The sequence below is a fragment of the Symsagittifera roscoffensis genome, chromosome 1 (assembly GCF_963678635.1).
Source record: "Symsagittifera roscoffensis chromosome 1, txSymRosc1.1, whole genome shotgun sequence".
NCBI classification, from domain to species: domain Eukaryota; kingdom Metazoa; phylum Xenacoelomorpha; order Acoela; family Convolutidae; genus Symsagittifera; species Symsagittifera roscoffensis.
Genome location: NC_087062.1, coordinates 68,921,755 through 68,993,843, shown reverse-complemented (window position 1 = coordinate 68,993,843; position 72,089 = coordinate 68,921,755). Strand labels below are relative to the sequence as shown.

The window sequence follows — 72,089 nt, the reverse complement described above, 5'->3', positions numbered from 1 at the left end:
GTTGATATGCCACCTCTTTGATGTTTTCTTCAGAATATGGTGTCCTAAATTTTATGCTTTACTCAATCTATAAGCAATTGACACCACCGAAAACTAACTATGATTGAGTTTTCTTTCGAAATCACAGTTTCAACTAAAACAAAGCCAACTCTTATTGCGTCGGTACACAATTTTTTCCAAAGCAAAAAAATACCGAGAGCTGGATTTGCACAGGAAGGTCGAGCATCTGCCAATTGAGAAACTAACGAATTGATAAACGCGCAGAGAGCAAAAACAGGACTTTTAAGTTTAAAAACCAGATGCACATAATTGCGTCAAAAGTTTGAAAGAGCGTGAAAGTTACCTTGAATTTTGAAGTTAACAGTGCGGTTCGAAAAAAGGAAAATTTAATTGGGTACTCATTTTGCCCATTCCACTTAAAGACAAACTATTTTGAACAATTACGCGGGCACGTAAGCAGCTAGATGTTGATATGCCACACTTTAAGCCAATTTTTGATACTCCTGCGAATGCGAATTTAGGCAAAAGGATACGGATGAATTCAGAAAACCTCTGAAAATGGAGAAGTTGTACTACGGATGGGTACAATTATGAAAGAAGAATCCTACTTTGCCACTTTCTGATGAGCAAATTCGTAAGATCAATGATCAAAAAATTAGGTTGTTGTTGTCGAAACAACTTTTTTCATTATCAAAAGGTATTTTTTATTGAAGACTAGCGCATTAACGCATTATTGTTAAAAATAAAAGATTTTGTCACAACAAAGTATTTGTTGGACGTTGCTTAAAATTCGTCAGGTTGTTTGTAAGGGGAAATTGTTTGGATCTTTGATTAGAAAATTATAAATTAAAATTGAAAATGTCATCCTCTAGAGTGTTGAGAGAACGAGATGAATTTAGCTTGTTTTTTTCAGGATATTTTTCCAAATTAATACAAAAAAAGAACAACCTTGTTAGAGTAGGTCAGAATTTGAAAAATGGTGGTGGATGTTTCGGTTTTCTGATAGGTACTCGTTTTGTTCCTTTTTTTAATGTTAAGAATTATGAAAGTATCAATTGTTACGAAGGAAACTTTCTTTCCCTTGCATGTCTCAATCACGCATATAAATGGTTTCAGTCATGAACAAAACTTGGTCAACCACCTTTGAAGTTGAGAAGATATAAGCCCGCAAAACAGTTGTCAAATTTTGGAAACGTTGCGAAAATTTTTCATACATCACATCACTCCATAAAAAACTTTCGGTCGTTGTCCAAAATTTTACGGTCGTTTTTCTTTCAATGAGTGTACTATTGAGTCAGCGTAAAATTTTACACATGAACGTGCTTGTATTTTGATATGATAGTTGTTCCGTCCGAAACCAGCATTTTACGTTTTGTTTTTGTTATCTTAAACCATTCGGCTCTTTGCTAAAATTTATTGAGGTTTGAGGTAGACAGGCTCTTGATTCAAGCCAAATAAGAACGAGGAATTACCACAAGCCTAGTTTAATGGCTTTTTGTTATTCTTGCTATTGTTAATTTCGCATTTGTTTTGTGTCTAAATCATTTTCTGGCTAATAGTAGGGCATAAGATTTTTTACTTCAACTGTTTCAAGTTCAATTAGGAGGTAGTTGTTATCTGCTTGGCGTCTTTCACATGGATCAGACTAGAGTTAGGGCTTTTCGGCACTACACAAATGCGTTGGCTTGATGAGGAAAAAACATGAAATGGGATAGACGGAATCACAATCCAGGTTGCTTGAGTACAAGAATTTAAACCGAAATTGGGCGTTTGACAGGAGTTGAGACCAAAATTTTGGACGGGAATTGAGATCGAGCGTTTGGTATTTCATTTGGTAGTTGATTATTTTAAGGTGACCACTTCAAAAAATCAGATGTATTTAAAACGCTACTACATGTGCACAGTTAGATAACTGGAGTCTGCAAACAAAAAGCGGACTCCAATTATGATTTGTCGATTCCACTTAGAGATTGCGGATTCCGCGAATAACTTGCGGATTCCGCTTAAAGACTGGATTCTGCGACCGCTCATTTTAACAAAACAAGTCTTATTAACTGTGGTTGGATTCCAGAAACTGTTTCACATTCCGCAAAATTTGTTGCAGAATCTGCAAAATTGCTTATTTTTGAGGCAATTGTGAGCTTAACAGACTTTGTGGTACTTGTTTGTGGAATTCAAAACAGCAAAGATAATTTTAAAACAGTAATAACGTTGTTGATTCCGCGACGAATCTGATTTTGGCATGTTGTAGAATCCGCTTACAATGCACAGAATGCACACACTGACCTCGTAATTATACTCAGTTTTTAGTATCTGGGGTAATCTAGTAGTTTTGGTGAGGAGGTTCGTCTGACAATAAGAGGCTTTTAAAAAGTTTTTACAACATTTTATCGTTTTCTAATACAATTTGAAATACTTTATGCAGAGATCAAAGTTTTAAAAAATAATAACAAAATTTTTTTTTGCATAATAAACCTGACAACTTGGATAATCATGGCCTGTGAATTTCATATACTTGTGGAAAATCCGTTTGCGGTGAGATAATCGATGTAAACATAGAGCAATTGAACATTCAACTCATATTTTGATGCATATTGTTTTTACTGCTCTGTTATAGTGTTCTGAAGGCCCAGCTGATTCTAGGAGCACCCTTTTGATGTTTTTCGTGAGAATGTGTTCTACATTTTTGCTGTAATCAATTTATAGGCAATTGGAATCACCAGAAACAAAAAATGATTGAGTCATTTTTCGAACTCTTATGGCGTTGGTACACTAGTTTCACTCAAAGTGAAAAAAGTATATATATCAAAAACTTGGTTTGCTCAAAAACTTCAAGAATCTGACATTACAGAAGTTGAAAAATTGATAGAGACGCGCAAAGAGTAAACATGAAAATTCAGCGGAAAAAGTTTATCAAAACTTAAAAGAACAAGAAATGTACTTCGAGTTTTGAAGTAACCAGTGCGGTTTAAAAATTGGTTTGTGTACTCAACTTGTGCACTCCAACTAAAGACAAACTAATTTGAACGGCTGCGCGCGCACGTAAGCAGCTCGATGTTGATATGCCACCTCTTTGATGTTTTCTTCAGAATATGGTGGCCTAAATTTTATGCTTTACTCAATCTATAAGCAATTGACACCACCGAAAACTAACTATGATTGAGTTTTCTTTCGAAATCACAGTTTCAACTAAAACAAAGCCAACTCTTATTGCGTCGGTACACAATTTTTTCCAAAGCAAAAAAATACCGAGAGCTGGATTTGCACAGGAAGGTCGAGCATCTGCCAATTGAGAAACTAACGAATTGATAAACGCGCAGAGAGCAAAAACAGGACTTTTAAGTTTAAAAACCAGATGCACATAATTGCGTCAAAAGTTTGAAAGAGCGTGAAAGTTACCTTGAATTTTGAAGTTAACAGTGCGGTTCGAAAAAAGGAAAATTTAATTGGGTACTCATTTTGCCAATTCCACTTAAAGACAAACTATTTTGAACAATTACGCGGGCACGTAAGCAGCTAGATGTTGATATGCCACACTTTAAGCCAATTTTTGATACTCCTGAATTTTTCATCCGTTGTGACTATGGATCAAGTAATAACGAGCTAATCATTTTGTGCGACGAACCGAAAAAGCTGAGTGATGGAAAAACCACCTTTTTCTTTAGCCCATAAAAACCCTAAAATTACTCCCCAAATGTTCTATCAGCTATGTTCAATTCATGCTAGTGTATCTGGTATTGCACCAAACTAACGGTTCAAAAAATTTTGTTAGATTTCGCTAGTCATTTGCTAGTCATTCTAAAAAAGGTCACACTAGTTTGCACACGTTTTCTTTTTTTTCCATATCTCACCAAATTATCGTAGGAAAGTCAAATAACTGGGTATCGTAGTGAACTACGAAACAAATCATGTTATAGCTTAGGCACTATGAAGATTACCTTCCATTGTGTTTGAAAAAAAAGCGGATATCATCGTTCAGTAAATTCAAAATGTTTGCCACAAAAACTGTCTAGAACACAAGAAATTTGAAAAAATTGATCAATTGCGTCTTTTTTTGGCTCTGCATACATATTAAACTTGGTGCAAAACCGCGAAGTTTTATTCCCAAACTCCCCTTGGAGCCCACCTTTTGGCACCCAATTTTATTCCAGGTGAGTCCACCTTAATATGTGGGTGGGAGGGTATCCGAAAGCATGCAAAGAGACGCCGCTGTATAAAAACATTTTTTTTTCGATGCGTAAATTCAGAAAGAATAAAAAGTACCTGGTGTTTTTCGAAAAACTACCTGGAGTCCAAACTTTTCTGTTTTTTTTTACGAAGACGAGTTTGATTTGTAGTTTTTCCAAACCTTTTTTCAATTTTTGTAAAACCAGTATGAAAGTTGTGTTTTTTTGTTCATTTTATTGTAAAATTCAAACATTTTTCCTGTTCAATTTTGTTCATTTTTTTCTGAAAAAAAAAACATTTTTTTTGCTGAATTTGGGAAAACGTACTAAACGCGAGAACTTGATCTGTGCACAAGCAACAAAATCCCAGGGCAATTATTTTTTCTTCGGGATGCTAATTTATGAGGAGGGGCTGGCAAACTGTTTAGCTTTGCGTTTTTGTAGCAATGCTTCAAACAAAAAGATCTTGTAAAGCTCGAGAACGAATTTAAAATTGATAGATCTTCAGAACTTTGGCTTTTCTTTTTTTTCTGTATCGGAAGAAGATGTCTAAAACATCACGTCAATAATGATCAAAAAAAAAAGTCAATTGACACCACCGAAAACTAACTATGATTGAGTTTTCTTTCGAAATCACAGTTTCAACTAAAACAAAGCCAACTCTTATTGCGTCGGTACACAATTTTTTCCAAAGCAAAAAAATACCGAGAGCTGGATTTGCACAGGAAGGTCGAGCATCTGCCAAATTTTTTTTTGCATAATAAACCTGACAACTTGGATAATCATGGCCTGTGAATTTCATATACTTGTGGAAAATCCGTTTGCGGTGAGATAATCGATGTAAACATAGAGCAATTGAACATTCAACTCATTTTTTGATGCATATTGTTTTTACTGCTCTGTTATAGTGTTCTGAAGGCCCAGCTGATTCTAGGAGCACCCTTTTGATGTTTTTCGTGAGAATGTGTTCTACATTTTTGCTGCAATCAATTTATAGGCAATTGGAATCACCAGAAACAAAAAATGATTGAGTCATTTTTCGAACTCTTATGGCGTTGGTACACTAGTTTCACTCAAAGTGAAAAAAGTATATATATCAAAAACTTGGTTTGCTCAAAAACTTCAAGAATCTGACATTACAGAAGTTGAAAAATTGATAGAGACGCGCAAAGAGTAAACATGAAAATTCAGCGGAAAAAGTTTATCAAAACTTAAAAGAACAAGAAATGTACTTCGAGTTTTGAAGTAACCAGTGCGGTTTAAAAATTGGTTTGTGTACTCAACTTGTGCACTCCAACTAAAGACAAACTAATTTGAACGGCTGCGCGCGCACGTAAGCAGCTCGATGTTGATATGCCACCTCTTTGATGTTTTCTTCAGAATATGGTGTCCTAAATTTTATGCTTTACTCAATCTATAAGCAATTGACACCACCGAAAACTAACTATGATTGAGTTTTCTTTCGAAATCACAGTTTCAACTAAAACAAAGCCAACTCTTATTGCGTCGGTACACAATTTTTTCCAAAGCAAAAAAATACCGAGAGCTGGATTTGCACAGGAAGGTCGAGCATCTGCCAATTGAGAAACTAACGAATTGATAAACGCGCAGAGAGCAAAAACAGGACTTTTAAGTTTAAAAACCAGATGCACATAATTGCGTCAAAAGTTTGAAAGAGCGTGAAAGTTACCTTGAATTTTGAAGTTAACAGTGCGGTTCGAAAAAAGGAAAATTTAATTGGGTACTCATTTTGCCCATTCCACTTAAAGACAAACTATTTTGAACAATTACGCGGGCACGTAAGCAGCTAGATGTTGATATGCCACACTTTAAGCCAATTTTTGATACTCCTGAATTTTTCATCCGTTGTGACTATGGATCAAGTAATAACGAGCTAATCATTTTGTGCGACGAACCGAAAAAGCTGAGTGATGGAAAAACCACCTTTTTCTTTAGCCCATAAAAACCCTAAAATTACTCCCCAAATGTTCTATCAGCTATGTTCAATTCATGCTAGTGTATCTGGTATTGCACCAAACTAACGGTTCAAAAAATTTTGTTAGATTTCGCTAGTCATTTGCTAGTCATTCTAAAAAAGGTCACACTAGTTTGCACACGTTTTCTTTTTTTTCCATATCTCACCAAATTATCGTAGGAAAGTCAAATAACTGGGTATCGTAGTGAACTACGAAACAAATCACGTTATAGCTTAGGCACTATGAAGATTACCTTCCATTGTGTTTGAAAAAAAAGCGGATATCATCGTTCAGTAAATTCAAAATGTTTGCCACAAAAACTGTCTAGAACACAAGAAATTTGAAAAAATTGATCAATTGCGTCTTTTTTTGGCTCTGCATACATATTAAACTTGGTGCAAAACCGCGAAGTTTTATTCCCAAACTCCCCTTGGAGCCCACCTTTTGGCACCCAATTTTATTCCAGGTGAGTCCACCTTAATATGTGGGTGGGAGGGTATCCGAAAGCATGCAAAGAGACGCCGCTGTATAAAAACATTTTTTTTTTCGATGCGTAAATTCAGAAAGAATAAAAAGTACCTGGTGTTTTTCGAAAAACTACCTGGAGTCCAAACTTTTCTGTTTTTTTTACGAAGACGAGTTTGATTTGTAGTTTTTCCAAACCTTTTTTCAATTTTTGTAAAACCAGTATGAAAGTTGTGTTTTTTTGTTCATTTTATTGTAAAATTCAAACATTTTTCCTGTTCAATTTTGTTCATTTTTTTCTGAAAAAAAAACATTTTTTTTTGCTGAATTTGGGAAAACGTACTAAACGCGAGAACTTGATCTGTGCACAAGCAACAAAATCCCAGGGCAATTATTTTTTCTTCGGGATGCTAATTTATGAGGAGGGGCTGGCAAACTGTTTAGCTTTGCGTTTTTGTAGCAATGCTTCAAACAAAAAGATCTTGTAAAGCTCGAGAACGAATTTAAAATTGATAGATCTTCAGAACTTTGGCTTTTCTTTTTTTTCTGTATCGGAAGAAGATGTCTAAAACATCACGTCAATAATGATCAAAAAAAAGTTTTTTTTAGCGGGCCTTCGAAGTTGATTGAACGATAACTAATTTTTGTTTCGAGTCGTTTCAGCAGTTCAAATTATTGGCACGATACATCAAAATATACTAATATCGCGAAGTATATTGAGCTTTATTTGTCTCCAATTGGCCCAATTGGCCAATTTTATAACCTTTAAAGCCCAATATTTTTAGAAAAAGGGATCAGAGGGTGAGCTGGGATCACAGGCCAGAGAAGCCATTATCAAATCCAAACAAACTGCATTTCGATTAGTCAAGAATTAATCCCTCAATCGAATGTTAAAAACAGAGTGACTTTACATGCTGCCATTTGAAGACAACAAAATATTCTTAGGATTTTCATTTATTCCCCTTATACCGTTCTATTGCCTTTATACCGACCTATGAGTTTCAATGTTGAAAATGTCTTTTGCTCTTACTTTATTTTCCAAAGACTAACAAACAAATTATGGTGGTATAAGGCACCGAGTACAACTTTAAAAAAAAACCAAAACACCTCCGAACTGGAACCGCACCGCAAAAAATATGATTTTATAATATCAAGCAACATCATTTACAGATGACATAATTTGTTTTAAAACAAGGGTGGAGCATAATCCTGACGTTGTTACAAACAACTCTGATGCTCGTCTAATCTTGAAAAACATCAAGAATCTGGACAAAAATAAAACACCAACTCTCGCATTTGCTACACCCTTTCAGCCCAATATAAACAAAATTTTATTTCAGTTAGCCCTACCAAATAGATGAAACTGATATCGAACTGCTTAAATCATAAGCAATGAACCAGAATTTGTTTTATCAGCAAGAAGAAAAATTAATTATACATGCTACTCAAAATTGTTTGAGATTTGACAGTAAACAAAAATTTATATATAATTTTGGCGACCCGGAAACGCTACGAGTGCTCAAAGTCAATATTTTAGTTGGCTCAGGGAAAATTCAAAGTCACATCTTAATTTTTTTTTATCAATTTCACCTCAGACAAGTTAGTCTTTGAGAAAAAGCCCCCATTGCCATATATTTACTCTATCAAAAGTACACAAAAAATACCATGCCCGACAGGGGAGTTTCAGGTCGCTTTTCAAGCGTTTTGGAAAAACTTTCCAGAGTTCACGATCTTTCTCAAAAATTGCAAAGGTTAGATTTCAAAGAGATTACGAAATAAAAAACGAACTTTCTTTAGCGCCAAAACTCTTGACCTCACTAGATTTTGAAAAAAATAAGTAAGCAAACTATGTACAAAAAAATTATCGATCACAACCTGAAAAAGTAAAAAAAATGCAAAAATGAGTTTTGCTCTTATTTTTTGTTTAAATACCCTAATCTTTTTAATTAGACAGAAAAAATTTTCTCCTTCTCTATGAAATCAACGAGATGTGGCAACATCCAGTTAAACCAGAACATAAAATGCTGTTGATGGCTGGCATTAAGCTATATCATCAGTTTTCAGTCGTTTTAGCAGTTCAAATTATTGGCACGATACATCAAAATATACTAATATCGCGAAGTATATTGAGCTTTATTTGTCTCCAATTGGCCCAATTGGCCAATTTTATAACCTTTAAAGCCCAATACTTTTAGAAAAAGGGATCAGAGGGTGAGCTGGGATCACAGGCCAGAGAAGCCATTATCAAATCCAAACAAACTGCATTTCGATTAGTCAAGAATTAATCCCTCAATCGAATGTTAAAAACAGAGTGACTTTACATGCTGCCATTTGAAGACAACAAAATATTCTTAGGATTTTCATTTATTCCCCTTATACCGTTCTATTGTCTTTATACCGACCTATGAGTTTCAATGTTGAAAATGTCTTTTGCTCTTACTTTATTTTCCAAAGACTAACAAACAAATTATGGTGGTATAAGGCAAAGAGTACAACTTTAAAAAAAAACCAAAACACCTCCGAACTGGAACCGCACCGCAAAAAATATGATTTTATAATATCAAGCAACATCATTTACGGATGACATAATTTGTTTTAAAACAAGGGTGGATCATAATCCTGACGTTGTTACAAACAACTCTGATGCTCGTCTAATCTTAAAAAACATCAAGAATCTGGACAAAAAATAAAACACCGACTCTCGCATTTGCTACACCCTTTCAGCCCAATATAAACAAAATTTTATTTCAGTTAGCCCTACCAAATAGATGAAACTGATATCGAACTGCTTAAATCATAAGCAATCAACCAGAATTTGTTTTATCAGCAAGAAGAAAAATTAATTATACATGCTACTCAAAATTGTTTGAGATTTGACAGTAAACAAAAATTTATATATATTTTTGGCGACCCGGAAACGCTACGAGTGCTCAAAGTCAATATTTTAGTTGGCTCAGGGAAAATTCAAAGTCACATCTTAAATTTTTTTTATCAATTTCACCTCAGACAAGTTAGTCTTTGAGAAAAAGCCCCCATTGCCATATATTTACTCTATCAAAAGTACACAAAAAATACCACGCCCGACAGGGGAGTTTCAGGTCGCTTTTCAAGCGTTTTGGAAAAACTTTCCAGAGTTCAAGATCTTTCTCAAAAATTGCAAAGGTTAGATTTCAAAGAGATTACGAAATAAAAAACGAACTTTCTTTAGCGCCAAAACTCTTGACCTCACTAGATTTTGAAAAAAATAAGTATGCAAACTATGTACAAAAAAATTATCGATCACAACCTGAAAAAGTAAAAAAAAAATGCAAAAATGAGTTCTGCTCTTATTTTTTGTTTAAATACCCTAATCTTTTTAATTAGACAGAAAAAATTTTCTCCTTCTCTATGAAATCAACGAGATATGGCAACATCCAGTTAAACCAGAACATAAAATGCTGTTGATGGCTGGCATTAAGCTATATCATCAGTTTTCAGTGGTTCGCTGGACAGAAATTGAAAAGAATTGCAAAATTGCAAAAGGGACACTACGTCCAAAAATTCAACCTCTATAAAGCTTCTACAAAAACTGCATCAAAAGAAATACCGCGTCCTAGATGAAATAGTACAGAGATATAAGTTTGTGTACAAAAAAAACGGATTTGATTTTTTTTCAAACAATGGCGAAAGTAAGCTTAATTTTGTTCAATTGTTCTTTACATATTTTTTGAATTTTGAATTTAAATTAAATAATTGCAGCCTATCGGTGAGGTTTAAGCGAAATGTCTTGGCTCACATTTGAAAAATGTGGTTTATAGTAGAATAACCATGGAACAAAAGTTTTTTTGGCGAAACGCTAGGTTAGGACTGTTTTGCGTTGTATGCCGACATATCAAAAACAAATTGAAAATATTTAGATGGTTTGAAAAACTAGAAAAGTTTTATAGTAAAAATATCCGCAAGTGAAAAAACTTATTTGGATAATTAATTTGACAACTTGAGACAATTGTTTCCTGTGAAAATCAGAAACCTTTGAAAAACCCGTTTGCGACGAGATAATTGATTTAAGTTTCGTTTTTTGTGTCAGAACGAGGTTTTTGATTTATTTTTTAAATCATTCAAGTTTTTTGGTGTGTAGTTTTTGGATCTTTGGAATTTTTTCTTCTTTTGTGAAACATTACGATGAAATTTTAGAGCAGTTAAAAACATTCAGGTATTTCGGTTGATGCAAGCAGCCCTGTTTTTACGGACACATGGACAAGTTTATAGGTACTTGACTTTTTTATTATGATTAACTGTTCTACCAGTTATGTTCTACTAAAGGGCCAGCTGAATTTGGAACCACATGTTTAGTGGTACGTTTAAAGAATATTGTGTCTTACAGTTCATTTCCTGGTGATTAAACTGACTAAATTTTAATACCCAGTCATTTCACTACTGAATATATTAACTCCAGAAAATTCTAAGTTCTTTTTAAAAACTTTACACGAAAATTAATGATGTATGAGCTTCCTATCCTGTCTTTTAAACACACAAAATAGTCATGCACCTAACGCACGCATCACAAAAAAAACGATCCATTTTAGTTATACATGCTCAAATGAGGCTTGATAAATAACTTAAGACTTTTATAGACAATTTTATCCTTTATTTTCAATCGGACGTTTGATAAACTTCTCAAACGTAATAAACTGTTTGCGTTTAACCCTAGTTGTTTGATCTTATGCAATTAACAAAAATAGAACACTGATAATTGTTTTAAGCTGCACTCAAGTTATAAGCAACTGCAACCACTATGAACAAGTTAGGATTAAGTCCTCTTTCGACTTTACAGTTTCATCTTAGCACACGCCAGTCTTTATAGCGTCGGGCCCCAAATCTTATTTGCAACGGAAAACTTAGCTTACTAAAAACTGCAGTTGCTCAAAATATCAAACACAAAATATTCAAACGTCTGCCATTACACATTTTGGTTCAACCTATATCAAAAGCATGGTGCGAAACCAAGAAGTTTTGTTTCCAAAATTCCCATAGTACCAATGAAATGCGGTCTTGAGTGCGATTGCTAGGATAAAGAAGCTGTCAAAACATAGCATTTTTGCATCCAACCTTTGTTCAGCCTGCAACAGGAAGCCGTCGTTAAAATAAAATCATAAATAAAAAAAAGACCGTGTATTAAATGAAGGACCCAAATTTCTTTGTCCGTTTCCAAAGAGAAAATTGATTTGTATTTTTTTCAGAGCATTGTCTACTTAGTTTTGAACCAGTATAAAATTGTATATTTTTGTTCATTCGTGTCCTAAAACTCAAATGTCCTTCCTAACAAAACTTTTTTGAGCTTTTTCTGAAAAAATTTTGTTTGAAGAATTCAGGAAAACTAAATAATTGTAAGAAGTCCGTTCATCTACAAGCAACAAAATCCCAGGGCAAGCGCCTTCATTCGGGATTCTATGTTGAGACTGGATGCTAGGTTGGTACTGGTTTTGCATTTCTGCACCAAAATTTCAGAAAAAAACTCAATCAAAAAACTTTCTCTATCAGCTGAAAATATCTGAAAAACCCCGTCAACTTTTTTTTAGTCCTAGGAACCTTTTTTTGGTCCTAAAAACTAATTAAAAGTGAGAACTGCAAATTTAAGCATCACAACATCTGGGTCAGCTTCAAAAAATTTTTTGTTGCTCCAATGTTTCCGATTTTTCCCGGAGCAAAACATTTAGCGAAAACAACTTCGAAGTAAGTGTTTTTTTCATTTTGGAGTGAAATTGTGTAAAATGATTAAAATAGTTTTAAAATGGACTGGTTTTAATTTGCTAAAGTAGCTCTAACTATGGATGAAATTTGCATGGTATTAGGTTCATAAGACTTCAAAAACAGAAGCCTAAGAATAAGTACTGATAGAAACAGTACTGGGTTTTCTCAAAATCAGAAAACTTTACTTTCTAAAAGTTGGTAGCCAACTTGCTTCCAAACTAAGGCGGAATGGACGCTTATGCAGGTATCTTTTGTATCTGTTTTTTCGGTTGATTTCTCAATTCAAGAAATGGCCGGAATCGTTTTTTTTTTTTGGATAAATTGAACCAGTTGAAAAAAAAGTCAGAATTTATCCAAGTTCGTTAGGGTTTGGAATTGATCGCCCTTTGCAAAGTTTCTTTATAGTTTGAACAGGTTCTACCGGTTTGTACAATTGAACGCCCTTTTAATCCCCATAACTTATCAAAATCAGTCTCTTACAACTATAGTGGCACTGTGCGCTCAATCTCCACGGATTGTAAAAATATCGAATTTCAAACAATTTAATTCGAGCATTTTATCGGCAAAATAACTCGGTAACAATGAGATTTCATAACAAAACTTTTTTATTGTTATCGGTAACATCGGCCACAATAAACTGCATAACTCAAAGCAAGCTGCAAAAATGGCCAGTATTTGTCCTTGAGACAAATTGCTCTTTTTAAAGGTCAGCCTTAACCAAGGCTGAACCAAATTAGAGCGAAAAGACGGTTAAAATGGGTTTTGGGGGGACCGAACCTGGTTACGGAGCATCCCATCAAGTTCGGTGCATATTCGAGTTCTAGAAAGGAAATGACCTAGTCGGGATTCGAACCGGCGCCGAACCCGCCGGGACGCACCATGTATACGCTTGGCTACTGTCCCTGTATGCATTTACTTTTATATGCATTTATACTCTCGCACATTTACGTTTATATGCATTTGTACTATTGTTTTATATTTGCGCTGCAACATCCTCCGCCCCTAAAGACGGAAGAACAGGTGCGAGTTTTACGGTCGGTCGTGTCAGCTCGCTCGTAACAGTTTTGATATCGGCGGATCGGGCGCATCCGTCTTTGCCGTAGTGTAATTTAGCAATACGGGCGAGTGGGTAATGCCCACGTGGGCTGTCGGGTTCGACTACCCAAACCAAGTCGCCGGTTTTCAGTGTGACATCCGAATCATTATGCCACTTTGCTCTCTTGTTGAGAGATGGTACATATTCACGCAGCCAGCGTGACCAAACTGCGTTAGCGTACGATTGTGCTCTGGCGTAACGCTTTTTATAATCAAAGTTATCTTCGAAACTTAACGACGGGAAGCTAGCAGCGCTGTGACCGAGAATGAAGTGATTCGGGGTGAGTGCCTCTAGGTCGTGCGGATCGGAACTGACCGGAGTGATCGGTCTTGCGTTAAGTAATTGTTCAACTAGGCAGAGCGTTGTTCCTAGAACTTCCTCAGTTAATCTCCTGTTGCCTAATATGTCGTACAACACTCGCTTAACACTTCTCACTAGCCGCTCCCAGGCGCCACCGTGATGAGGGGCACTGGGCGGGTTAAACTTCCACTTAATGCCTTTGTGGACGAAAACGGCCGGGGCGACTTTGTTCCAATTTTGGACACAGGATAGGAGCTCCTTTTGAGCACCAACAAAATTCGTGCCATTGTCAGAAAGAATGATTTTGGGGGTACCTCGCCTTGCAATAAATCGCTCTACGCCCATGACGCAGGAACTAGTATCGAGAGATGGAACCAACTCGATGTGAACTGCTCGAGTCGTGAGGCAGGTAAATAGGAAACCACATCTCTTTTCGGTACTTCGGCGTATTGGCACTTGAAACGGGCCAAAGTAATCAACACCTGTGTTGGAGAAGGGAGGCTGCTTGTAACCCAGTCTTTCAATCGGTAGGTCAGACATAATGGGCACAACTGTTTTTGCTTTGCGCTTACGGCATGTTATGCAAGTATTTTCGATGTTCCCAAGTAACCAGCGCAACTTCAGAACAATGTATTTCAACTGAACGACAGCACGCATGTAATCCAACCCCTGATGTGCATGTTGAAAGTGCATATGCCTAATCAACATATGAGCAACTCGGTGTCGACCATCCAGTATTATTGGATGTTTGCTATCAAAGTCGGTATCAACAAGACGGCTGATACGTCCAGTTGAACGCAGGATGCCAGCTGGGCCGATGAACGGAGAATATTTAGCAATCCGACTTTTCTTTGTTATCAGTTTATCGGACTGAAGTATTTTCATTTCGGCAGGAAATGATTCGGACTGAGCGAGATAAATGAGCTTCTGCTCGGCAATATCTAACTCGGACGGGTCGGTTATTTCAAGCGTTTTTGTTCGGAAGTGTTTATGCGATGGTAGCACACGAAGCATAAACGCTAAAACACGTTTGTACTTTACAATTGAGCTGAATTTATCCCAATTTTTAAACAGACGGATCGACGGCGCTTTCTCAGATGAAGCATCAACAACAAACGTAGATGCAGTCTCAAGGCATGTATCAATGTCACAGAGTGGGCCTTTTAATTGGATCTTTTTGATGACATCAGTGTTCGGCTTGAATGGCCAATCACATGTCCTCAATATACTAGGGCCTCTAACCCAGCTGCTATCCTTGAGGGCTTCCGAAGAAATCCCTCGTGTGCCATTATCAGCTGGGTTATCACCACTGAGTACATGATTCCATTGATCAATGGTGGTGGACTCCAAGATTTCACCAGTGCGGTTTCCAACAAACACAGGAAGTTTGTTGCACGAGTTAAGCCACTGGAGAACGGTGGTAGAATCAGTCCACATGAATACATTGCTTACTTTGAAAGTAAGCGCTTTCAAAATCTCTTCTTTGAGTCGAGTCGCAAGCAGAGCAGCCTGAAGCTCTAACTTGGGAATGGAGAGCATCTTCATAGGCGCTACACGGGCTTTCCCAAATACAAAAGCTAACTCGGTCTTTTGCGATTTAGCAAGTCGGGCTCGGAGAAACGATACGGCGCAAAAAACGTCCTGCGAACTATCACCGAACGTGTGAAGTTCACAGCGGTCGAACGGTTCGGTAAAGTAGCTACGAGGTATCGTCAGAGTACCTAATAGTGGAAGTCCTGAGTGCCAATCAAGAAATTGTTGTTTAATTTCCTCTGGGAGATCATCATCCCACTTTTGATCACTGATTCTCCATATGTCTTTTAGTAAAAGGCGCGCTTTCACAGTATATGGCGCTATCAGTCCTATTGGATCAAAAACTGAGGAAACAAAACTCAACACGGTGCGTTGAGTAATTGCTTTATCTAGTGGTCGATCAACACCTCTACTTACTACAAGGGTATCTTTTACATGATCCCACCTGAGACCAAGAACATGCGACGATTGGTCTGGACTCTTACAAATATAATTAACTGACGGGTTGGACTCACGGTTGTCCGGATTAAGAGCGGTTGTAACTTCGGGTACATTGCTAACAAACTTTGTCAGGTTAAACCCACCTAATTTGAGCATTGCGACTAAGTCTTTACTTAGGCGAAGAGCGTCAGCGGTATTTTCGAACGAGTCAAGATAGTCGTCCATGTAAAACTTCTGGACAACGGCTGAAGCGGCTTCGGGGTATTCAGCTTGATTATCAGAAGCAGTTTTTTGTAGCGCGAAATTCGCACAAGTTGGCGAATCACGAGCGCCAAAAATATGACGGGTGTATTGGTGAACCACACTTGAAGTGGGGTCCTCCCGCCACAAAAAACGGAGAGACGGTTGATCTCGCACAAGTACTCCAACTTGTAAGAACATACCTTCTATGTCCGCTGAGACGGCGTACTTGTGTTGACGGAACCTCAACAGTACAAAAATAAGATTTTGAAGGAGATCCGGGCCAACCAAGAGAGATCTATTTAAGGAAGTGCCATGAAATTTGGATGCTCCATTGAGCACACGGCGCACCTTGCCGGGTTTGTTTGGGTTCAAAACCGGATGGTGTGGAAGATACCACTCACGTTCGGCTCGTGAGCTGGGATCGTGCGGGTTGACGGTTATGACATATCCTTTACTTATATCTTCTCTGATTGTTTCGGTATACTTCTCGCGAAGTAACGGATCTTTATCTAATCTTTTCTCTAACGACTTTAATTGGGCTAATGAAGAATAATAATTGTTAGGCAAGCTAACATCATTATCACTCCACAGCATCGGTACAGTGTAGCGCTCACCATCCTGAACGGTTTCAGTTTTTAGGATCGACAAAGCACGCTTGTCTGCGGCGGAACGGGCATCTACTTGCTTGAACGCACCATACGACTCTAACTCATACCAAGTTTTGATTTGGTCGGTCAGAGAAGTATCGTCCGTAACGCAGTTAAAGGAAGAAGAATTTAAGGACGAACGATCAGGAGACGGACCACTAATGACCCAACCTATCGGAAGTCGAACGGCACACGGTGAGTCAAGTTCATCTCCGAAGACATGTTCGAGGGGTCTTATCGCATGATAGAAGTCCTGTCCTATAACTATCTCAATCTCTTTGTAGTTATACACAGTCGTCTTTAACGGGGCTAGTTGCGGGTATTTGACCTGCATTTCAGAAACGTTTATAACATCGGGTCCTATATACATGTTGTGCTTAACGAAAGCGACAAACGAAAACGAAAATTCACTTTCATTGGGCTTTGCGGAAACTTTCAAGTGAACTCGTTGAGTTTTAGATACCTTGGCTGAGTTAAAACCATCGGTCGTAACATTTACGGGCGTGCCAACTAATTTCAGACGTTCAACGAGTGCCGCGGAAACCCAAGAATGAGTGGAACCGGTGTCACAAAGTGCTAGTGCATTCGAATTTTCCGAACCAGAGGACACATCTACCAACGCAACGGGAAGAATACCTTTTGCAGTTCCCTCACAAGGTTTAACACAAGCTGCGTTATTTGCAGAAGTAGTGTTTGTACTAGTTTGAGTCGATGGTGATCGGTCGGCCTCTTTGGGCGGGAAAACTTTCTCGGCTCCATGAAGAAGCACATTGTGAGTGCTCTCACAGTCCTGTTTTGGGCATTTTCTTGCCTTTTGGCACTTTCGGAAGGTATGGTTGCCTTGTAAACAAGAAAAACAGAGCTTTTGTTCTGCTACATATTTAGCCTTTTGTGTTGCGTTTTTCTCTTTGAACACGGAACAGTTCCAGAGTGCATGCTGCCCTTTGCATAGGGAGCATGGAGGAAACCTTGTCTTTTCTCTACTTTTCTCATCCTTAGAACTTACCTTAGTGTTACCTGCAAGCACTTTTGTAACTACTTTTTGTTTAACTGGCTGCTCGACTTTGACTAAAGATTTCAATCGCTCATGGCCTTCTGCCTTATTCTTAAGCCAATCGTTGAAGTCTAGCAATGTTAATCGCTGCCAATGTTGTCTAACAGTATGCATGGACCATGCCTCTTTTAGATTTGGAGGAAGCTTACTGACGGCTTGATTTAATAGGTTCACACTTTTCAAGTCGTCATTGAACGACAAAGATCTAAAAACAGCTGCGAGCCCAGAAATCACCGCAGAAAAACTTATAACATGGTCAGAGTTGTGCATCTTCAATGCGGGAAAATTCTTCAACTTATCCAAATGTGCACCAACTACAACATGAGCTTGCCCAAACTTTCTCTGGAGAGTTGCTAGAGCATCCTTATACAACACTCCACTGTAGCCGTATTCCGGAATTGCACTCTTGGCTTTGTCTTTAACGTGTGTTTTCAGATATTTGAGTTTTTCATCATCAGTTAGCATAGCCGAATCAAGTGTTGCTTGGAACTGCCCGAACCATTCATACCAGTTAAGTGGTTCTCCATCAAACACTTCCAAGTTCAACTCCGGTAGACGGTCTTTGCGGCTATGCAGAATGATATCTGCTAACTCTCTCGCCGAGATGGGTTGTTCGCTATTAGGCACGTAAGACGGGCCCGTAGTGGGCGCAGGATATGTAGGCGGATAACCTTGATGCGCTGTTTCAACAACTGGATGAGTTTGCGGCTGGGTGTAATACACAGTCCCAAAACTTGTGTAAGGAACTACGGTGTTTGGTGGAACAACAGGAGTTGTCACTGAGAAAACGTTTGAGGGCGGTGCGCAGTATTGAGGAACTGGCATCGTTTGCGCAGTCGCGGCAGGTCTCCACAAACTGCTATACGGGTTATAGTGTTCACTTGAGAAACTTGTTGGGTTGTTTGGAACATTTATAGGTTGATGGGATGGCGCTGCAGGCGCCTGATACCCAGTTGAAACGGGGCCGGAATGTGGCTGACTGACCGGAAGCAAAGAGGGAATAGGAACGGTTGACGGGACAAATGGTTGAATAATCGGAAGCGAAATGGGAATCGGAACGGTTAATGGAGGAACAAAAGGTTGACTCGCCGGAAGCGAAACTGGATTAGTAACGGTCGACACAGAAGGCGGTGCCACATTAATGGTGGGATTACCAAAGGGCATTGAAGCGGGAATGCTACCACTTGCTTGTGGTATCAGATTGTGATTTTGCGAAACTTCAGCATGAGGTGTTGAAGCTAAGTGTGGAGTAACAAAGTTTGAGCTGGAGGCAACGAACTGTGGTAAACTAGATGGGTTCTCGATTGAGTGCAATGACAGACGCGATTGGACCAAACTTGATCTCTGAGCCTGAATTCGATTCCTATTGTGGCCTCCCGGTTCACTGTATGTGGTTTGACCAGCGTTGACGACGGCACCCCCGCTGACGACGGCACCAACCCCTTGCAAAACATCAGTAGCAATCAAAGTGGAACTCTCGACTACTGGATGACTTTGCTCTGAGCTTGCAACAACTTCGGCCTGCTCTTGCTCAGTGACAACGTTTTCTACCCATTGTTCAGTACGTTGTGGGTCAACATGTGTTACGCTAGCATTTCCTATCTTCTCACTTGCTGCAGAAAGCTCTTCTTCCAACTCGAATTCCTTTAACTCAATTTCAGCCAGTTTCTTGCGGTGTACCTCAGCTAGTTCTTCCAACTCTAAATTACCTTGCTGTTCTTTTATTTTATTTTGCTGCGCTTTCAACTTCAATGACACCTTTGCTTGTCTCTCAAGTTCCTCCTGCTGCTTCTTCAAAACCAACAAATCTCGCCTCTTCTCAGTTGATGTTTTTGACTGCGCGACGGTATAGCGACTGGATTTATGCGAACCTGATTTATCATGTCGACTACTGTACCGCGACACCTTAGAGCGCGCATCTGCTTCATGTGAATCTTGTGGTTGTGTTGTTACGATCGTACTTAACGATTCTGCAACATTGTCAAGCTCTGTTTCCTCAGGTTCAACGTTTAAGCCAGCTTTATATGATGCAGCCTTCTGTAAAACTGTATCGTTTCTTGATGTAACCGTATGAAGCCACATATCCTGCGCTGGTATCAATTTATCAGGATCAACACTTTTAGAAGCTAACTTAATAAATTCCTCATTTATTTCAACTGCAGTCTCTATCAGGCTCTTGCAATTCTGAATCTGAGTGTCAATCTTTGATGAGCGACTCTGACTTTCAATGTTCTCAATTATAATTTCATGGCACTTGTACAGTTCATTTTCAAGTTTGGTTCGCTTCGCAAATAACCTTTGAACCCTCTTCTGAAAGTTCTCATCCATGGCTCTAGGGTCTATACTTAACTCAAACTATACTTAATGGTTATCGGGCGTTTGCGGGGCGATTCGGAACGGTTTTCGGTGAGTAAAGTTACCAATGGGGCTGGGGATTAAGTAAGTCGGTTGATATCAAACAACACACACGGAGTAAACCTGAGGATGAATAAAACCAACTTAACTTACTTAATATCACCTCCCTGACCACTTAGGATGATGTTACGGCGTACGAAATTTGTTGAACGGTCGTACGACGGTGCGTCACTACTAATCGGCTAGTAGCTCGACGAATTACCAAGAGGTTTGGGAATTAAGCAAGTCGGTTAAAAACCAACAACACACGCGGAGCAAACCTGAGGATGAAAGACAACAACTTAACTTGCTTAATTTTACCGTCCCGTACCACTTAGTCAGTCGTTGCGAAACGAATGTTTTGAAAAACGAACGGATGCAAACAGGTATCAAGTCGTTGTAAACCTTAAGTTTACCAATGGGGTTGGAGAATCAGGCAAATCGGTTAAGTTCCAACAACACACGCGGAAAAAACCTGAGGATGAAAAAACTCAACTTAATTTGCCTGATATTTCGCTACCAGACCACTTACCATAAGGTTGGTGTCATGTTGCAGCACAGTTTCGCAGAATTATGGGGACGTTTTGACGATTTTTTGGAAATTTCTTACTTTTTTCCCAAAATTTTTCGGAAAATTTTGGTCAGCAGATTCGAGTCGTAAACCAATCCAAAAAACTAGTCTAGTACCCCTTGTCTATGATCCGATTTTTTTGGATTTTCAATCCGTTCACAATTACCCAAAAATTTGTGGTATCGAGAAAATTACCACTCGTAGCTTGCTTTGAGTTGGGATACACAATAAGACATTAACACATCGTACGTAATTTTATTGCAAGTTTGTAAAAATTAGAATAGTCTTACAGTTTTTGACGGTTTTGGAGATTGGGCGATCACCGGTTTGCGGTCACCTTCGGTCTGTCACAGAGAAATTGTTCGGCAATCACTACTCTAACTTACACAAAAAGTCCGTAACTGACAGGGCACTCGACAGTCAGAATACCTGTTTGTAGGCCTACGATTGAGGGCTGCTGCCCAGCACCTGTATGTAGGCCTCAATTTCAGGAACTCCGGATAGGTTGTGGCAAATAATACTTCGTTTACTTCGCGGTTCAATCGGGATGCCGCTCAACAAAAGCTTCACCACTACACAAAGACAATTTCCAGCCGCATGTTCCAAATAGAATCGGCGGCCATTGAATTATTCCAAGATAATATTTCTAATGAATGTGATCAAATAAGCGTTGATCCAAATAGCAGCCGACAGTCATGCCAGATTGGGTTAGCAAGGAGTGCGGCTTTAGACGATAAAGAACAGTCCGACTTGGCTGCCAGCTCTTTTCCTGATTCTCAAAACACCTTATCGTTGGATTTATTGGGTGCACAATCGAAATATTACCCTAAATCGTGCCCTGAAATTGTCAACAATAAACTGCAGTCAACTTTGCCAATTCCCCTCAGTAATCATTTCCGGATCAGGGGGCAAAATTGTGAAAAATAGACCAACTGGTCCCTTGTGGGGCGCCAAAATGTGCGCTCAATCTCCACGGATTGTAAAAATATCGAATTTCAAACAATTTAATTCGAGCATTTTATCGGCAAAATAACTCGGTAACAATGAGATTTCATAACAAAACTTTTTTATTGTTATCGGTAACATCGGCCACAATAAACTGCATAACTCAAAGCAAGCTGCAAAAATGGCCAGTATTTGTCCTTGAGACAAATTGCTCTTTTTAAAGGTCAGCCTTAACCAAGGCTGAACCAAATTAGAGCGAAAAGACGGTTAAAATGGGTTTTGGGGGGACCGAACCTGGTTACGGAGCATCCCATCAAGTTCGGTGCATATTCGAGTTCTAGAAAGGAAATGACCTAGTCGGGATTCGAACCGGCGCCGAACCCGCCGGGACGCACCATGTATACGCTTGGCTACTGTCCCTGTATGCATTTACTTTTATATGCATTTATACTCTCGCACATTTACGTTTATATGCATTTGTACTATTGTTTTATATTTGCGCTGCAACAGGCACTAAAATTGAGTGTACTTATTGAGGCCAGAGAAGACACTTATTCTTTATTCCGTTGATGCCTCTATCATCTCAAAAATAATTTCACTGGATAAGTTGAAGAATTAATCCTTCATTCACTTATTCAAAACGAAAAAAAAAACCAGGTGCTAATTGAAAGGAACAAAAACGTTTTTTCTGGAAATTTTTGTATGAAATGATACTGTCTTTAACTCGGACACTTTTAACCAATTTTTGAGCTATGGTGTTTGAAAGGCCCTTTCTTATTTTATCAAAAATTAACCGACCAATCGGAGAACAAGGCATGAAACCACGAGTTCGTCAGAACAAAATCACTGCCAATTTGAATCGCTATAAATATCAAATTTATAATTGTCGCATTAAACTTATTGCATTATATGTAAGACCTGACCCACTAGAAAATTGAAAAGACCAAATTATCAAACCCATAAACAACAAGCAACAACAGTTACGGTTGACAAGTTTTTCATTGAAGCAAAAGTTGAGCATAATCAAGTGACTTTTACGATAAAACCTGATGCTCGGCTAGTTTTGAAAAAAAAAATCAATTATCTGAGCGAGAGAAAAACCTCGACAGTCACACTCATCACTGAGATTCAACCTATAAAAGACAATTTTGCCATTGAGTTTGCGCTAGCAGCTGAAGAAACTTGATGCGAACTGCACAACCCAAGCTCAAGCAACGAGAACAAGTTTTACCAGTCTACCCGGTGAAGTCTACGTGCTATAATATGCTTGTTTCAGAAAAAAGCCGATTTGCATTGTTTTGGGCTAATGCGTACAGAAGCTTTGTTTTTTGTTAGTTTTTTTTGTACTTTTCTAAACCTAATATTTTTTGTCAGTTTTTTTTTGAGGAAAACTTCTCTTTGCAATTAACTGGAGATATTAAAAACACGCTGCCTTGATCGCGTTTGAAGAAGTTTTTTTTCTAGCAATTTTATTCCAAAATGTTTCTCTTTTAGCGAGATGCTAGTTTAAAACTAAGTGATGCAAATCCCTATAGACATTGCTTCAATACCGACAAATAAAAAAAACAGAATTTTTAGATAGTTCGAAAGTTTAGATAAGTTTTGCTTTGAAATGATAGGCATTTGAATAAACATAATTGCATGTTAAAAATGACAACACGTGGTAATCTTTCCCCGTGGAATTTGAATACCTTTCAGAAGCCGTTTGCAGTGATATAATTGATGCAAATGATGCTTTTTGTGTCGGAACGAAGGAAAATTTTGAAAACAAAAATCATTTCAATGTTTCCTCTGTTATCTTTAAATTTTTCGCCTTCTTTGACAAAACATAACAAAAAAACGGTAAAAGAGCAGTTGAAATATCGAATTTCTCCCGCGATGCAAACCAGCTTGGTATTTTACGGACACATGAATCAGTTTATAGATAAAGGACTTTTACCGGTCAGTTGTATTATTGTAAATAACCTGCTGAATCTGGCAGCTCCTGTTGAATTATCTCTTTAAAAAAAGTGTCCTAGTTTTCAAACAGAAATTTAGCACGGTAAATTTTAGTTCTTAGTCAATTCACTGTCAATTACAGTAAATCCACAAAAATTAAAATTGTATTTCATTTAAAACACCAGACTGATGGCGAATGAACTCCTTATTTTTAATTTTTATCACAAAATGTTTTTATTCCTGTGATTAACGATTGCATCACATTGAAAAACGTGGTTGGTTTGTATCAGTTGTTTTTATTAAAACGAGGCTACAAACTACCTTGAACTCTTAGTGACAATTTTGTACTTTAAATTCAATTGGATGTTTCACTAAATTTTTCTGATAAGTAAGATTCTGCTTGTGGTTATTCCCAACATTTTGGCGTAGTTCTTTTGACAAATATGAAATACTGACAGTTTTTATATGCTCTAAACAAAACACAATAAATTGGAACCATGAAACCAGCTTATGATTGAATTTCGATATTCGAATTTACACATTCACTTAGAAAAAATGGCCAAAGTACACTCATTTGAAAAAACCATCTATTTGGTTAACCAATGAAACATTTAAACTTACTCCCCAAATGTTCTATCAGCTATAATCATTTCATGCTCATGGATCTGGTATTGCAGTTGCTCGCATATAGGCCTTCCCTCCAAACAAAACTGAAAAAACGTAATAGGTTTTTGCAGGTTTTACACCTACTTGACGGCCTGAAAAGTTTTCGGTTGTTTTTTCTATCTCTTACAAAGTTACTTGAGAAAAATCAAATGACAAGGCCTCAATTTCAACACAAAAAACAACGAAGATTTAGCATTAGTCTTATGTTTGCCTTCCATTTCATTTGAAAAAAGATTGGCTTTGTGTCTATACTTCGGCTCTACCTAAATGAAAAGCATGTATTCCCAACGAAACTTTGTTTCCAATCTCCCTTCGGAGCCAGCCAGTTGCGAACGTGAGTGAATGGGTAGACAAAAATTGCTGTCAAAGGATGGCATTTTAGCCTTCTTTTTTCCACGGAGCCCATCCTAAAATGTGCAAAGTTGTGGGCAGCTTGCAAACAAACGCTGCCGTACAAAATTTTTTGTTTTTGGTGCATCGAGTGGCCGTAACTTTATAAAGAAGAAAAGATACCGCGTTTTAATAAAAAATTACAAAATTTTGTCTTCGTTTGATCTCTGCTCTTGATGTGTATATTTTCAAAGCTTTATCTAGTGTTTGTTGAACTAGTATAAATTTTGATTTATCTTTTTTTTTGTATTTCAAAATTCATGTTTTCTTCCTATTTAGGTTTTGATCAGGTTTGTTTTGAAAAACTTGTTCATGTTAGACTCCCGGAAAACGTAAGAATTTGTTCCGAGCGTAAGCAACAAATTTCAGTACAATAACCTTCTTCCCGTGATACAAGTTGGGACAAAATGCTGGCAAACCTTTTAGTTTTGCATTTATGTGTCAAAAAATCCAAAAAAGCCATAGAAACGGTTGTATTAACTTGAGAAAGATTCTGAAACTGTTTTTGGCGTTGAAAGTACATCTTTAAACTTCTATCCCGAACCAAAAATCTGAAAAAAAACCGCCGTTTTTAGTCAAGGAACGTTTTTTGCCGGCTCTTAAAGTTCATTTTTGTTCCGAATCACTGCAATATCAATTTTTTTCAAAAATTACACAATTTTAAGACAAAAATTTCGGGCTTTAATTTCTGGCGCTAAAAGTTTCCGATATTCCCGGAGCAACGTCTTCACCAAAAACTCCTTTTAAAAAAGTTCTTTTTCAATTTATGAACAAAACGTTGTTAAGTTATAGAAATATTTTTGAATTGCTGTGGTTTTCAGTTGAGTATGCAGGAGTCTTTAGCTGGGGTCTTTAGTGCCTGTTTTTTTGGTTGAACTCTCAATTCATGAATGGAGGGAACCGTTGTTTTGGAAAAACTAAACCCGTTGAAAAAAAGTCAGAAATTGGGACATTTTTTAAGGAACTGGGGTTTTTGAACTGAAGTTTTAGTGCTGAGCGCCCTTTGGACAGTTTCTGTCGGGTTTCAACAGGTTCTGCCGGTTTGCACAAGCGAACGACCTCTTAAAACCGATAATTTAAGTCCTCTGCCAAATATTGTAGTACTTGTACTAGTTGAGGACAGATAAGCCATTTTAAACTCCATTCATACCTCTACCAACTCAAAAATAATTCCAGTTTGTTTCGGTAAAGAAGTGATCTTGTTTAAAACAGAATTAAGCTACAAGGTACTAACTGGAAGAGGTTTTGAGATTTTTACATAAAAACATACTACCTAGCTCTTGCACTATTCTTATACCATTCTACGAGCTATAACATGGGATTAGTCTTTCCATTTTGCTTTGTCTTTCAAAGATCAACAAATATTAGTCATATCAACCAGAGCGTATTGCATTAAAACTTACATTTGATCCTCTAAGAAAGAGAAAAACCCAAGTTATGAAACTCTCAAACAACGTGCAACAACAAACAGGGATGCTAAAGAGTTGATTGCAACGAGAGGTGGACATAATCAGAATAATTTTACGACAAAAACTTGATGCTCGACCAGCTCCGAACAAAAAATCCAGGGTCCGAATGACAGTAAAACCCCGACCGTCGCAAAAAACACAGCAATTCAGCCCATAACAGACAAAATTGCCACTCAGTTAGCCCTACTAACACTTGAAACTTAATTCCGACTACACAAAGCAATTGCAAGCTACGAGAACCTGTTCTACCAGTCAACAAGACATTTTTAAATATACAAGCTAATCAAGAACTTCGTAAGATTTGACAGTAGATAAAACAATAACGAAAAAAGCATTTTATTCGGAGGATCGGAAATGCTATAATCCTTGAAAAAAAATTTTTTTGGTGGGCTGACAGAATTGTCAAAGTCACTTCTAACATGATTTTCCCAACTTAACTCAGCAGCCGTTAGTTTTTCAGAAATGGCTCCTGCTTGCGTCTATGCCGCCTTATCAAATAAAACTGAAGAAACATACCAATCTCTTTGAAAATGAAATAGTCCAGCAAATTCAAACAGTTTTCAATCGCTTCTTGAAACATTCGGAAAAAATGAAAAATTGACAAGCTCTGTCTTTTTCTGGATCTATTTACATTAATCACATAAGTCAATTATTAAATCCTGTTCCACCTTCACGGAATCAGAGAGATGCGGCAACATCCTATTACCAGAACAACCAATGCTGTAGAGGGCTGGGATTATGCTATACAGTCATTATCCAGTGGTTCGCATCTCGTATAAAAAACTAATTGACAACTTGCAAAAAGACGTTCCATTCAGTAACTCAAGATCTCTAACGGCTCGAACGGGCACCAATTAACGAGTGAGAAAAAAACGTGACACAAACGAAAAAGTATGTAAATTGGAGATGTAAAAAACGCACTGTCTTGAATCACATTCTGAAATAATGCTGTTTCTAGCAGTTTAATCTCGGAACGATTGCGCTTCTTATGGGACACGAGGTTGGGACAAGTGGCTGGCAAACCTTTTAGACTTTGTTTTGTATGTCGACAATTTGAAAAAATTGACTTACTTGAAAAGGTTCGAAACATTAAATCAATTTAATTTTAAAAGATTGGCATTTGAATAAAGCTTCGATTAGATCAACTTGTTGGTCACAATCAATTTTGTTTTCATATTTTAATTGTTGTCAATTATTAAATCCTGTTCCACCTTCACGGAATCAGAGAGATGCGGCAACATCCTATTGCCAGAACAACCAATGCTGTAGAGGGCTGGGATTATGCTATACAGTCATATTCCAGTGGTTCGCATCTCATATAAAAAACTAATTGACAACTTGCAAAAAGACGTTCCATTCAGTAACTCAAGATCTCTAACGGCTCGAACGGGCACCAATTAGCGAGTGAGACAAAAACGTGACATAAACGAAAAAGTATGTAAATTGGAGATGTAAAAAACGCACTGTCTTGAATCATATTCTGAAATAATGCTGTTTCTAGCTGTTTAATCTCGGAACGATTGCGCGTCTGATGGGACGCGAGGTTGGGACAAGTGGCTGGCAAACCTTTTAGACTTTGTTTTCTATGTCGACAATTTGAAAAAATTGACTTACTTGAGAAGGGTTCGAAACATTAAATCAATTTAATTTAAAAAGATTGGCATTTGAATAAAGCTTCGATTAGATCAACTTGTTGGTCACAATCAATTTTGTTTTCATATTTTAATTGTTGTCAATTATTAAATCCTGTTCCACCTTCACGGAATCAGAGAGATGCGGCAACATCCTATTGCCAGAACAACCAATGCTGTAGAGGGCTGGGATTATGCTATACAGTCATATTCCAGTGGTTCGCATCTCATATAAAAAACTAATTGACAACTTGCAAAAAGACGTTCCATTCAGTAACTCAAGATCTCTAACGGCTCGAACGGGCACCAATTAGCGAGTGAGACAAAAACGTGACATAAACGAAAAAGTATGTAAATTGGAGATGTAAAAAACGCACTGTCTTGAATCATATTCTGAAATAATGCTGTTTCTAGCTGTTTAATCTCGGAACGATTGCGCGTCTGATGGGACGCGAGGTTGGGACAAGTGGCTGGCAAACCTTTTAGACTTTGTTTTCTATGTCGACAATTTGAAAAAATTGACTTACTTGAGAAGGGTTCGAAACATTAAATCAATTTAATTTAAAAAGATTGGCATTTGAATAAAGCTTCGATTAGATCAACTTGTTGGTCACAATCAATTTTGTTTTCATATTTTAATTGATTTCATTCAATAAATCGGATATAAGCGAAAATATTTTCATGATCAAGTTCAATTTTGAAAAAAGTCATTCATTTTTGTTACTTATTTGTGTAATTCCGGTCAGATTGATTTCAAGATCGTATTGAAAACTAGACTTTCGGCAATGTCATTTCTATTTGAATGTAAGCCGCTTTTAGCAGCGTGCCTGATATTTCGTTCTGTTTCGCAAAAATTTCGCAATTAAAGCTTTGACGTTTATAGATGGCTATAGATCCAAAACCTTTTCAAAAGCTTTCACTTCGATTCCAACAAGTGGTATTAAAAAGTGGTTAAATTGCAATGGGGTTATCTTATTATTGGGTTAAATGGGTGGTTAAGGAAATGGGTGTTAAATGCTGTGTGATAAGTTTGGGAATTTTTTTTTTGTTTGTTGATTGCTCTGAATTATTTTGTAGACACCAGAAAAATTTTGTCTTGTCTACTCTACTTAAATAGCTTGAAGTGTTTTTGATGTAAACGAATAGTTTTAAAAATTAATTTTGAATTTGAAAGTAGTGCAGATATCAAAATCTGAGAGCATAATGTCGCATCTTCTTGTGTGGTTTTTTGTAGATACATTTATAAATTAGAGCCCCAGTTTTAGGGTGGGTGAATTTTTTGTAGTGCAGTGGCTCTCCCATTGATTGGAACTTCAGTTTTTTCACTATCTTTTCCGAGAAAGCATCTGTGCAAACGATGCTCACGCGGTGGAACCTCTCGTCGTCTGCTTTTTTCACGCATGCTTTCACAAGTTGCGACCCGACAGTCATTCGGCGGAAGCGACTGTCAACTGCTAGCTGATGTATCTGACACGTTTTTCCAGCTTGTCGATCGTCACCCTCGTACACCTAATGGAATACACAAAAAATAGGAGTTGACTCTGATTTTTCGAAACTTGTGTCTGCTTTCTAGGCACACCAATGCGTTTTCGAGCTCTATTGAAACCCTAGTTTGGCAAAAACTTGCATAAAGTTCCTTAGATGCTTCGAGTTTTGGATAAATCTTGCGTTTTGAGCTCTTTTTGGAATGTTAAGATTAAACAATTACGTTTTTTTTTCGGGCCCATTGTCCCTTAAGTTTAGCATTTTTTTGGCGCCAAAGAAGCCCTCACAGTTATTTTACTTCTTTTTGTGTACAAAAAAGAGCTTTATTTTGTATACAAAAAAGAGCCAATTATGAAGTCAGTGCGCGATAAATGAATATCGTTAATAAAATCCAAAATGGCGTTTTTTCAAAAAAGAAGCGGCATCCAAAATTCCCAGGCTGAGATGCTCGACTCATGATTCGACCGACGAAAAAAGTCGCTAGTCGATCGAGGCTGAATCCCGGGTCGAACAGAATCGAATCCGTGGCCGAAGATGGTCAAATCATATGTCAAAAGGCTCAAAAATAGGTTGCAGGGAGTCAGGGGTAAAAGAGGAGCGTAGTCGACTCATGGGTCGACCGCGGTCGAATCATGCGTCCGATGAAGTCGAATGAAGTCCGATAAAGTAGAACTTTCTGATTGAGTCGAACAAATTTAAAAAATTTTCGGAAAAATCAGCAAGTCGATAACGGATTTCGTTTGGCTCGAAAGGCCGAATCAAGTTGTTAAAAACGTTTTGATCGAATCTGGAGTCGAGCGCCTCGGCTTGGGTTTAGGGGTGCAAAGCAAAGTCCCAACGCCAGAAAATGGGAGGGGTGGGTGAAGAAAAGCACTACTCTTTTGCCTGTTTCTTTTATAATGAATTAGACGTTCAGGCAGTCATAATTGAGTAGTTAATCCAATATCCACACTTTTTTGTCCAATCAGTAGGGAGAAAAATTTTGCTTCCATTGGGACCTGATGTGAACAAAAAATGAGCACCTGTTTGAGGATCTCATCTCGGTCGGCGATGCTGGAGAAGGTGGCTTTGAGATGCGCCCACGCGGCCTCCCACTCCTCGTCCCCCTTATCTGTGCAGAGGCAGATACCTAAACAATCAAGCAGAAGTTATTTACAAATAAAGCCAGCAATATATCAGCTTAGCTTAAATGGGACTACTAACATCTGGGCGAAGCTTTGAATGTTCAGAATTCCCATAAAGGAGTCTAAAAGTTCTTAAAATGTGAGCAACATTTAAATTTTGTTGAAAAAATGAAAACTTTATAAAATAATTTTTAAATCATTTAAAATATATCATTGTCTTGAGGTAAAAGAGATACTCATCACTGATCAGTTTTCTTGTATGCTGCCGGAGCCATTTTTTTGTTCGTGGTTTTTGCCCTTGCCTCCCGATAACAAAATAAAAACTTTTCTGATAAAACGCACTCACATTAAATTGCGCCCTTTCGGTCGGTGCGCACTGTCAATACGTAAAACGCTGGGACAGCAAAAACGTTGCAAAAATCAATTCAATTTTTTACACTATATGGGGATATACATAATCAAAAACGTTGGACTGTGCTGTGACTGTTATCGTACTGTCTGACGTCACGGATGCTCCTCGTATGGTTGGTTTTGAACCATACGATTACCACAAACTGACTACCTGTACCCAACGGAGGCTCTTTTTCCAGATAGAATTTTTATACATATTATATAGCCTAATTTTCTCGTATTTTCTATGCAGAAATAATCTATTTTTTTTTCTATCGGAGAAATAAATAGTTTCTGGAAAGAAATAGCGAGAAATCAGTTCACTGCTCAGCCGTAACAGGATAAACATGCTTTGAGTATCCACATTAACATTAACAATACAATGCAAACTAACTGCAAACTTTTTTTTGACTGCACTTGTAAATTTTGCTAAGACTATCTTTCTTCTGCAGCATAGTGGATAGCACAACCGCATAGAAGGCTAAAAGTCAGGGGTTCGAACCCCAACAGGATAATTGTTTTCTAGCTAGAAATTGCCTAGATATAGCTAATTTCTAATCAGAATTAAGATTGGAAATAAAAAAATTTAAAAAAAATCCCTTTATTTAAACATTTCAAAAAAATTTCTGACCAGAAATTAGATTGGATATGAAGTACTTCAGGTCAGACATTTAAAAAATTCTCGGTACGGGTATTAACAGGGTCAGTTTGTGGCAATCTACCCAGAATAGGTAATTTGTTCCATAAACGGGCAAGGGACGAAAAACTTTGACTCAGAAATAGTTTCCCATTGATTTGAAGCATGGTATTTTTGGCCTTTAAGTTTTCCAAAAATTGCATGTTCTTCAAATTTTAGGCAAACGTTTCAGAAATTCTTCCAAATTTCGAAAAGATTGAACATTTGTGGTCTGTGTGGTTATTTTCTCCGGGCAATTTTCGACTACATACATTTTTGAACAAAAGTTTTTTACTATGAAGGTACTAATGTCGTTCAAATGTTCAAATGAGTTCAAATGACATATCAATTATCATATATTTTTGTTGAAAAATTACCTTTTGAAAATTGCCAATTTGCCTAACTTGGGACTCATAACGAGCAATCTATAACATTCTTATAACATTTGAAAAAATTAGCATTTTATTAGACGCATAATTGTTCCGACTTTCGAAGAATACTGTGGGGTTTTTTTTTAATCAATTCTCGGCGACCAAAATAACAGTTTTTAAAAATAAATTTTCATATCCGTCGATAGACTAATTTATGTGCAATTCGAACATATTATTCATAATATTGAAAGCGTAACGCAAAATATTTATGCGTGGCGAATTATCCCGCAAATCAAAAGCGTTCCAAATTGAATTGAGGCTATAGCTAATTGATTGTAATAATTTCTTACGGCTCAAATTTTTACACTTGACTTTTCATATTGTCCAAAATTTATAGATTTTCAGTATTTTTTTCCCAAAAACTATTCGATAGAGATTAAGGGGCATAGTCGGAACATTTAGGGCTTTGCCTGGTATACGAGTAATCTTGTTTTGAACTTAAGATAGCTTGTGTAGAACGTTTTCAAACAAGCCTGCTCCTATCAGGGCAAAGCTGCCATTTTATTGGTTTCGAATATCGTTTGGTTAAATAAGCAGTGGCAAAACTAAGAATTTTAGGCTGATCATATTAAACTTTTAGTGTTACAATTTGAGTCGTGTAGAGTACTTATAACAGCAGTTAGCTGCTTCAATTAAATTTGAAAGCATCCACCTTTTCACAACTCCCACATCAGCGCTTACCCCAACACCCATCAAACACCTTGACCAAATACGCCACCACACCGCCCACCGGAATAGGTAAATTTGGTAGTAGTAAAAACGGGGGGGGGGGGATTTGTGTGGGGTTGGTTGTGGGGTTAAAAAAAACACGGAGTAAAAAATAACAAAAATACTTACGTAACTTATTATTTAACGCGATTGAAACAAAAACAACTTCAAATTTAGCGAGACCGCAAAATAACTAATTTAAGTTGAAACTCATTATCACCAAATAATATAGCAAACAAAAAGATTCAAAAAAGTGATTATAATCAATTATAAAGGATCATAAAAGATAATGTTTCGCTCGATAAATTTTTTGAAAATAAGCTGAAGTACTATAACAGTTTAATCCAATCTAATCAATTATAAATGATTATTTTCGAATTTTACAGAAACAAATTGGAAAAATGTAACAAAATTGATTACTATGATTAAAAGTTCAGTGGAGGAGCAGTTTAGACAGACTGTTCGCAGGTTTTATAATGGTGTGAACACCACTATGGGTGCATGCAGATCAAGAGATCGATATAAAACCACCAGAGCATAAATAGTCCTCACTTTTGTTGGAACAAAAAGGGTCTAGATGAAAAGCACAGTTATATTCAAAACAAAATTCAATACTAGGCCAAACTGAGCACTGGATAGACATCCAATTTTACATGTGTATGAGATTCTGGAAACCAGAGACAAGTCTTTAAAGTTGTTACAATTTTGTCGGAACGATTAAAGAAAACAAGAGAAAAAATGAAGACCAAAGGGAGCGTCCTTGTAGAGGAATACGCATACAATTCACTAAATAAACTGTTTGGTTGGTAAAGATTCCGCGGCCGCAATCGTCGCGTTAAACGCTTCCGTTTGAAATTTTTGTTGTGATCTCCGAACCCACATACCCCCCCCCCCTTCTGAACCCACATACCCCCCTCTTCTGAACCCACATACCCCCCCCCACCCTGAACTCACATACCCCCCACCTGAACCCACATAACCCCCCATCTTTGTTGTAAATGGGCAAACGCTAGGGGGTAATGTTGAGTAATATAAAAGTAACAAAAATATCAAAGTTAGGTAGAAAAAAATTCAATTAAACAACAAGTAACCAACATAACCAACTTTATTTTAAAACGTAGAAAAAACTTCATGTGCGTTGAAATTCGCATCTCAGTAAAATGGAAAAAAATTGATTATAATTTAGTTTCATTGTCAGTGTCCACAAAAGTGAAAAAAAATCGATTATAATGGATGAAAAAAGGATTTTGTTGCCTCGAAAAGTGGTAAAATTATTATCCATTTTAATTGATTATGAACGATTTATTTTCACTTTTGTGGACCCTGACATAGAAACTCAATTATAATCGATTTTTATTCATGGAACTCCAATGCGGTCCACTATATGGTATTAGAAGTTCAGTGGATCAGGCCCACTTTCCTGGAGCCTTTTTGTCTCATCAAATCTACCTGAAAGTTACTTTGAAAACATGAATACCCATTGATATCCGATGATAATAGATATTTTGGCCTGGTTATGTATTTTCCAATAGATGTCTTTTTAAAACAAATTGATGAAACCCACTTTGCTTGAACTATCAGATTTTTTTCTTGTCAGATTTTTCGACAACGCGATGAACTTCATTGAGAATGGTAAATTTAGCAGGTACTATAATTTTTTATCATTTTTAGTTTGGAGCTCAAATGATACCAAAAATTGAACACATCTTGAAAAAGCCGCTCACGTTCTTTCCAGGCAATCCTCAATCATCACTAGTGTCAACTCAACAAATGTAAATCCTTCAAAAAGTATTTGCCTCGCCGCACCATCTCTATGTCTCTCCTTGAGTTTGACATCTTTGTTTTTTTTGGCGCATCCACTGTCAGTTGCACCTATTTACCGTCTGTCAGCACCGTGAATCTGCAAATTTTAGTCTCAAAATGATTACCAACAAACACACTCTTGGCTTGTGAAGCTGGCATCATACGGTTTGGCCTCAAAAAATTTGACGTGCACTTGTTCAAAGGTTGTTGTTTTCTCATTGTAGACCAGTGTTTTTGACTAGCATCTCCACAAAATTCCATTTGTAGCGTTCCAGCTGATTTTCTGAAATTGATTGACTGCATATGAAGTCGCTTATAAACCCTGACTACTTTTATTCTGCTGTACCTCTTTGAGTATTGTCCACGTGAACACTCAAAAACTCAAGGCAACGCCTATTTTTAGCCTGTTAATTAGTTTATCTTTGTTTATCCTCATGTCAGACGCGCAATCAGATGGCCCAGCACGTGGTTCGGTCTTTTTGATAGTTTGGTCTTCTTGATAGATCCTTTTAATAATCGTCGTCCATAGTATTTATCGATTTAAGATCGAATGGCCACCATCCCATCTGCTATGGCCATCTCATGGTCAGTTGCAGAATTTTTTCCAATATAATTTATGGACATGCCATTCATTAGAACTGGTCTGATCTTGACATAATCGCTGTATGCCACAAAACTCCGGCCCAAAAAACCAAAGCTTTGCCTCTATATCGTTCTAAGCCTCAACCCATCTAGCGCCTTCTCTGCCCTATTTTCAAATTCTGCTGTACCTCTGATGTGAGTATCGTCCACGTGAGCACTCAAAACCTCAAGGCAACGCCTGTTTCTAGTCTGTTAATTAGTGTTTGGTACCACTCATGAGCTGCATCACTCAGTCCGCATCTTGTCAACAATCCATCTTGAGATTTTGAGCCTCCGCTGATGGTTGTACATAGACATCTCGCTTTTTCCGTCGAGATTGTAAAAACATTTTGATATCGATCGTAATTGAGTCCAATTTTATCTTTTTTTATGCATAAGGCAAAACTGCATGATTTTTCCGACGAAGTTGATGCAAACTTTTTAATGTTAAGCTCTGCTCTTCCTGATCTCCTCGCACATCCAATCTCCATTCGCTTCTGGCTATTCATATCGAAATTTCCTATCTTTTGCCTTTTGCTTTTCCAAATGTCCATCAATCTTTTGCCTAAATTCATTCTCCCAAGATCCCCGGCTCCTTGATTGCTAACCAATTTCACAACTTTGAAAAAGTTCCATTCTTCCAGCTCTTTTCATGAACAAAATCATGAACAAATGCGTATTCCACTATGTCTTTCTCACCTCTTCTAATTGAGCGGCAAAATCCATCACTCGCAACTGTGTTGATAAAGTTTCGCCCCATTCCATTTCTCTGCTCACCCATATCATTGATATCTCTTTCTTCTCTTCTTTCGATCCTCTTGTCGTAGCTACATTCGTAGTGCTCGAGTTGACCATCTCCATTGTCTTCGTCGCTATTTTGTTTTCCATTGTGAAGCGTTCATCTTCCTCGTGTGCATTGTCCTCTTCAGTTTCACTTCCAATCTCTTCTTTTCGGAATCGAGCGATTCTTGCTTCACTCGCTGCACTCTTTTTTAAAACTTGTTTGGGTACTCTATGTCTATATTTTCGAAGTTTTTTTCCTCTAGTTTGCTCCTCTTCTGCGCTTTGTTCTAATTTCCTTTATTTTCATCGTTTTGCTCTTTTGTTCCTTTTGAACGTTCCCATTAAGTTATATTTCAATGATCATCCTTCTTTATTCACTTCTCTGTATGTCTCTGATTGCCTTTATCGCTCGATTTGCCCTAATCACGTTTTTCCAACTTTGCAGATTCTACTCTCGCATAATTTCTGTCTCTTGCTCTTGGGGAATCTGTTTTGCCTCATTCCGCAGTACCGGTCGCAATTCATAAACCGCTCCATTCAGGCTGTTTGCTATCACACTGTATCCCAGCATTCGGCTAACAATTTCAAACGCCTCCACTGTTTCTTCATTAATTGTCTTCTTGTTCTTCTTTCTGTACCCTGTTTTTCCTTGCAATTTTCTCCTTCTGCTTCAATTTGTCTTCACTTTTTCTTGCTTACCTTCATTTTGTTCAACAATTTGCTACAAGTTTTGTAAATCAGGTAAAAAACACTAAATTTTTGCGTGTCGCAAATGTGAACTCTATGATAGCGCCCTGCTTCTACTGATAACGCCCCGCTTAATCCTTTTCAATTTTTCACACACCAGATCTATCTCAAATAGTTCCTTTTCTCTTTGTATCCAACTGATGTTCATCTCTTTTTGTGCCTCTTTTTCACTTTTAGCACCTGTCCTTAATAATTTTTTGTTGATTATTCAAGTTGCATTTGAGCGATTTTTAATTTTGTTCCAGTTGAGGTACGCTATTTGTCGTCATCTCATTTGACCGATGCGTGTTCAGCGGATTTATTGTTATGTGACTCAAAATGCTTCTAGGCATTTACTACTGATTGCTTTCTCCTGTGTTCGGTCAAGTTTAGGTTCGATTTGCAGCCCTTTTTCATGAGTTTTCTCAAAATAGCATCGCTCATGTTGGGTTCGTTCAAATTATTCTGTAGACTGTTGAAAGTTTTGTCATTTTGTCATTTGTCATTTTTTGCCGGTTTTACTCTCAAGTAAAGAATGCGGACAAGGAGTTCACATGGCAACCCATAATGATTGTTTTCTCGATTGCAATAATGTTTATCCATTTGAGTAGTTTTTTCTTAAGAAATTTGGTTAGATCTAAATAAATCTTTCAATTGTTATACATGTCGATTCTCCCTCCCCTCTTTGAAGTTTAAATTGATATCATTTTCAATCTTTACAATGTTTTTTTTTCTGGGTTTATGAAGTTCATCGAAAAGTGTTTTCAGGGCTTGTATATATGCCCGCACACATTCTCAAGACCGGGAGGATTTCTTCTCGAGTCACTCGGTTCGCTGGATTCGACCTATAAATCCTTTTCTTTTACATCATACGATAACGGCATGAGTGATTGTAGTTTCTAAATGAAAGTCCTAAAAGTTTTCATTTCGATATTTGGTTAACATATATTTCACTATCCAATTATGTCTCTCTATCGCTTCATTTCAAAAAAGGCGCAGTCTGCTGTTGTCCTCAAAAAGCACTTTTTGTCGTTTTCAATAATAAGATCAAGTTAATATTGAGTTCACTCCACAGGTCATGTAAAATCACATAAAACATTCTATTAGAAAATTTTCCATTATCATTGCTTGTTTTTTAGAATCGACTGCTGTCACTAAAAAGAACCTCAAAAATTCATGTATCATTTGGCGTAATAACTTTTTTGCTTTGTTTTAAGGTCTACCCAATAAGCTGATTTAATTGCTTTCGAATCATTGAAGTCTTTACTTCTCGGCTTAAAAACTTTTAATTGCCCGCTTGTCCTGTTTCATTGCAACCAGTGTAACTAGCTACCAAATTCTCCGATATCTTTTCAAGTTTTTTGATTTTTGAAACTTACTCTAACCTGAATGTTCTTTTTTCTTTGTCTTGCGTGTCCAGATCTTAAGTGGATGTCTTCGATTTCTTTTTATTATTGCAAAAAGATTCAAAAAAAGATTCTACTTTATTTTCTGTTACCTCAATTTCATTCGCATTTTCACCTTCCGATCCACTTTCACTGTTTCATTTTTCTCATTTTTTTGGGCTACCGCTGATCTTCAACCCTAAGCGACTTTTTCGTGTTTTCTGAATAGATTATAACCAAAAAGTCTGTTGTTTTCTTGTAGTTTCGATCGCTTCAACTTCCAGTAGCAAAGTTATTTCATCGTTAATCGCATTCATCTAATGTGGTAAAACCACCCTTCACTTTCACACGTTCTGCTTTTATTACGCCTCATCTTCCAAAACTGATCGACTTTCTCTGTTCACTTTTCTGTTTTTAATTGTTAATTTTAGATCTTTAGCCTCTTCAGTTGTCACATTTTCATCTTCTGCTTGATCTGTTTCTGCAAAATAACGAGGGATTTTAGTTTTCTCCTCGGTTTCGGCGAAATTTTTTCGATGTGAGATCTAATCTTCTTCAGTATTTTCGTCTGTTATGGTCGCGTGCAAATTTTGGTGGAATCTTCTGCCGTACTATGAGGTATCTTTGTTTGTTTCTTCTCCCCTTTTACCACTTCTCATCTTTGAACCATAATTATTGTTTTTACAATCTCTCAACCAAGAATCCAATGATCCACATATGAAACAACCTCTTCCGTGTTGTCTCATCTTCCTCGAGTCATCTTAAGATTCCTCTCCGCTTAGATTGTGTCCTCGATGTGATTAGTTATGCCCCCCCCCACCCCCTCCCCCTCCCCCACATTGACGTTAGTTGTTGAACATATTATTTGAGGCCTGATTAAGTCTAGTATAGCTTGGTCCATTCTACTTTCTGGCCATTCCCTTCACCAGTTTTTTTCATGTTTAGTTTGGTGGTTTTGTCCAAACTCGATCCTTGTACTTGTGGAATACAAAAGCCTCTCTCATTCACTGTCATATCAGCTTTCCTCCATTTTTGTCGATATCTTTTCCTCCTTTGGATTTACTCACCCCAACTAATCTTCGGACTTTTAAAGTTTTTCATCTTTTGGAACCAGATCTAAACTAGTATTTATCATTGGTTATTATTATGATATTTTATCTCTATAAAATATTAAATACTAACCAATCATACTCCATCAAACTAACAACTTATTTATTTGTGAAGTGTTGAAACTACTTGTAGTTTCAACACCAGAACAATTTGAATTTAACTTAGAATACATCCGGTGTACACTAGATCTATTGAGACTAGGAGATATATGAGTAAGATTAAGATTGGTATTAGACTAAGAAGTTGCACAAATCTATCCGGCCGAAAATAAGATAATGTGACGAGCAGACGGTGTACTTTATCTGAAATTACTCTATGAGTATAGTAATTCGTACATAACTCATCTGGTGCGACCTAAAGGCTCGAACAGACCTTAACTAACCTAGACTTAGACAAAAATTAGATTAGAATTAGACAAATACAACATTTTTAAAAAGTTATATGACAAAAACTTAGTAGATATGTCTCAACGACTCAATAGATCAGATCCAATATTCCGAACAATACGAGAGTTACCCAGTATTGGAAGAAAACGTCGAACAAGAGATGACATACGATTAGGAAAAAAAATCTACCAATTGATTTCATGATAGTACGACAAAAACGAGATCAAACTTTTGTATTTATGATACCATCAGCAGTAAATTTAAATTTTCATTCACCGACATAAAACTTTGAAGATTTATCTTCAATAACCTTTCTTGGCGCTAAACCTTATAATTGTACGATAACGACTAATAAAAACAACACTTGTCAATTTCCTTAAATCAGCTGTAAATTAAATAACATCTTGAAAAAATATTTATTGAATATAAAAATATAAAAATTAGTTAGTATAAATCATAAATTGTTTGTATATATAAATCACCTCTTCATCCCAGCTCAATCACCTAAAACATAACAGCGAATTTCAAAAAACTAACAATCATCAAAACTAAAACTTAACCTTAACCCTTTAATTTTAAACTATCAAGGCTTATCCTTGCTTTCATTAAATTATTTTGATTTAAAATAGCAGATCATCAAGTTTTACCTTGGATCTTTAAATTAAACCATAATTAAATTTTTAAATTTCTAATTATCTAAATCTCTGATCATCAAGGCCTATCCTTGGATCAAATAGAACAATTTTGTAATCCCACTCACAATTTAATTAGTGTCTAACGACCTCAAACGTCGATTCACTACCCAAACCTTATCAACGACTTAAAACTAACAGAAATTTTCCAAAAAAAAACATTTTAATTAAGATAAACAGTGAATAACTTCGGTTACTCATCCTTCCTTTGATCCCCCTCATCTTAGATGACCCAGGCTAAAACACTTAAACTTAGTAAGTCATAAAATAGTATCTAATGAACTACTTGCGTTCTAATTATATTCAAACTTGTGGATCTATTTACTATTCTCCAACTCTTTATCACAAATCACAGCCCCTAAGTAAGATTAGGTAGGTCTATCTTCGCTTAGAATTAGTCACGAGAAAATACAAATCATTCTCAAGAATCGATACACGCTTTTCTCTATAAACCAAATATACGACCCAAGTTAGGCTAACCACAAAAAAATGTAAGAACTAACAGTTTAAGACATTAGAATCACTAATCCAGATTTTGCACTCATCATCCTAAACTTTATGTCAAGAGACAATTTAGGAAACAAACAAACAATCATAATACACAATTGTTTAATTAACGACGACAAATACGACCTCGTAATCAAACCACACAGACAATCAGTGGGATACATAAGAACAAAAAGACAAACACTAAGAAAGAAAATAATTAACAAACAAAAAAAAACTATTAGAAAAAGATTTTCAAAACGAAGAAACGCAGTCTCATTATCAGAAACAACCGCAATACAAAAACTTCACAATTTAAAAGACTCAATAAACAAAAACCATCAAATTGACGATCAATTATATTTCACTGATTCAGAAGCGACGTCACCAGCATCAATAAAAGGTAAACGTAGAATAGAAAGTTGCTACACAAACGAACCAATACGTTTACACAATTAGAATCAAGCAAAAAGACACATTGAAAATTACCCATTAACAGTAATACAACACAAAAATGATTCGATATGAAGATAACCCAGAAATTTCACTACTTCCATTTTTAATATCTGCATTAACCGAAGTTCGAGGACAGGTACAATTTTGTCAAAATTTAATTGCAAACTTATTAGGAAAAGGAGAAAGTCCGTGCACAAGAGAATTTCCCGATGTAATAACCAAAAGACAACTTCCTGATCACTATCTCAAAAGTATATGTAGTTTCATATCACAATATGGAATCTACACAATAGAAATCAGATCACCAAATGCATTTCATGACAGATATCTCATTCAAACTGATGAGGTAGATATTGAATTTTCAGAAGTTTTTACACAAAACATAAAAAGCATACAACATCAAAACTCAATAAGAGCAAACTCAATATTCGCAAATAATGTATTCTCACTTATCTATAGCTATTTATCTAAATTAGAATTGAATGAACCTCAAGGCAATCCACCAACTCAAACAGCTTGACATACAATTTTACGACAGGAAATAAACATATTTTCAAATTTTTTAAATGCAATCCGAGAAGATCTAACAAAAAACAAAATAACACATCATTTTAGACACGATTTACAAAAAACAATAGCATGGCTCGTAATCGATTATTTTAATCACAATATTGGTCTTATTGAACAAGCATGAAAAAATTTTAGACCACAAAATACAGATGAGGAAACTGTACTAGCAGAACAATCAGATTATGTTTGGGACCCTGAATGGTCTCATGAATCATTTTTTAATATACCAACAGATATATCCAGTCAGGCAATTGTAACTATCTCTACTAACAAAGATTATGTTAGAGTATATCCACTTACAGTTGACGCAACACCTTTAAATTATAATTCATTTTTCCATGAAAGAACAGGAAATAATAGTTTAAATTCTACATTCATAAATCATGATAACTTAAATGGAACAAGAAATCTCACAAAACGAGATATACAAACTCCATCCCATTTTGTAAGCGAAGAAATTGATGAAACAATAACAACAACAGAAGCGCAACGAAGCACTTCAACAATTCAAACCATTTTCACAACTCTAATAATAAAAAAACAATCATACAATCCACAGTAAAACCCTCTGTTGCACGAAAATATTCGCAAATGGATTATCCAACGTTCCGACCAGTAACAAAACCATCATAAAAACAACAAACATCACATAGAATTAATTTCGCAGAACATAAAAAACAAATAAAACAAATACTCAAAACTCGTTCTTTTCACAAAGTCAAAATCTACGACAAATGACTTCAAATTCAGTAAACTTGCATAATCAATCACAATCCTCACAAGAACAAAGTGGAAATTACCCATTTTTTAAACAAAATAAAAGTAATACAAATAAAAACCATCCAGAAATCAACCTCATTATTATGCACAAAATTATTTTCTATCAGATGATGAAGAATACAATAATCAAAATCATCAACCATTTTTTTCAAGCCAAAGACCTCGTTCTTACAGTATTGACCAACCAGATATTTTCGAACCATACACACGAAACGAACAAACACGACAACCTAGAAATAATCCAAAATCTTACAACAATAATTTTCAACAAAAAAAAGCCAGTTAACACGCAATCATACCAACCAACACAAATGCATAACAAAACTCCACTGCCATATGATTTACAACAACATGAAATAACAAAAAGCCAACTTACAAACTTTTCTCAAATGCCAAATGCCGCAGAATCACTACAAATGACTATGAATCCATACCTAATGGGTGGATCATCAGTATCATCAAATAAACCACTTATGGTATTCACAGGCACAGACCCTGAGTTTTCCGTGGAAGATTACTTAAATGCAGTCACAGCAAATTTAATTTTAATTATAGGATCTGAACCAGTAAACACGCCACCTCATCAACATTGGATACATATACGCACAGCTTTAATGCAAACCACACTCGACAGCGAAGCCCAAAAATGGTTTTCAGTTTTACCTATAGAAAAAAGTCAGATTGGACAAGGTTCACGAACGAATTCTTAAAAATGTTTAATTCAGAAAGAAACAAACAACATCAAAGAGTTTTATGCAATGAGATTCGTAGAATACCAAATGAAACGATTAAACAACTTGCAGTAGGAATAGAAACAGTAGTCCGAAAAGCATTCTCGCTCAATACTCATGATTATAAAAATACAAAGATGACAAAAATCTTAATGATGACTCTAACACCCCAATTGAGAAAAATAGCAATAAAAAAGAGAGCATCACACCCTTCCTCAATCCGAGAACCAGATTTAGACTTTAGAAAACTAGTAGATAAACTAGAGCAAGCAGAAATCACAATGAAATTAGAAGAAACGGAAAACCTAAAATACAAAATGTGAACAACATCCAAACTACTACTTCACAGATAAACAATATCAACGATTCTGATACAGAATTATCCGAAAAGATCACTGAAATTTTTAACAAATACGAGAAAAATCCAAATTTTAAAGGCAAACCGTCATTCAAAAAATAGTGTAATCATTGCCGACGATACGGACATAGCATTGCCGAACGCAGACAAAAACAACAAGATAACCAAAACAAACCACAGAAATATAGAGAACCAAATAAATCATTTTATCAATACTTGAAAAAAGACCAAAATTTACCCACCAAAAACTTTCATAGTATTAATAGTTCAAGAAAACCACTTCCAAATAACTCCAATTACTCTAGACAACAAGCACCCTATAATACGAAATGTAGAGGAAGATCACCATACCAAAAAAATCACGAATTTTCTCACAAAACAGATATAGTCGATCTTATAGTCGAAATAATCAATCTCAAAGTAACTATTCAAGATCAAATTCTAAATAACCTGAATTTTTGTTTGATGCCAGTTGCATTCAAATTCTAGAAATAGAAATTATTCAAATAATCGATCTAGAAAGTCTTCATACAATAGATATAGAAATTATCCAAACGATAGGAATAGAAACACTATTCAAATAATCGAAACCCTAGATATCAAAATAATCGATCACGCGATTATTCTAACAACAGATCAAAATAGAAAATTATCAAAATGAACGCGATAATTCACAGAATAGAAATTCGAGTTATAACAAAAGACAAAGAAACTACTCAGAGTCACCACATAGGAATAACACACGCTATCAAAATTCACAACAAAATTATAGGAGTGGTACACCTAAACATCAAAGGCGAACAAATCAGGTACAATTCACTGAGGAAACTCAATTAGACCCCCCTGGTTTTGACAATAACGAAAGCACAGAATTGCAATTAAATCACATCAATTGCGAATCCACAGATAGCGAAAGTGATACAGAAAACACAATTTAAATTTACATGATAAACGTTGAAAATGACTACGAACCTATTATATACGAACAACCGATATATTCTCACATCTATCAAAACCATGATCAATTTCTTTTAAACTTATATACAAGACCTATACCCAGCAACAAAACAAGGGAAAAAATTGAAAAAAAAGTAGAAGAAATAACAGAAGAAAAACCCACAGAATGCTCAAGCACAAATAACATTTATCAAAACATACCTAAAGAACCGCAGTTACAAAAAGAAAAAATCTGGACAATCCCACTTCTTTTATACAAACCTTCCACATCACTGATGTAAAACTTAATATCATTGGAATACCATTTATTACTAAATATATACCAATGATAAAAAATTTAAACAGTAGAATTCATATAAAAGATAAATACACAAGAATGAAAAAAAAACAGCTTTGACATTTTTTCAAAGAATAAACAAACAACCACCATTTTTCTCTAAGTTTTACCCCATAAGGAATCAGGAACGGAAACACCTGAAACCACGACCAGGAAATGTGTATAACTTCTCAATCAAACAAGTTCACCAAAATGATAAAGAACAAAATAAACAACATCTCCTTATGCCTGACCTTGAATTCAGACCAATTCATAAATCTATCAAATACATGAAAGACTCAAACTCCGATAAGATTTCTTTACCAATATATAACAATTCTCCATATAAAATAACCCTACCTCTAGAACTCTTAGGTTTTTGTGAAACTAACGCAACAATTTCTCCCGCAAAAGAAATAGCGTATAGAGTAGATAATATTTTAAAACTACTAGATATATGTCAATCAACAATTCTTGACAAAAAATTTTCGATGAACAAAATTTTAAGCAATGAAAAACGAAATACAAATTATTTCACAAAGACACCCTACTTTAAACCAACATTTCAAATATCAAAATAAACGAGAGAGCAACAAAAGTTCTTAACAATGTTCAGCTTCCAACACTCTCATATAACACAAAAAGAATTTGAACAATTATCTGACTTATAAATAAAATACCCAAAAGCTTACGCAACATCTAAATTTGATGTTGGAAAAGTAAATTCACCATTACATTTACCTCTAAAACCTGATGCAGTTTTCAAAAAACATCAAGCACGTAAAGTCCCAATTCACTTACAAGACAAATTCAACCGATTACTTGAAATACTAAAAATAAAAATAATAAAATACTAAATAAGAAATCATCTCTCCAGTAAATAAAGAAGAACAGCCAAAAGGTAACACATTCATAAACCCCGTTATCATTTTAGCAAAATGAGAATCATTAAAATTAATTCTAGATGCAAGTTACCTCAATTCACTTATTGATGAATCTAAATGTAATTGGCCGATCGAACCAATTCAAGTAATTCTCACAAAAATAAACGGTAAATATTTCACAACAGCAGATATGAATAGTGGATATAATCAAATGCCGTTAGACGAACAATCAAGACGATTAACACAATTCGTTATTGGAAATCAACAATACGAATTCAACAGATTATTCTATGGAATTTCCATAGGACCAGCAGCATTTTCAGCATTTATGAGTAAAAATTTCAGACCACTAATACTCAATAAAAGTGCAATCACATATTTAGACGATGTTTTTATGCAATCACAAACAAAGGCGAAATGTTCATTGTCTTAGAAAAATATCATCAAATATTATTTCAAATAAGAAGAAAATACAAGAATTGTTTGGAATGTTTAACTTCTTAAGTAAATACTTATACAAACTGCAGCTATACTTAAGATCAATTTACAACATCCTTAGACAGCAGAATAATTTTGAATGGACAACAGAACATCAGAAACGATTTGAAGAGATAAAAACTCTTCTCACAGAACAATTATCAAACACTATTCCAGATCCCGATCAACCATTTTATGCCATTTGCGACGCCTCAAATTTTGGCATCGGCGCAGCATTATTACAAACTCACATTGGAACAACTAAAATGAACCTCATTTCCGCAAACTCTAAGCTATTCACACAAGCTGAACTTAGACTCTCTACTGCTATGAGAGAATGCACAGCCGTAATATATACACTCACAGAATATGAATTTTTAATACTTAGATCTAAACATCCAACAGTTTTATTTACAGATCATAAACCATAAATCTTTCTTTTTACACAAAAATCAAACCCAAACAATAGAGTTTATAGATTTCAACTAATTTTAAGGAAATTCCCAAAATTACATATAGTTTGGACAGCAGGAAAAAACCTCGCACTACCCGATACTCTCAGTAGAAGTACACCACCTGAATTATTAACAAGAAAAACAACGGTTGAAATACCACAAAATATTAAATTTTTAATTAAGATGAAACTTCACCAAGTTAACAATGCAAATATGCAGTAAAAACAACATTTTCTACTATATCTAGATTGTCAAAACAATCACTACGAAGTAGACCTACTAGGAAAATCTATATTCAATCCGATACTATACTTTTCATGGATAAAAAACAACACACAGCAAAAACAGACAAACAAAAATTATATTAAAAAAACCTTTCCCTTTAATAGAAAAAGAAAATCTCATTGATAGTAGAAACTTATCAGGCCCACCAAATAATGATTCAAAATATACAAAAACCATGTTTTTAACCTTCATGACCCACTAGATAAAAAACCTCTATCAAATATAGAAATTGAAAACATTTTTCGCCCAAAAACTCAAAAATAACACTCGAATTATTTTAAAAAACATCAAAACCTTGACCCAGTCACTAGGCAAATATAAAACCAAGCCAATTAAAGCCGATACCACCATTCTAGGAAACAAAACCCTTCTTAGATAGTTCAGAAAATTTAACAACATCTTTATCAACGAAAACACAGATATCCTAGAATACCAAACATCCGATATCAAAGTACCCTGCCTACCTTTAAGTATTATGCTTATAGCTTTTCATACCTCTCACGCTTTACACACTAAAGGACACTCAGGAGCAGAAAAAACATACTCAAATTTCATACAATGTTTTCATTTCCCAAATGCACCAATTTGGATCAAAGTGTTATGCAACGATTGCATAACATGTCAATTAAACAAACCATTCCAAAACCAAAAACAAATCGCAGGAAAACAAGATTTTAAAGGACAAAGTCTATAATTCAATCACATAATTTCATTCGATACAAAAGGACCAATATCACCATCCTCAGAAGGAAACTCAAATATAATGGTCATAGTAGATGCATTCACACAATATGTAGCACTTAACCCAGTACCTCATTGCAATGCTTATTATTTATATGCAACAATTTATGAACACTGGATAGCAAAATTTGGTTTACCCGAAATCCTTGTCACAGATATTGGCACTGAATTTATAAACAACGACATCATTACACTATGCCACTTATATAACAATAAACACAAACCACGTACATCCCACGCACCTTGTACTAATGGATTAGTCGAAGTTATGAACCGTTCACTACAAGAATATCTTAGATGTATCATTAACGGAAATGACACACGATATACTGAATGGTCAACAGATGTAAAACTATACCCACTATCTTATAATTCACAAAACACAACAACCTAAGCCTATCACCTTATGAAATGGTTTATATCCAAAAACCACGGAAACCGATAATTCACATCAAATTCTTCAAACTGCACAAGATTATTGCCAGCCAACTACAGAATCAATATGTTACAATCTACCACTACATACCCACGATGAAGATCACTTTCATCATCTACAAATTTTAGAATTAGCTTCCGGTACACACACCGATTGGATTTTAAACAGAGGCAAAAAACACAATGAAATTTATCAAAAAATAATTTAATAAAAAATTGTTACGAAAGCAAATCATAAATAATCAAATCAATTCACGTCTTACACCAGCAACAGATTTAAAAATCGGAACATTTGTTTTAATTCCAAACTTCACAACACAAAAAGGAATTTCCAAAAAATTACAACCACTCCGAAAAGGACCATATCAAATAATTGATAAACCCACTGATATAACATACAAATTTACAGACTTAGACAAAAGAAAAATCGTTCAACATTGAAACAATCTTTTACCTTATTACCCAAAAGGTAACATTGTTAAAAATCTTTAAATTGTAAAAAATTGTGACAATTGGAAAAAATTGTTACAAAGACAAAATTTAAATTCCCAAATAAATTCCCGATTTACTCCAGCTACAAAATTAAAATTCGGAACATACTTTTTAATTCCAAACTTTACAACACAAAAAGGAATTTCTAAAAAAACTACAACCACTCCGAAAAGGACCATATCAAATAATTGATAAACCCACTGATATAACATACAAACTTACAGACTTAAACAAAAGAAAAATCGTTCAACATTAAAATAATCTTTTACCTTATTTCCCAAAAGAGTACGCCCTTCGAGAATTTACTCAAGTATACTCTTTTACAGGACTTAAAGTTATTCAAAATAATTCATATTACAATCAAAATCAAAGCTTTGATATGTACCCATCCAAATACATTTAGATAAAAATGAAAAAGAACTTACCAAAAAAATATCAAAAAACGTAGACAACAAAAAGATACCTCAATTAGAAAGAAAAAATTTGAAAATTACAAGAAAAAGTTCTGACACAAGATCAAAAAGAAAAATCTCTACATAGACAATTATCGCGACTTCGTAATCAGCCACGAAAAAATTACAAAATATTCATCCCACAATCTAAAATATTAATGGAAGTTGAATTTCAGAAACCACTTTAAAATTAATTAACATTTTCACCTCTTGAAAATTTTTTCATAAAACGAACATTTTCTCAAAAATCATGCTGAACAGCAATTGAACAAACTAGTTCCATTTCAGCCAATCAGAAACCTTTCCGAATCACCACCTCATTTTTAACACGATTTCTTTAGCCGACAAACAATCACCCTCAAGCCAATCGCTAACTATAACTAAAAGACCTCCAGGTCAAAAATAAGCAAACCGCCAAACATGGACACCTGAAATAAACAAAGTCTCAATATTACAACCCTCCCCTATCAAGCATTACAAAGATCAACAATTTCGTCCCAACTTAGACCTCAGAAACCCCTCAGGCAAAAATATTAAATTAGCCTAAAGAACAAAATGGACATGATCATTTAGCCTAAAGTAAGAATATCTCTTAGATACCCCGAATCATCCAACAAAAAAACACAAAACACCAGAAAGACTCTTAAAAGCCCTCCAAACTTTCCTTTATCAAAAATTGCCGAAATCCAACCCACTTTCAAAAACCAATAAATAATCTGACCACACTTGAGTTTAGCCTCTAAAAATAAATAATAATTCAACGAAAAAATCAATTCCTCAAATGCATCTTTTTCGAACAGTCAACAAATTTCATAATATACTTTCAAACCTTTTTCAATTCTTTCCAATTTTTTCAAACCTTGTATAAGTTTCATATCCGACATTTTACAAATATTCATCCTCACCCTTTTTTGCAATTTTTTCATCGTTTTTTCCTAGCCCAAACCTACGTTAATTTCTCCAAAATCATTGACCACCTCCTCAGGTACGATATTTCAAATAATTATCTAAATGTTCCAACATCTATTCAGTAGAACAGGTGTTTTTCTTCTTTTTATAATGTTTCTCACTTTTTCAACATCCCTTGTAATGACAATGTGCAAATGTATAAAAAGGCTATTCCAACCATCGCATAAGCAACAGTATTTTTAATACTTTTCATTCAAGAATATTACAAAAAGCACAAAATTTTCTCATAAATAAATAGTTTTCCCAGAAACTTTCCAAAATTGCTAATAAACAACCACCACATCAGTCCCCACCAACAACGTCCAACAACATCCAATAACACTAACAAATACTCAAACAAATAACCCCCAATCATCAACCCGCATCTCTTTTTAAAACAATCCATAAACATTTGAAGAAAGACACGCACGATTGTCCGAACCACTAGAACCAGTAATTCGCCAAGCATCGCAGAGCAAACCACAATACGAACCAGTATATAGTATATACCCCCCTCTCCAACAAGGTCTTAATAGAGCAAGACAGCAAAGTCAAAACCAAAATACGCTCGAAATCAATTATTCATCAATTATTCAAATCAATTATTCAAGACAAATTATTCATCTACGACGAAATAGAAATCTACAATACACCAGAGTTCAATTCAACATACCTCACTCGCCTACAACAAATCAAATAAACCTTTCTTATAGTACAATTCAAAGTACCCCACAGAATCCAGTACAACAAAACACATCGAACATTCCCTCAGATTATTTAGCTTCAACCCCTACATCTGAACAAATCAGAGAAAACCCTTTCAACCCCCCAGCCACTACAGAGCATCTCCCATTTTGGATGACACAAGCTTTTACCCAAGGCGAAAGAAATTTAGTGAATGATCCAAAAGACGTTTCATCTGACACATCTTTGTCACTACCTGAAACTCTTTCACTCCGTTCAACCTCAAATTTCACAAACACCATTTCCTCCAAATTTGCGGCGCCAGATATAGGGAAAATTCAACAAATAACATGCACCTACGATTAGACTGGAATACATTCGCAGCACCCCCTCCATTATTTGGACAACATCACGGAAGTAACAGATTACACATCTGGGCACTTAACAGATTACAATATCGACAAGTTATCCACAAAGATACACAAAAACATTATATACAAAAAATTACACAATATGATTTGACGCTAAAATTTGAAATCACAGTAAGACTAAATAATATAATTCATCATCACTTATCCCTAGCCCCTCCAAATATAACAGCTCAATCTTAATCTTCCCCATTTATAACAACAGAAATCATCTGCAAATACGATACGTACACAAAAAAGACAATTGGATATATCACTTTTAATAATTCATAATTAGGACTATCATACACATGTATCTTCTAAAGATACTAGTTTTTCAGACTCTTCTGTTTTTCAATCTCTCAAAACCCGATCATAAAAATCCTTCGGTCCGAACAGGACCCCAGGATTTACTAGTCACACACTGTGACTGTGAAGAAAATGAACAAAAAACATTACTCAAATATGCAATAAACCAAGTCACTCAATGCGAATCAGAACCACAATCAATCGAAACAACAAACATAATAGCAACACTTCACTCAAAAGCATGAGCTAAAACGCTAACAGAATATTAATTCACAGCAACATTTTCCAAAAAGAAGGTACGTTGTTCCCAAGTTTCAACCGGAAACAAAAACAGACTAGATCATGAATCCTTCTACCAAAAAAACATCGAACGATTTTTACACCTCAGCCCTGACTATTGCAAAAACTAACTTGAACGATTAAAAATTACAACAAACAAAGGCACAACCAGAAAATTGGTCAACTTCCAAGTTTTTCCAGGTTCCGCACATCAAGCCGAACTTGAAAGATACCAGGGTCATATAAAACTAGATGACAAATTTCCCTTCCACGGAGCCCATGGAAGATTAAATTACGATCTCCATGACAAAAATTGGATACCACACATTGGAATAAACAACCATCAAATTGTAAAGCCGACACAAAAAATAAAGGATACCAAGAAATAATGTTTTTTGATTGGAAAACACAACTTGAAAAAGTACAACTAACACGTGATTTAAAAGATGACGCTATAATTTATCAAGGAATCGGACTCCCTCGCAAAAACGGCCTAGGATACTGCGATCATACTACACGCACACAAGCAACAATTGTTTGGTTCCCCAAAGACACCTGTACCACATTTCAAGTAGCAAAAATTTACGCTAGAAAAATAAAATTTCACCAAAATTGTTTTATTGAATCTATCCCGTTTGAAAATGTAAATTTTGATCAGCTCAGACACGGTAATTATAGTTTTAGAAACATTCATGGAATAGAAAATAAGTTGAAACGTTTCCAAATATACCCAGAAACGGAACTTGCATGTAAATAAACCAAACCACTTTACAAAACACAATACTCAAAAACTCTTGTCGAATAAAAGAAGGTTTCGACATGAATACAGGGAAATTAACTATACATCCAATGACTACATCTCATTCAACCACTGACGAAAACTCATATGTCCCAGTACAATTTTTAAAAAATACAGGAAGAATTGGTGGAAAATTAAAACCACAAGACAAGGACAGTACACGCTTACAAGAACTGTCACTCATGAACAACACTAATTTTGGCGCATTTCACTATGACATTCACTTAGACATGAAATTGGACTACACAATAAGTAGAATCTTATTATGCGAACTTGAACGCACACAAATTTTACAATCGCTTGCACTAGCAGTACTTAAATTCCCTTATGCAGCATATATGTTGTCAGGTAACAGATCAAATTTTATTGACTACGAAGGAAATATATTATGGTATTACACTTGTACCAAAAACATATCACCTTTATGTGATTTTGAAGACAAAAGATGCTACAAAAAAATCTCAATATTCTACAAAAATAAAGTACATTTTGTTGATACACTCTCCCGATGAACTTATTTTTGGGATACAGCAGTTCCATGTGGATCAAAAAATAGCCACAATGTAGTACCATTAAATACTGACGAAGATAAATACTATCTTCTCACACCATATCCTACGCTTATGCAACCACTCAAAAAACTTTCACCAGAAAGCATTAGAGCTGTTGCCCGCAATCCCAATATCGATTTACAATCAATTGGCATATACTCTAAATCCGACATTCAACATCACATACGAACACAACAGTTTCAAGAATTACTCACAAAAATGGACACAATACAACGACAAGCCATAGATCAAAACCTACGCAAACTTGCAGAAACAGCAGGTTTTTCAGACATATACGCACATGACTATAGCGGATATTTTAAAGATATAAAAGATTACATTTACTTAAATGGCGAAAAATACAGACCACAAGATATATCACAGATAAATATTTTTAGTTTTGTGAATCTAAGAAAAACGAACTTCTTGCTTTTCTAGGATGGCCCTACTACATCTTAGAAAGATTGACTATATTATACGCAATGTTTAACTTTCTTGGATTTTTTTCTCTCTCTTAAAAGGAATCTACAATACATGCATGCGCAATACACACACAAGTAAACAAACAAGCAAGCGTAGCACGCATATTTTTCGCAGGATGTTTTGGAATTTTTTCTAAATTAATCAAAAAAATACTTTTAGACGCTCAAGTAAAAGAATACAATACCAAGCTATCAACAACACCAAACACATATGACGAATCACGAAACGATACGAATACAATGCCTACAGCAACACAATTACAACACCTAAATCATAACCATCCCCTATCATTGGTACCGCACAATCTCAGAAATATTGGCCTAACAGACCTCATAACTTCGAGATGTAATTATCAATAAAGCCCGATTCAACACATAATAACCCAACAATCCAGACTAGAACACAGATACGAACAATTTACAGAACCTCCACATACCACTAACTTTCGTTCTCAGAACAACCAACCTTTTAGCCTACGATGAGCTGCCAAGTTGGATCCCTCCATCGATCAATTTCCCACCCAGCCAGCCTCCAGAACAACCTTCCCAACATCCCACTTTTTGCTTTCCCCCCATCTCAATCACCTCATCATAGCGCTTCATCCAGCATGGAATCAGACATTAATTCCAACACAACAGTATATAACACTATCTCCCAATTCAATAACTCCGATATCGAAACATCCGACAAATTTGTCAACTCTGAACCCCGACTATCTGCATTTTCCCAACTTCCCTTTCAACCTATTCATTCCCAAGTCAAAATTGAATCCCCTTCCCCTCCCTCTCCCATTTCAAATGTGACACCCATATATTCCCCTCTAACCAGTGAACCATCCGATAACAACGACTCAGAAAACACACAAATAACGCACAAGCTTGATAACTTCATCACACTGCAACAACAATTACAACACCCTCAAACACTAAGATTCACCACTCTCACAATCTAAAATATCATCCAACCCATCAAACCCAACTTCCTATTCACATTATACCCCTTCACAAAACCCGACTCCCTCATCAACCCCATCCTCCAGTACAACCAGAGCTTACCGAACCTTTAAAAGAAAATTCCCAAATACTCTATTCCCATCTAACCCAGGAACATCCACAACATCTGTCAATCATCCACTTCACACTAACACCAAAGCATTTCTCCAAATATGTCTACCCTTTTTCCCACAAAACACATACTTCCATTCAGACCCCAATGATGAGAGACTCAATTAAGTAAACTAGCACGTATTATACCCTACACTTTCATGGCCATCATTCTATCCCTTTAATAATCCACTATCACTGCCACTAAATAACACCAATTATGACAATGAAAAGTGCAGCACCCAATTCTACCTTCTAACAACAATACTAACCCCAAAACAATTCACACAGATAGGATACAGACAACCAGACAATCACTTATCAAATTCACTGCACCCAAATCTAATGATTATTCTATCGATTAATACGATCATAACATCATACGACCTAACGAAGACATCTTTCTAAACAACGACCCATTTGCTAATCCCCAACTAACAGAAAAATTTTTCATCAAAACCCCACACCCTCAGCACCTTAAACTTTCACCCTCAGCACCTTAAATAAAAAATACGAAAACGTCATTTCAGCAGCACTCCGTGATATTCATGCTTATGATTCATACTTTAACAAATGACTTTTTACTAACCTTTCATTTCCTCACACCCAAAGAACGTGATTTGCACTGTTCACTCGATGATGTCATGTTACGAACTAAACAAACACACACGTACACTTACTACCAACTCATTCAACACCATTACACTCTCAATACACCAGCACGACAACCTCACCATTGATATCAATACATTAACTCTAAACACACCTAACCATTTTTTCTTAGTTTTCACATACTGCATAAAAAATACTAAATTACAAGGCACCCTGCGAAATTACGATCCCATCAGCCAGATGTATATCTTCTGTCCCCTAACCAAACTCCTAAACGTAGACGAATCCCGCCCACTAATCGTCCCTCATGAATTCCTCCAGGCCGTTGAAGTCCCAATCCTAGAATTCATACATAAAACTCGCTATAATCATAAACTCTATAATCTTATTCAAAACACACCGAATGAACTATCACCTAGCACTGAAGAGCACAACATCATTAAAGCACTCGAATTGCCTTGGCCACTTCTGCAAAATAAACACATCCTTCGTATGCTAGCTAAATTACTAACCTCATCAGACATCATCCACGACGTTTTTCCCCATGGATTTTTTACCGACGAGTAAGTAATACGAACTAAATAAATAACTAATAAATTCGAACAAAACTAACCATTCTTCATAACTGTTTTCTTCATAGGCACGATCTTCAATCATCTACAAAACAAAATGCGAAATAAAAAACAGGAAATTTTTTCTAGATTCATAAATTTTCATTAACCAATTTCAATTAAAAAGCGGTAAATTTCTCCCGTACAATGCAAAAAATTAATATATAAATTCTTTTCCCCAATGCAGTAAATCTTCAAACAATTGAAAATAAATTAATAATTTCAACCCCAAATCAAGCAGTAGTAAACTTTTAAAGTAGTAAATTAATAAAAATTGTTCATAAATTGCAAATAGCAGTACTAACCTTTTCGAAGACGCTTCCTTATATTTACTCGCCCAAAAATTCGATCCACAATCGCACAGCTCGCCCACGAAGAGTTGTTTAAAATAATGAATTTAAGTTTTAACCTTCACTGATAATAACTCTAACAAGTTTTAACACGTTTCAAATTTGCCTTTAACCCGGTTGGAAAGGAATTATATAAGATTCCAAACTAACCAACGCAAGCTTACTAAGCACCACAAACCACAACTCAACAGCATGACTAAGAAAACAAAACCCACTGTACCCAAACTGGATTAACACCAGCTTAAAACTGGATAAATTTTTCTTTCGAAGACTACTTGTAAGTCTGAACACAAAAGAACAAAACACCAAAAAGTCGAAAGACAAACCCAAAAAAAAATTTAATTTTTGAGAAGAATACATAACTAAGACAACAAAAGAAAACACCAGTAATAAAAAATAGCATGAAAGGTTGAACTAGAACAGGACGCTCCAAAAAGAGAGCATGAAATTATACCCTCACTTCTAGCCTAACCCACGAGAAGAGGACGTCCTGAGCATGCTATATAGCCGGACTCACCCACCGTGCTACATCCACGCTTTGTGACACCCACGACTCTGTTTTTGAAGATATTTTTTCAAGCGTGAGTAGCTCTTAAAAATAACCGAACAAAATAGTAACGCTTTTGCGATAAAAATTAATACAAGATCATGATTAAAAAAACAAGATTAACAAAGATTTATATATGTAAAAAATACAATGTAGTATAAAGATAATATACAGCCCAAAGACGAGCAGCAAGGAACTTGACAACCCAATCACACCCCAACTATGGAATGGCAAGACCCACTGACATGCTGCCTACAGTCACTACACTGAATGGATTTAAAGTACGACTTGGCATCGCAGCAAAGGAAACCCATTGCAACAGAACGATGGCCATCTCGATGTTCAAGTATACGTACAGATCCAAGTCACCAGGTACTTCATCCAAAGTCGAACTACATGCCACATCCGAACAAGATTGAGAATAGCAATGTAGAATAGCAATGTTCCTATTCTCTAAAATCAACCAGATCAACAATCATCACAACCGATCAAAAACCATCTTCAGATTAAATAATATCTCTTCTTCGAAACCCGAAAAAAGACTAAGCTCGCATCCTCTAAAGAAAAACACTATCACCCATCCTACACTACAATAGAACATCGAAAAACTAAAACTCTTTAAACCCCGGATGGGTGGAACCAGACATAAACTAGTATTTATCATTGGTTATTATTATGATATTTTTTCTCTATAAAATATTAAATACTAACCAATCATACTCCATCAAACTAACAACTTATTTATTTGTAAAGTGTTGAAACTACTTGTAGTTTTAACACCAGAACAATTTGAATTTAACTTAGAATACAATTGTTCTCATTCTGGAACTAACTCGCGTAAACCGGTCTACACTAGATCTATTGAGACTAGGAGATTTAAGAGTAAGATTAAGATTGGTATTAGACTAAGAAGTTGCACGAATCTATCCGGCCGAAAATAAGATAGCGTGACGAGTAGACGGTGTACCTTATCTGAAATTACTCTATGAGTATAATAATCCATCTATAACTCACTTTTTCACTTGATTCTTTCTGAGTTTCAGGAAAAATTTGAAGAAAATTTACCTTACAATTAAGGTAACTATAGATGGATTACTTACTGCTGTTATAGAAATGTTTATTCTGTTTTACCAATAGAATATTTTTGAATATCTTACTCTTTAGAATATCTCACTTTAGAATATCTTTAGAATATCTCAGTAGTTTTGTTTTACGTCTTCTAGTAGCAGTATAACTAATTTTGAATGCACTCTAATTTAACCCCGATAACTTAGGGGGATGGTACAAAAAAAGGTTCAATAACTAACGTGAAAGATCTTTCTTCATACTTTACGTTATATCATTGCGTATTTAGCCAGTGTAGTACGTGAAACGACTATATTGAACAATGTGAGGGTGGGGGTGGAAATCACTCCAAATTTTTCGACGATCAAAGTTTAAAATCTACTTCGGGACTACTAAACAGATTATTTAAAATGACCCGTTTAGTGATCCAGTTTTAAATTTTCTTGTTGAAAATTTGGGATAATCCGATCAGCAATCCCCATGTAGATATTATCTTTAGCTTGTTGAAAAAATTGGAATGTTTTCCAGCCCACCCTCATATAGCAAGTTATTGTTCCGACCATTGAAAATGTTTTAGAACTTGGTATTCGGGTGTATTTTTTTTGTTTGCTTTTGGTTTTCCACGCACAATCAGGTACCACAAATATTGATCGGACTGGGTTGAGTTATATTAAAGCCCTTTCAGTCGTGATTCGATCCACATAATAAATTTCAAATCTGTTGTCGAGAAAATCTCTGTTGTGGAGAAAATCTGGTTTGAAGTTTTCGATTTTTTCGTCAGATTTCGAGGAAATGAGCAGGCTTACATTAGCTTAACTATGCTTGACTTAAGCCTTGAAATTGTAGTTTAACTTAAACAAAGTTAGTTTTTGGAGTTTTTAGCTTAATCTTAGGATCAAACACTTCAAAAATTTGAGGAACAAATTTTGAAAATTATTTTAAAAGTTTTTAATTTTTTTTTTGATTTTTTGTTTATTCTCGTTATTTGTCTTCAAAAAGTGTTTTCCAATTTGCGTATTCTACAATGACTGCCTTTTTTTCGCTCAGATTTTTCATCACACCAAACCGAAAAAACGACACTAATTGGAAAAATATTTTAGTTGTAATTTTCTAAGATTGGTCGGAACATTCTGTGCTACTTGCACAGTACCCGTTTATCCTTGTTCAATTTTATACTTTTTTCATGTTATTTTGACTAAATGCGCAATGATTTGATGTAAACTATGAAGAAAAATCGGTTCATATTAGTTAGTTTGTTAAACATGCAACCTGCCCTCATTCAAGGTCAATATATTTTTACAAAAGTAAAATTTTGAAACCAAAAAGAAATTTTGGAACAAAACGCATAGTTGACTGCAGCGATAATTTTCAGAGGGTTTAAAAACAAAAGCATTGTAACTTTTAAAACGTAAATTTTTGACAATTTTTTGATCAATTTAGCATTTTCATGATGTTCATATTCAAGAATTTTTTAACGATGTCAAGACAATAAAATTTTTCTGAGGAGACCAAATCTGTGTTAACGTCAAATTATGCGTTAACAAAAACCTGGAAATTGTTTTTCCTTTCTTACCCAACTACTTTACTCCTGAAAATCTTACGTCTAAAACGTCGATTGACAACTTTTACAAAAATAATTGCAGATTTTCAACAAGGTTTGAGCTAAGGTTAAAAAACTGGAATTACTTTGAAAATAGAAAACTATCCCTACCTTTTTTGTGACAACATTGTTAATCAAATCAATTATGCGACGGAGAAAGAAAATCAAAATAATGATTTGAAAATTGGAGTTTTATGCCAATCCCACTCTTTAAAGCAATAGTGATTCTAGTTTTGTGTTGTAAATTGTTTTCTTGTGGCCAGGGGGGGGGGTGAAAGATTCGCTTGCTTACCTATTATCCTGCCCTCATGTTTGGCCACAAGAGTACAAGGATGATTCAACACACTGTCTAATAAGTGTGTCTTCTTAATCATCAGAAGCACCATGTCACTGGATAGCAGTCCAGATATAGTACAGCCGCCGTAGTCCGGATCCTCATAACACGTGACCAACTTAAGAATCCTCTCAATGCCATACTTGTCATCTGGTAAACTCGGGTTCTCAATTGTTGGTTTAATGGGTTTCGGTTTGGGATCGGTTGCCCAACCCTCTCTGTCCTTTTTACCTCCCCCACCCCCTCCACCTCCGTCGTCTGAGTCATTGTCCTTGCTTTTAGATTTGGGTTTCTTCCCTCCTTTCCCACCATCCTTCATGCTCTTTTTGCCCCCTCCTTTCTTGTCAGCTTTGGCGGCTGATGCTTTACCTCCTTTTTTCCCACCTTTCTTGGCCCCGTCTCCGTCCTTCTCGTAATCTTTAATCACGTGGTAATAATCATCAGTGATGATGTGAAGCAAGGAAATCTCAGTCGGCATTTTCCCCTTTTTTGGACAGCGAATGCCCACAGAAAAAGCATACGCAAAATTGTTTGTTATAAGTGTTATTTTTTAAAAATAATTAAAATAATTGAAGAAACCCTAAAAATTCACATATGATTTAAAAGTCCCAAAAAACGGAGTCCTTGATCAATAAGGCGTGGTGTGGTGGCATTGAATCTGGGAGATGAGCCTAATTTCATCAGCACTCATGTTTATCTTTGGTGGGGGGAGGGGGTCACCATCATCGCCCGCCTTCTTTTTCTTTTTGCCCCCTGCGGCTGCTGCTGCTGCTGCTTCTTTTTTCTTCTTCGGCGGCATCCTCGCTCTCTCTCTCCCCCGCCAACTTCACATCTGGGAGTGCCCCCTCTGCTATATTTGATACTATAACAAACTTTTTTTTTTTACTCTTCACATAAAATTATAGACCCTCAAAATACTTTTTGGTCTTCAACAATGAAGGGGGGAAGGGGGTGGGTGCTTACAGAATTGGCTGTTTCGACTCTCTACCTCATGCCTTTCAATTTGATTTTTGAAACACGGCTCTTTTTCATTTTACCCACATTTCAAGCTTTCCATTTTTTAGTAGTCTAATGCAGTATCATGGGTGAAATTGTGATCTTACTATGTAAAGTATGAAGCACAATTATGTTCACAATCAGGGATGTAAAAAAATATTTGTATTTAAATATATTGACAATAAATACATTTAAATAATTTATTTTCCAGTTCAAAAAATAAAATATATTTATTTTTCGTAACAATTATTGTTTGAATTGCAAAGCAGGTTTCCAACATAACTCGGCCAATAATTGAAGCTTGGCTTGGCTTGGCTAATTGACAATTCAATTGTCAGAATGCAAGCGACGCACGATTAATCCATTCGAGTTAAGCTAGCTCAACTCGAATGGATTAATCGTGCGTCGCTTGCATTCTGATTGGCCACGATCGTTTTGAATAGGCCAATGATTGTTCAGAAACTCATCTCTGATAGGCCAATGATTGTTCAGAATTTTTTCTCCTCGTCAGGAAACATTTAAATATTTTTAAATATATTTTTTTACATCCCTGTTCACAATATTTAGTTTATTCACCTTAAGAAGTTTCATTACATTACGTAAATTAGTTTTTTTAACTGAAATTCGAATGTGTGGGGGAGTGTAAAAGAGCCAACTAATCTTTTGTTCGCATCTTTAAATCGTTACAAAATTTGGTATGCGAGCTTTTTAGACCATAAAGCAAACATATTTGGTCTTCATAATCAACCGCTAGTAAAACCCGCCATTAGGCCAGCAAGTTGATGCATATGTAAGGTGGAGGAGTCAAAAGAGCATGAAAAACTACTCTAACGTTTTCATAATGCAACGAGACTTGGCATGGTGAACAAACTAACAATTGTTCTTCATACTCTACATAGCAAAAGCACTAATTTAGCTATGATTAAACGAATGAGAATACAATTTAAAAATATTACAACACTGATTGTATCAGCATGAAGCCTTGAATTTTCTGACTACCCTTAGGGCAAATGGAGTTTTGTTAGCTTCAGAAAAAATTGATAAAGTTTTCCAGAAAAATTTAGTTTGTTTTTGTGAAAAACATTCTCCACATGCTTTCCCGGGTTGACCTCCATAGACCGAAAATGCTAATCATACAATTTCATACACTTAGTCTATGGAAAAATGCTGGTCATAGAATTTTCATAGATTTTTGCAAAATGAATTTAATCGAATTTCAAAGGTGTTTTATAGTTGTTTTGGTATCGAAATTGGTATCTCTTCATAAAAAAAGGAAAAAAAATGGTATGAAAAAAATGCTACCCATACAATTTCCATATATGGAAATTATGATTAGAATTTTTTTTTTAATTTTTTTTTTGAAAAATAAAAGCTTTGAACAAAACATTTAAGCATTTTTTGGGCTGCTACGACTGAAAACTTTGACTTTTTTTTTTCTGAAAAAAAACACTAGTCATACAATTTTCATATATGGAAATTGTATGACTAGCATTTTTTGATGGCGACGACAAAAATTTTTCTAATTTTTTTGAAATTGCCCCCAAAAAATTTTTTGTGTTTTTTTTTTCAACTGCAAATTGACTTTCGTATTCAAACAAACATTTTTTTTTTTTAAATTTTGCATGCAAAATTTAATTTTTTGTGTGTATAACGTAGTCCTGGATATACTAATATTGGATTTTTTTTCCTTTTCTCTTCGTAATTTTTTTCAAAAACGCTTAAAACTCCTCTTTCTTTTGTATGACATGTTTTTGTATGCCATGATAAAAATCTGGTAATTTAAACATTCAAATTTTACAAATAATCATCTTTGAAAATTATTGCCAAAATTTAAAAGTTCACTACTTTCGTTATGTTAATTGTCAAGTAACACATATCAGGCTGTTTCCAATGCATTGTTAATGCGAGACGGCCAAACCGTTGGTTACTACCTTTGAGTAATCAATGTTTATGTCATTTGTGTTCGGTTACGAACACAGCCAAAAAATTTTGAGAAATTAAAATGTAAAAAATCAATATTTTTGGTTTATGGAAAAATGCTAGTTATACAATTTCAGTTATAGTATAGAAAATAATACTAATCATAGACCTTTCATGCAATTTTCTGTACGTATGGAATTGCATGGAAAGTGTATGACTAGCATTTTTCCATACATGGAAATTGTATGACTAGTATTTTTGGTCATCCCGGGTTGTTAACTACAAAACGATATATTTAGCATATAGCCAAAGAATCAATAAATCACATAGCGGCTCTTTTTCCTTTCCCCCCACCTCACACAAACATGAATTTTATAGTCTAACGAGTGGTTTTACAAGGTTAATTATGAAGACCAAATATGTTTGTTATAGCCTAATCAATCTGCATGTCAATTTTCATGACAATCGGACAAATTGAACAGTAATTTCAAAGAACTTAGAACGATAAGCTCTTTTTACGGCTCTTTTTACTTTTCCCCCCACCGGCATATTTTTATAAGTCAAAATTCTGTTCACATTGTCCGATTGACATGAAAATTGACATGCAGACTAACTAGGCTATGACAAACATATTTGGTCCTCATAATCAACTTTGTAAAACCACTGCTTAGACCATAAAATTGTCGCTTGAATGAGGTGGGGGGAAAGGAAAAAAGAGCCCTTTTTTCCTTTTCTCCCCACTTCTCATAAACATCAGTTTTACAGCGCAACACAGAGTTTTACAACGTTAAGTTTGAAGAATAAAGATGTTTGTCATGGTCTAGTTGTTCTGTATGTCAACTTTCGGCTCTTTTTCCTTTCCCCCCACCTGCAAATTCTTGCATGTAAATTTGTTGATTACATTGTCCGATTGCTATGAAAATTTACATACAGACTAATAAGGCCACGACAAACATATTAAGTCTTGATATTCATTCTCGTAAAACCACTCGTTACACTAATATATTGATGGTCGTGTGAAGTGGGGGGGGGAAGGAAAAAGAGCCCAACTTTCATAGCAACCGAAGTTTTTGAACAAAATTCTTAATTGTTTGCAAAATTCTTAGTTGTTCTTAAAAGTTTGCAGTTGCGGGGAAGGATAAAGAGCTGAACGATTTCGAAGATGTTTTAAATCTCCATCTACGCGTTAGTTTCACAAATAATGACCGCTTTAGTTATCATAAATTGGCCAAAATGGCAATGTCTAAACTCCCGTGGCTTTTCTTTTCGTTCCCTTCCACCTCCCCACGTTTGAATTTTAAATTTAAACGAGACTGCTCGTAACAGGGCAAAGCCCTGAATGTTCCGTCTGCCTTTTCAGGTTTATGGAGCAGTAATAACATTAAAAAATTCAATGAAATAAAAAAAAATGAAATTTTTTTTCTTCTAAAATTTGAAATTTTTTATGAAAATTATCCCCCCACACGCCATATAAAGTACAAAAGGATATATTTCGCTCCTTGTAACAAACCAATTATGCCAAATAAGCTTCTTTTAACCAATTTGGAACGATTTCTAAGACGGATTAACTCTCCGCTTACGCGTTAATAGCGCGAAATATCGCGCGTTAATTGTCGTAAATTGGCCAAAATTGCAATCTTTAAACCCCCGTAACTTTACGAAAAATAATCACAGGTAAAATATCTTTTCAAATTTGGGCTTAGAACAACAATACCTTTTGAATGATATAAATAATTTTGTCGAAATGGCTAGTTAAAAAGTCGAAATTTGTCTGAAGAAAAAAAAACCCACCCCGAGCACAAATTTTCCGTTACTTTCGTATCGAAAATCGGAACAAATACCAATTTTCGTTGTCATATGTAAACAATTTTGTATGTTGAACAAACTAATTATTGTTTTACATGATCTCTTGATCTTATTTTGTACCATCACGCTTTTAGCCATTATAACACGTAGAACAAAGTAAAATTCGAAATATGGGGAATAAGTGGAAAAAAACACCCCCAGAAGCTTACAAAAATAATTGATCATGAAATACAAAATTTTTCAAGTTTGAACCAAGGACAACAATATTTTGATTCTTTTTTACTTGCCCCCACATTTGAACTTCAGTTTTGACGTCAAATTGCAATAAAATTCTGCATGGTGAACGAACCATTTGTTGTGAACAGATTTGTTCTCCATGCATTATCTTGTAACATCACTCATTCAGCCATAATAACACGTGAGAAAATTAGGGAAATTAAAAATTTGAAAAAATGGGGGGAGTAGAAGTGAGCCAAATTTTTTTGTCTGATACATAAAAATTCATTTAACAATCTTAGTTAAAAAGCCCAAAGTTGTGCGGAGACAAAACAATACCACAGCACAAGTATTCCGTCACTATTTTTTCGAAACTCGGAACAAAAATTTGGCTCTTTTCCAGTTCCCCCCTTTCAAATTCAATTTTGAAAAGCTTATTTAACGTTGTCATAATGCAATGAATTTTGGCGTGCTGAACAAATCGACAACTGTGAACAGATTTGCTCTTCATACTTTACAGCGTAACATCACGCATTTAGCCGTAATAACACGTAAAACAAACATAAAACCCGGTTTTTTGAAATGGGGGAAACTGGAAAAGAGCCAAAAATTTGAGTGATGGAAAATAACTGAAAAAAAAATTGCTGTTTTAAGAAGCCATCAATTTTTTCAACAGACCGATGAAAATGATTTAATTTTTGGTGTTTTAAAAATTTTGATCAAACAGAAATGTTTACTTTTGCAAGCACCAACCCTATTTTCAACTCAGTTCTTCATATGCGCCGTACACCTTACATAAAAAAACAAATAACGTGAGCAATAGTTCGTGTAATTGAGGCGTGAGCGGCTACATAATCCACTCAAAAACCGTTCCAGGTTCAATCGAAGCAAGATTTTTGGTGTTACTTTCATGTTACTAGACGCTACAAACATTAATTTGTACTTGGCATAGCGTGTGGGGGGAAGGTAACAAAAATTGCAAAAACAATCCATTTTTGGTTTATTTTTTTGAAAAATTTTCCATCATCTTTTTTATTTCGGTTGATGTTTTTAAAAACTGTTTCAAAAACGTTAAGGGGTAGTCGAAACATTGAAGACTTTGCAAGGATTCGAGCAGTCTTGTTGTTTCAAATTTTGGCTCTTTTTCCTTTTCTTCCCCACCTCACGCCAGTTTCAACTTATTAGTGTAACGAGTGGTTTTACGAGGTTGAGTATGAAGACCAAATATGTTTGTTGTGGCCTTATTAGTCTGTATGTTTTTTCTCATAACAATCGGACAACGTGGTCAACAAATTTACATGTAAAAATTTGCAGGTGGCGAGGGGGGGGGGAGGAAAAAGAGCCCAAATTTTGAAGAAAAATGACGAATGTTTTTGCTCGAATGTTTCGAAGAGTAATCGAACTTGGCTCTTTTTTCTTTTCCCCCCCACCTTACTCAAACATGAACTTTATGGTCTAACGATTGGTTTTACAAGGTTAATTATGCAGACCAAATATGCTTATTTTAGCCTAATTACCCGGGTTGACCTCCATACACCGAAAATGGTTATCATACAATTCCATACATCAAGTGTATGGAAAAATGTTTGTCATACAATTTTCATACAATTTCTAAAAACGGTTAAAAACTGGTATAAACTTATTTCTGTGGATGTTTGATTCTTATAAAACAGTCTGGTGATAAAAAACTGAGGTTCTCGTTTTTTTGAAAAAAATGCTTATCATACAATTCCCATATATGGGAATTGCATGACTGGCATTTTTTTGATGGCGACACAAAAAATTTTTCAAGCAATTTTGAAAATTTGGCCCAAAAAATTTTTGTTTTTTTTTCAACCGCAAATCGAATTTCGTACGCAAACAAACATTTTTCGAAATTTTTTTTTGCATGCAAAATTTAATATTTTGTGTGCATAACGTAGTCCTGGATACGATAAAATTGGCTTTTATTTTCTTTTCACTTAAATTTTTATTTCAAAAACGCTGAAAATTCCTCTTTCTTTTGTATGGGGTGTTAATGTAAGCCTTGATCAATGTCTGATAACTTGAAAAATCAAAAATTTAAAATAATCATCATTAAAAAATTTTGCCAAAAAATAAAAGTTCGTACTTTTGTTATATCAATTGTGAAAAACATCCAAATTCAGGTCGTTTGCTATGCATTGTAAATGCAAGACCGCCCAACCTTTGGTGTTTTGAGTAACCAAGGTCTTTGTCCCTTGTGTTCGGTTGCAAACACAACCAAAAACTTTTCAGAAACTAAATTTTGAAAGAAAAAAATCAAAAAATTTTGGTTTATGGAAAAACACCTATCATATAATATTCATTTATGGAAAAATCTTTATCATAGAGATTTCATACAATGTTCTGTACGTATGGCATTGTATGGAATTGTATGACAAGAAGTTTTTCATAAATGGAAATGGTATGATTAGAAGTTTTGGTCAACCCGGGTAGTCTGCATGCCAATTTTCTTGACAATCGGAGAAAGTGAAAGGAAACTTCAAATATGAAAATTTGCAGGTGGGGGGGGGGGGAGGAAAAAGAGCCTCGAACTTTTTTTTCCTCCGGATCCATTTTGACTTTTTAACTAGGAAATTAATTTGGCTCTTTTTCCTTTCCCCCCCACCTAACGAGTGGTTTTACAAAGTTAATTATGAAGACCAAATATGTTTGTCATGGCCTAATTAGTCTGCGTGTAAATTTTCATGACAATCAGATAAAGTGAACAATAACTTCAAATAAAAAAATTTGCAGGTGGGTGGGAAAAGGAAAAAGAGCCGGAAATTTTGACGGAACTTTTTTTTAAATCACCATACTGTTCTGTTGTCTTGAGCTCAAAGTTAATAGGATTTTTTACCTGTGATAGTTCTTTTAAAGTTATGGTCGTTTGAAGATTGCCAATGATCAATGTGGGTTAATTAACGTCCGATATATTGAGTGCTTTGAACGTGTTGTAAGTGTAAATTTAAACTGTGTTATAAATCGATACAAATAAATTAAGGTGTTTGTTCAGATCAATTAAAGCGCGCTGTTTAGTCGATTCAATGGGTCTTTTCCAGTCCCTCCTTTTAAAATACCGAGTTTTATGTTTGTTTTACGTGTTATTACGGCTAAATGCGTGAAGTATGAAGAACAAATCTGTTCACAGTTGTCGATTTGTTCACCACGCCAAATTTTATTGCATTATAACAACGTTAAATAGGCTTTTCAAAATTGAATTTGAAAGGGGGGGAACTGGAAAAGAGCCGATTCAGTAATTGGTTATATGCGAAAAATTGCACTTTAATTTTCACATAAGGAATGTTTTTCGAAAAAAATCTTAGGAAAAAAGGGTTGTTTTTGTTTTTTTTTGCAAATCCGCCCCCCTCGAGAAAATCCTAGATCCGCCCCTGAAAACAACTTAGCTGAAGTTTGTACCATACCCGTTTGAACGAGAGCTGAACGGATGACTTCGAACCAACTCTACACTAGTTTCAGCAAGTAAGCCGTGCTTGGTGTTGTGTAACTTTGTTTTTCATGTTATATCTTGATGTTCAGAAAACGTACTTGGTCGCAGTCGGTTTAGTGAGTAATTTTCTAGCGGGTAATATCTGAGACTTTTTTGCACGTGCCATTTTGAAACTCACTTTGGAAATATTTAAGTATTATGGCGTTATTGACATTGGTAGATGTGGTTTTTATATACAGATGTCGTGGCTTTGTCTTAAAGTTTTCCGTAAGAAAAAAGTTTCCCTTCTTTTTCATGGCAGACACAGTTTTAACTTAGCACAAAAGGACTAACTACCCTGGATATGATTCCCCTCTTTACACCACCCCCCTCCCCTCAAAAATTTTCCAATAAATTTTCGTACGGTAATTTCAGGAGCTCTTTCGGAGTCAGAAAATATTGATTTAAACAGCTACATTGATAAAAACTTTTAAAAAAATTATATCCGATTTGACAAAACTAAAACCAAAAAAGCTCTGAGTTTATTCCTGGAGTAGCTTACTCATAGAGTAGTTTCAGTAGACTCATAAAGTACACCGTCTGTTCGTCACGCTATCTTATTCTCGGCCGGATAGATTCGTGCAACTTCTTAGTCTAATACCGATCTTAATCATACTCTTATATCTCCTAGTCTCAATAGATCTAGTGTATACTGGTATTTGCGGGTTAGATATCTGGAACTTGATCCAAAGGAGAACAACTGAACAACTGTTAGTTATGGATCATGATTGGTTAGAAAGGAAAATTTTATAGAGATAGTTTTATCAATAATATAATTGGTTACTAGTTTAGAACTGGTTCCAAAAATATTCCGTTACTTCTGTTTCAAAAATTGGAACAAAAATGAAGTTTGAATGTTGAAGATGACCGATTGCAGTTCCCTAAGCAATTATTCTAATGAAAATTACTTAAAAAAATTGATTAAATGGGTTAATATTATTATTGTCAGTATCATCTATTATCCATGAAACTCAGAATTCTAGTGCGGATAAAAAATTATACGACAAGCACAATAGACGATCGTAACATAACTCAGTTTCCAAATCCCTTTCCACTACACTAATCAAGGCAACAATTTTGACTCTACGTTTTTTGATGTTTTTTTGAACCTGTAAAGACTCGATTTTTGTCATTGAAGGAGGTAGAGAATTTATATCCAGGTCCAGGTGTTAGATTTTGTTTTGACCGATATCAGTTCAGCGCAAAGATGTGGTTCGACTGAAAATCTGTGGTTCAAAAAAGCTATTTTGGGCAAACACCACTTCCCGGGTTGACAAAAACGCTTGTCATACAATTTTCATAAATGAGAAAATTGATTATCATACTCTATCATACAAGTGTTCAGATTGCGTATTGTAATGAAGGATGGATGGAAATGTTTTGGTTTTTGGAGTAGTTCTCTTTTGAAGCTGTGACTGCACAAGGAGGGAGAGATGTAGTTGTCTTCGTGGAGAGATGAAGGGCAGTTGGTCGTTTTCCAGAATTAGGTCTCGTTTTATCCTAGATCGTCTTGAGTGATCGTGTCAAGATTTCAGATTGATGCAATGATGTGTAGATTTCGTTAAGCTAAAGCGAGACTCCGTGCAAGATGAAGTTTGCCTTTTCTGGATAAAGCGCCAAGTGACTAGGATCTTTATGGAAAGTCGATTTGGCCATAGTTCTTCTTCAATGGGTTCCTTTGCTGCGATGTTGGGTCCATATTTCAAATCAGTGAGGGTTGTGACTATGGCAATAAATCAATAAATTTGCTATTCCAGAGTTGGAATGTTGTCGAGTTTTCATCTCCCTTTGATGCTCATTCCGTTTGCTCTAAGAAACCTTTTTGCATAAGAAATCTATATCTTGTTAGTGAAATCAATTTTAGTAATGATGTTTTTCAATTTTTTTCGCGAAAGCGTTTTTTTAAACTTCTAATATTTTAAAGAGTCGCTCACCCTAGAGCAAGTTTCGTCAAAAATAGAGTGTGGATTCTAGGCGTGTTGTAGCGCGGGTGGTGAGGCTGGCTATAGAGCATGCTCAGAAAGTCCTACTGGTGGGTTAGGCCAGTTGGGGGAGTATACTTTTACCGTCTCTTTGAGCAGAGTCTCTTTTTGTGTTCAAGTTTTTGTTCTTTTTTTCTAGTGTTTTTCTCTTTTTTGTTCTATTGATTAAAAACAGATTGTCGGATTGTCGTGTTTTGGGTTTTTCGTTTTACATTTTGGTGTTTTAAGTAATTTCAATAAAACTTGAAAATGGGTGACAAAAGGATAATTTACCCAGTTTGAATCTGGGTTTAAACTGGTCTGAGTACCGTGGGACTTTCTTATACACGTGGTTGGTTTTGTGGTACTGGTAAGCTGCGTTGGTTAGTTCAAGGTTGCTGATAATTCCTTCCAACCGGGGTAAAGGAAAATTTGAAACGCGTGAAAACAACTTAGAGTTGTTATCAGTCATTAGTCAAACCTGTAATTCATTCCTTAAACAATTCTAAGTGGGCAAGTTGTGCGAGTTTGGTGGATAGACTGTGAGAAATGAGGTCGAGTAAACGACAAATATCGATTTATAAAAGAAGTACACAGGAAAAAGTTAGTTGCTTGTAATTTTAATTTGCATCTTTGTAACCTACTACTTCTTATTTTTTGAATTTTATTGCATAATTATTATTTTTTTGCATTGTTTATGAAAGTTATTGCACTTGGATAATTCAGTTTTGTTTTGGATTAAACTGTAAAAATATTAAAAAGAGTTTGAATTTTTTTATTCGGAATTTATTTTTTAGATGAATGACCTTTGAAACCTAAAAAAGAAAAGTGCATAACACGGTAAAATGGTGAGTGTCTTGTTTTTTTTTGTTAGTGATTATTAAAATTTTATACTTACGAGGGCTCTTTTTTAGTAAAAAAATCCTTGGGAAAGTTTGTTGTTATCGTGTCAGATGTTATGGGAAGCCTGGCGAGCATGCGGATTACTTTTTTAGTGCGAAGCAGAGGCCAAAGAAGTTCAAGCACTCTGATGATGTTTACTTTTTCGGTAGGTGTTGAAAATTAACGATTCGTGTTTTAGATTAGGTCATAAAGCTTCTGATTAGATTTAGCATTGTGAATGTGCTCGAGAAGTGTTATTTTATTTGGATCTACATATTCGTGGGTTATTTTTATTGGCGAACGTCATCAATGGGAAGGGTGTTGGTTGGTGGGCAGAATATATACATCTGTCTGACGGGATCATAATTATGGAAGATGCCGTGTAAATTAGTAGATTTAATACTATGGGTAAAATTTAAGAAACATAGTGATTTATACTTTGAGTGGATAAGCATACAACGATCTTGTGGGTTACGGCTGGTGTGTTGGTGATATAAAGTTTTTGTATAAATTGTTATTATGTGTACGGGTGGGTTAGTTTGGTCGTTAACATAATTTCATGCGAACAGTGAATGTCTCTTTCCTTGGGACTAAGGAAGTGAAATGTGAGTACAAAACTGTTAAATTTACTGAAAAATGGTTCATAGGTTTTGGTGTTTGTTAGTGCGCGTGCGTTTATTTCATCAAATTTTTTATAAGTGCTATCTAAGGGGTACATATATTCTGATCTGATGAAAATTTTTTCTGTTAGTTGAGGATAAGTGTTGGTATTGTCTTCGTATTAAACTATTAATGGTTTGGCTTAAGCCGATGGCAGTGAATTGATTTTCATTAATTGCGGTGGTTGGTTGGTGAATGAAAGTGTGGCAGTGTTTGTTATCTTCGTTTGCTGTCTTGGGTTGTTTTTTGTGATGGGAGTTTCAGTGGATTAGTAAAACAGTAGTAGGAAATCCAGGAGAATGTGGGAACTAGCACATGTTCATCAACGAAGAAGTTCAGTTGGTTTGCACTTTCATTTGATTACTTGTTTTATTGGGGGGAAAATGTTAGTTATGGTTTAAAAAGTCTGGGGTGTCGGTGCGCTACGAGTGATGGAGATATAGTCGGAATGAATGTGGACGACTCATAAAAATGAGGTGCAGTGTTAGGGTGCTTTCGTTTGAAAACTCGGTGTGCTCTTGTAGATGGAATATGAAAAGAATGAGTTGAGGATTTGGATGTTGAGGCTGAGTGAGATAGCTGGTGAATTGTTAACAGATTATTTGTGTCACGAAAGTGTTAAGTTG

At 35.6% G+C, this 72,089-nt stretch overlaps 1 protein-coding gene across 1 annotated transcript; it reads right to left on the bottom strand.

Moving 5' to 3' along the window:
• Positions 1–28,840: 28,840 nt before the first annotated feature.
• Positions 28,841–60,054, bottom strand: LOC134839520 (uncharacterized). Its single transcript, XM_063855101.1, has 3 exons — positions 59,491–60,054; positions 30,163–30,269; positions 28,841–29,164 (listed from the first exon to the last, which is right to left on the bottom strand). The coding sequence occupies exons 1-3, from the start codon at positions 60,008–60,010 to the stop codon at positions 28,841–28,843; spliced, it is 951 nt and encodes a 316-aa protein (XP_063711171.1). The 5' UTR covers positions 60,011–60,054.
• Positions 60,055–72,089: the final 12,035 nt, after the last annotated feature.

What these genes read in the sequence shown, in the direction of transcription:
- LOC134839520 (XM_063855101.1), bottom strand. Translation starts at nt 60,010, where the DNA reads ATGCCGACTGAGATTTCCTTGCTTCACATCATCACTGATGATTATTAC. An exon ending in ACATGAGGGCAGGATAATAG is followed by an intron (nt 30,270 to 59,490) that starts GTAAGCAAGCGA and finishes TTGATTGTTTAG; the next exon opens with GTATCTGCCTCTGCACAGAT. An exon ending in GAGATGAGATCCTCAAACAG is followed by an intron (nt 29,165 to 30,162) that starts GTGCTCATTTTT and finishes GTATTCCATTAG; the next exon opens with GTGTACGAGGGTGACGATCG.